The sequence below is a fragment of the Mustela nigripes genome, chromosome 11 (genome assembly GCF_022355385.1).
Source record: "Mustela nigripes isolate SB6536 chromosome 11, MUSNIG.SB6536, whole genome shotgun sequence".
In the NCBI taxonomy this organism is placed as follows: Eukaryota; Metazoa; Chordata; class Mammalia; order Carnivora; family Mustelidae; genus Mustela; species Mustela nigripes.
Window position 1 is genome coordinate 26,047,840 of NC_081567.1, and position 72,089 is coordinate 26,119,928.

Sequence of the window (72,089 nt, forward strand, 5' to 3'; positions counted from 1 at the left end):
AAAATGCCGGGAAAAATCTATAGATCACTTTAGATATATTGACAAGCTAACAATATTAAATTTTCTGATCCACGGCACAGATCTTTTTCAATTTATTAGGATCCTGAAACAAGACAGTAAGTGACTTATTCAAGATCATACAACTCACATGTGGAAAAATGACAAGTGGAACCCGGTTGAGTTCTCTCTCCCAGGACTCAAAGCTGAGCTCTCTCTTCCAGGGAGGGCCAGGACTATTACTCATTTGTAATTTGTGATAATTCAGGCAAGGGCTGTTCTCTGTTCTCTCCTGCTCTTGGGAAAGATTCCGCATAGGCCGTGTAAATGGTGTAGGGAAAAGGTCTAAAAAAATATATACTTTGACTACTGATAATCACATTGCTTTGGAGTACACTTCAGCGCTTTAGAAGCGTCCATTTATATATTAAGAATGAGTATGCTAATTGCAAGCCATTCTTTACATATCCTTGAGGGTTCTCTACCAGGAAAGCCTCCTTTGAATTTACTCGCTTCCTTCAACAAACACCCCGTACTTGAGACTTACTGATTATACACACCGAGTCTGAATTGCAAGATTTTTTTTTTTTTTTTGTGAAGATGAAATGATTAAGGTAGAAGAAGAATGGAACGAACTACCATTTACTGCACCTGGGATGTGCCAGGCAAGGGAATCATTGTTCTCAGCTCAGACCTAAGAGAAGGAGGGTTCAGCTTTTCTGCAGAGTAGCCCCTCCTGAAAATGAACCGGTCCATCCCCCTAACCCCCACCCCCAGTGCAGTAATAAGAAAAGGATGTTGAGGCAGAGTCCCATGAGTGGTGAAGGGAAAGTGATTTTAATAATCAGCCACCACACACAGGATGAAAATCTCCTTCAAACACCTTTTTCCCCCCCCCACCCAAATCTCTCCTTGCCAGTTACCTCATCTTTCGGTCTCCCTTTCCCCTAAAGCATCACAAAAGAAATGTCTTCCATTGTCCTGGGCAATTCAGCTGTGCCTCTAGATTGTAAACATCACTCAGGAGGACAAAAGCCAGGTTGTTAACTGAACATTGACAATCAAAACTATTTTTGCAATGCATGTGCATGCATGTGTTTGCGTGTGTGAGTGTGTGCGTGTTGTGTGTTTGTGTGTGTCTGATGTTTCTTGCTTCATCTGAAATCACTTATTATCTCCTTTGCTCTTTAAAAGAACTTTAAGGGGCGCCTGGGTGGCTCAGTGGGTTAAAGCCTCTGCCTTGGGCTCAGATCATGATCCCAGGACCCTGGGATGGAGCCCTGCATGGGGCTCTCTGCTCAGCGGGGAGCCTGCTTCCTCCTCTCTCTCTGCCTGCCTCTCTGCCTAATTGTGATCTCTGTCTGTCAAATAAATAAATAAAATCTTTAAAAAAATAAAAAATAAAAGAACTTTAAAAGATTAGTTCATCCCATTCTGCAGGAGAAAGACTGAAAACGATTTGGTAACTTGTCCAAAGCTGCACAACTTGTCCGTCGGGGGAGCCGCTTGGGAAGGCAGGCTTGACTCCAATATTCATGATGTGAAAGGCTGGTCCTAGCAATGGAAGGCTACGAAGAGTGCTTTTTGATTTCCACATCTGTGGGTGAATTTTTGCCTCCATCATATTGGACCTTCTCCAACAGACTCCTGGTGAGCGGTATGGCCAGTCATGGGTTAGGTCCCCTCAGGAACAAATAGTCTAAGCAGGCTGCACCAAACCACGCCAGTGGACCAGATCCAGTGTGCCGCAGGAAGGTGGGCTGCACTGGCACATAGCAGGCCGTTCATCTACATATTGTCTGTGCCTGTTTCTGCACTAGGATGGCGGAACTAAGTCACTGAGACAGACTGAATGGTCTGCAAATATTCACTCTCTGACCCTCTGTGGGAAATATGTATGCCCATTTCTGGCCCAGAGATGCAACTGACATCCAGAGTGGAACTCAAAGCCCAGAGCGTGAAGCGAGGTGGTAGGAGCTGAGACTTCCTATGAGTGGAACTCGGTTGTTATACTCAGGGGTCATTGGCAGCCCTCCGTCTCCCCATTCGCTAACATGATCTTAGGACCCTGAAAATAACCGATTCGTGAATTAAGTCAACAGAGTCGGTACTTGCTGTGTGTCGAGCTCTGTCATGGGTGCTGGGAACACATGTGTGAGCAAAACAGACCGAAATATGAGTGTAGGGTCGGGGGGACAAAGGCCGAATGACTGGGGCCAAGGGAGAGCTCAGAGTGAGGTACTTGGTCTGCTGGGAGGGAGGCAGGGCCAGGTCATGGAGGCTCCCGTGGGGTCTTACTCCAAACACAGTGGGAGGCCCCTGAGAACCTGAAGCAAGGTGGATTTGATTAGTTGATACAAAATGATGACTCCAGCCCCTCTTTGGAGAGCAGGTTATGGGAAGACAAAGGTTGGAATGGGCAATGTGCTTCATAGGCACTCAGGCATCAAGCAGCGACAGTTTGACTAGGCTGGTAACCAGGGAAGTGGAGAGAACCTCATGGGTTAGGGATATACTTGGAACTAGGGATAAACTTGGAACTAGGGATAGACTTGAAACTAGGGGAAATACTTGGAACTAGGGCTAAGAGGCCTCATGTAGAGTGGATTCTCACACAGGAGCCCAAACCTTGCCAAAGGCTTCTCAAAGAACGGATTCCCACTCCCAGCCTGCCCAGGCGGGGTGGAAGCAGCAGGCCGTCCCCAGGCTCCTGACAGGATCCTCTGGTGCCTGCTCGCCACCTCCTCAGAGGCCAGCCTGCAGCAGCCACCCCCGCAGAAACAGGCAGACGCAGCCTCAAACAAACGGATCGCCTGGCGCCGGTGGCTGGCCCCCTCGCGGAAGGATGGATTGGACTGGTTAGAAGGAGCTCGACACTCGTGTTGCAGATCCATTAATGTCAGCCACAGGTTAATTCTGAGCAATTTCCAGGTGATCCAATAATTCATTAAACTGACGAAAACAAATCTTTGGGAAATCGAGCCAGTGACAGATAAAAAGCCAATGATTTATGGTCTGGAGAGGAGTAAGTGTCTCCCGTTCTAGGCTTCAGTCTGTGGAGTGAAGCGAAGTGTGCAGAAGAACAAGGTGGGTGTGAGTTTCACTTAATGCGCGGTGTTCAGGCCCAGGGTGGTCTGCCCTTCATCATGCTTAGTCCATGAAGTATTAAGGTAGAAGGGAGCAGAACATAGCAGGAAGATGGGGATTTGAGGTCAGGCGAGACGGAGCTTGAGTTCCTGCTCTGCCGGTTATTTGTGCCTGTGAACTTGGGCAAGTTGCTTCACATTTCTGAGCCTCCACTCGCTCATCTCTTCAACTGGGGTAACCGTGTTTGTTCCCCTGTACTCAGGAGTAGACATACAAATTATGCACGGAGCCTAGCACGTCACAGGGGACTCAATCAACAGCCAGCATGATAGCTATTGGTGACAACAAAGAAGACGGGGGAGCTTTTCTCCTTTGATGGACATACACGCTCAGTGTAAGCATTTGTACTGCTGATGCAAGAATATTACGAAATACTTACGTAGACACCCAAGGACAGTAGAGTTTTCTAAGGTACACTCATTGGGAAAAAGTGGGAGACCAGAAGACAAGGAAGACGGGTGATGGCATTTGGAGTGGGTTCTGGTGAATGCAAAGACAAGGGTTATGGGGCGCCTGGGTGGCTCAGTAGGTTAAGTGTCCAACCCTTGGTTTCAGCTCAGGTCACAGCCTCCTTCCAAGAGGTGGTGGAGAGGGTAAATGGTGTGAGGGAAGGATTGTACTGAGAACATGATGCTGTGATTAGTTTGAAGTCTGGATGGAGGAGTGGTTTCTGAAGGTAGACCTCTAACATCTTAGATATGGAAGAAACCTCAGAAATCACTCAAAGGAATGACGATCCTTACACACTTGTAGTTTTGGCTATCCACCCACTTTTCATGTGGTGACAGCATTTCTGTGTTCCCTAGAAGTCCATCCCTCCCAACGTGCACGCATATCCTGTATTCTGTATATGTCCTTCCATCCTTTGTCAATGGGCGATCTATCATAGCCATAGCAGTTTTAGAAAGGAATTGTGACAATTCTCAGCTGAAAGGACCTAAAAGCTAAGAAGATGCCTAATGGGGATGTTTTACCATGGATCGTTATTCTTACAAATGGATTTGTGCTCTAATGCAATGTATTTAGGGATTTACGAGTATCTGTTGGAAATCTGTTAGACAAACCTAGCTGGAGTCCACAGACCCTAAGGACATTTAAGAGGAACTTAAAATGTGAAAATGTCCATACTATCCAGGGAAATCTACAGATTCAATGCAATCTCTATCAATATACCACAATACTGTTTTGTTTTTTGTTTTTTTAATTTTAGAGAAAGAGAGAAAGAGAATGCTGGGGGAGGGGGAGGAAGAGAGGGAGGTACTAGCACACTCTGTCCAACCCTGAGATCGTGAACTGAGCTGAAACCAAGAGCCTGATGCTTAACCAATTAAGCCATCCAGGCACCTCACCACAGCACTTTTTATGGAACTAGAACAAATACTCCTAAAATGTATGTGGAACTACACACAAAGACCCCAAAACAGCCAAAGCAATCTTGAAAAAAAATCTGGAGGCATGAAAATTCCAGACTTCAAGTCTATTACAAAGCTGTATGTGTCAAAACAGTATGGTACTAGCACAAAAATAAACACACAGGTCAGAGGAACAGAATAGAAAACCCAGAAATGAATCCACAATTATATGATCAATTAATCTATGAGGAAAGAGGCAAGAATATGCAATGGGAAAAAGTCTCTTCAACAAATGGCATTGGGAAAATTGCACAGCTACATGTAAAGGGATGAAATGACCACTTTCTTATACCAGATGCAAAAATAAGCTCAAAATGGATTGAAGACTTAAACATGAGACCTGAAACCAAAAAGTCTTAGAAGAAAACATAGGCAGTAATCTCTCTGACATTAAGTGCAGGTAAAAAGATTTTTTTAGATATGTCTCCTTTGGCAAGAGAAACAAAAGCAAAATTAAACTACTGGGACCATGCAAAATAAAAAGCTTCTGTACAGCAAAGGAAACAATCAACAGACAAACTACTGAATAGGAAAATATATTTGCAAATGATATATATGATAAAGGGCTAATATCCAAAATATATAAAGAATTTATGCAACTCAATACAAAAAGAATGCAATTAAGAAATGGGCAGAAGACATGAAAGGTCATTTCTCCAAAGAACACACACAGATGGCCAACAGACAGATAAAAAGATGCTCAACATCACTCATCATCAGGGAAATGCAAATCAAAACCACAATGAGATACCAGCTCACACCTCTCAAAATGACTAAAATAACAAATGCAAGAATCAACAAGCATTAGCGAGGATGTGGAGAAAAAGGGACCCTCATGCACTGTTGGTGGGAATGTAAACTCATGCAGCCACCATGGAAAATAGTATGGAGGTTCCTCAAAAACTTAAAAATAGGATTACTACCTGATCCAGTATTTCCATGACTGGGTATTTACCCAAAGAATATGAAAACATTGATTCGAAAAAGATGTATGCATTCCTATATTTATTGTGGCATGATTTACAATAGCCGAGTTACAGAAGCAGCCCGTGGCCATCCACAGACAAATGGATGAAGATGTGGTATATATATACAATGGATCACTACTCAGCCATGAAGAAGAATGAGATCTAGTCATTTGCAACAACATGGATGGAACTAGAAGGGATAACGCTGAGTAAAATAAGTCAGTCACAGAAAGACAAGTACCATATGATTTCACTCATACGTGGAATTTAAGAAAAAAGAAATGAACAAAGAAAAAAAGAGACAAACCAAGAAACAAACTCCAGAGAATAAACTGGGGGTTACCAGAAGGTAGGGGTTGGGGGGAGGGGTAAAACAGGTGAGGGGAATTAAGGGTGCACTTATCATGATGAGCACTGAGTAATGTATGGAGTTGTGGAATACATACATAGTGCATGTGAAACTAACGTAACACAGTATGTTAATTATACTGGAATTTATAAAACACATTAAATTTTTTTTTAAAAAGCCTTTGACTCTGTCTTCTAAAAATTGAAAATTAGTTTAAAATCAGAGAAGACCTGGAAATGCTCAGAGCATAATTTGCCACTCCCTCCAATTTGGAGGTGTATTTCCAAATATTCAGCAGTTCTTCCTGTCAGAGGGTTAGACTTTTCTGACCCACTGACATTAGGTTAAGTCATGTAACTTGCTTTGGCCAGTGGCACATGTGTTAGCAGATGTTTAAGATGAGGCATTTCTGGGGCGCCTGGGTGGCTCAGTGGGTTAAAGCCTCTGCCTTCAGCTCAGGTCATGATCCCAGGATCCTGGGATTAAGCCCCACGTCAGTCTCTCTGCTCAGTGGGGAGCTTGCTTCCCTCTCTCTCTGCCTGCCTCTCTGTCTGCTTGTGATCTCTGTCTGTCAAATAAATAAATAAAATCTTAAAAAAAAAAAAAAAGATGATACATTTCTATTGGCTAGCTCTCTTCCTCTTTCCCTTTGACCCATGACTGTCATAGAGCTTGGACAGTCCTGCTCCTTCAACCTGGATCTGGGAATGAGAAGACAGGTAGAACAGAGCTGCAGCTGACCTATGCTTACAATCATATAAGGAGATGGTGAAACAAACCTATGTGTTGTAAGCCACTGAGATTTTGAGGGTTGCTTGTTACACAGCAGAACAGAGTGAAAGCTAACTGACACAGGGGTTGAGAATGTGGGGATGAGGATGGGGTCATCTGTCAAAGAGCTGATTTTTAAGCAAACAGAGGCCAGAGACTTGTTCCTTAAGCTTAAGTTCCTCAAATTTAATCCTCTGGAATACTGCTTCTGTTCTTTCCACTGATTCAGGAGTGTCGTGGCCCAGTGGATCTGGTTTTTCAGTCTGACTACACATGCGTGTGGAGTGTATGTGTGGTAAAGCTTCCCACTCTGCGCTCAAGCCGGAAGGACACATCTTTCTGCTCAAAGCCAGCAAGGACTCAGCTTTTTGGAGCTGTGCTTCCTTCCCAAAGCAACTGTAGGTGATCAGATGCTCATTATTCAGGAGGATATTATTGTAGTCTTCCTTCTCTTTGTGTGGCTTCAGACCGTCTTGTGTACATTAACACTGCTCTTCAATAGTGACAACAAGGCTGAAGGAAAAGTCCAGAGCCATTCACTTGCTTGGAGGCTAACCACCTGGGCAGAAGGGAGTGACCCAGACTGCCTGGCACAGTCCAGGTGCTGAACAGATACGGCCCAATTTAATTTGTATGGCCATCCATGAGATAAGTGTTCCTATCCTCATTTCCCAGACGATGGAGTGGAGGCTGAGGCATTAAGCAGCTTGCCCAGAAGCACACAAGTGGTAGGAAGAGTTGGAATACAGGGTCAGATAGTTGTCTGTGCTTTTTGTGACTTCTGTCAGCACCAACGAAACAAAACAAAAACCAAAAAAACACTCCCTCCACCCAAAATGAAACAAACAAAAGCAACACCAATTTAAGTGGAGGATAATGTCAAATAATAGGACAACAACGGGACTGGAGAGCTTCTATGGGATAATGTGACAGGGAAACCTGAACTCGGGGCAAACCAACTCTCCCAAGGAGAGGGTGTGAGAGACTCCAACATGGGGGACCGCCCCTCCGTCCACTACCTGGAAACAGGCTCCCTGGGAAGATCATGCGGAGGAGAGGGTGAGAAGCCTCTATGGCTATTTTGGGGGAACTTCTTCCTTTCCTTTAAAGTGACAAAAGCAACAGCTTTTGTTTAAACCCCTAAACAAACTGTTTACTCTTCTACCTAACGCGACGTGAAACTGAGAAACGGATGGCAGTGCTCTCTGAATGGTAATACTGTCCTCCGCCGGTGCCATTAGTGATGCGACAGAGGTATTTAATTAATTACCGCTGACATATGTTTGTGCTAATTTATAAGACTGGTTAGCTTGCACATTGCATCTGAACTCTTGCCTGCCTAGAGAGTGTCCTGAATGTAAAGCAATTTTCTAACTTGAAGCTAGTGGGAAAGATACTGGAACCTTCTCAGGTTGTCAAGTCCTGATGGGTTAGGTTACGTCCCTGTGGTTCACAACCAGGGGAGACTCTGCCCCTGACAAGGGATGTCTGGCAACGTCTGGACACATCTGTCACTATCACAATCTAGGCAGGGGTTGGGGAAGCATCTGGGGGGCAGAGGTCCTACACTTCACAGGACAAGCCTCCACCACCAAGAATGATCTGGTTCCCAAGTCAGAAGTCTCAGGGTTGAGAAATTCAGATCTGGATCTTTTTTCCACTTTAATAACCCATGTCCAGAGTGGGAAAATGGCTTCCTCAAGGTCACCCAGCAAGTTGGAGGCACAATCTGCCAAAAGAATGATCTGTAGTCGTTAGAAGCATGACGGGCTTGGGAGTCTGAACATTTGGCTCCCAATCTTGGATTTGAGTCTTACCACCTGGGGACACTGGAGCCAGTTCCTTAGCTGTGCCTCATCCAGAAAACAGGAATAATCATGGTGTCGGCTAACAGGCTTCTAAGAATAATCCAAAGACATAAAGCCTATATAGACTTGTGCATATGCTGCATTTACTGTTATGTTCCATTCATTGTCAGAATTCTGAACCCTCTTATCAGCAGGACTCACGGTAAGGTAAGACACATTATCATAATAATTACTAGTCCAGGGTGAGGAACAGCCACTTAAACACTGTCAGCCTCATCTATGTCCAATGGTGGAGAGATCTCTGAATCACCAAGAACCACTTCCTTGTGCTTGGTCTGATCCAAGGACACAGCACTTGCTCTGAAGGCACGGTGTATAAAACAGCATGTAAACATGTTTCTTCTTTAGTCTGATGGCCTCAAGCTACCATTCTCCTTTATAAAGAGATAGAGGGTGTGGTGGGCCTATTTATGCCCCTCCACACCCCCTGTGAGATATCCAAGTCCTAATCCCTGGATCTAGGAGGCTCCCAAATAGAGCGGCAGGGTCTTTGCAGCTGTGATTAGGTTGAGGCTTTTGAGATGAGGAGATTATCCTGGATTATCTGGGTGGCCCCTGAATGTCATCACAAGGGAGGCAAGGAGGTCAAAGGAGGCACAAGGCAAGTTGATGATGAAAGCAGAGAAAGGAAGAGACCACGTGATGCAGGGCTATGAGCCAAGGGATAAGGACAGCCTCTAGGAGGTACAGAAGGCAAGGAAACAATTCTCTCTTCAAGGCTCCAGGAGGAACAAACTCTGCGGACACCTGGACTTGGAACTCTGTTAGACTCATTTCGGACTTCTGACCTCCAGACGGGTAAGGGAATACGTACGTTTGAAGCCACTAAGTGTGAGGTCATTTGTTATGGCATTGACAGGAAATTCATTTAGAGGGTTATTGATGGTTGGAGGGGAAGGCACAGTTGCCTAGGAGGCTGAGACCCCTTGAGGGAAGAAAGGGATTGAGGTGCTGATGATCCCTTCATCTTTCAGGTCCAAGGTTATGTCTCTGCTGACCCATATGGCTCTGACTGTGGTCAGTTGGCAGCACAAACCATGGGGGACACCAGCAGAGGACTCAACCCAGTGGGAGGGAGAAGTAGGACTAGAGATGGGGGACGATCAGGGGGGGGGGTAGGTTGGTTCTGAGAGAGTATGATCCTTCTAGAACCTGATGACCTGACCCTGAAGATCTGACTTAGGAGCCATGGCCCCTGTCGTGAGAAGCCTGGGACAAGTATTGTCCTCACACGGGCTGCAATGGCCATAAATGGCAGACCCAAGAGGCTTAGGGTCAATGTGCAGTAGAAACGCAGGATGGGATTACAATGGGGTTTGAACAGTATGGCCATGGGGGCAAAAGTTACAGGAAGAGAGGGAGAAAATGAGCCATACACGATTTCCAGCAATTTAAGTGGAGGCAGATGGCATCCTCTCCTGCTACAAACATATAGTCAGGCTAAGGTAACACACAGTAAAAACCTAAAAATACACACCCAAACTTAAAAGTCAAGAGAGGAAACTCACTAGGGGCGAGAAATGAAGACAGGGACAAAAGAGACAAGTAAAGGCTGAGTGTGGGGCTTTGAGCTCTGTTTATGCGCTACAAGGACTGGGGCATGGGAGGTATGTTCATAGCTTTTCAATCGATTCTCGTGATTTGCAGATTCTGTATTTGTGAATCCACCTTCTCCCTAAAATGTACTTGTAATCCCCAGTTCCATCCCTGTAGCACTCTGGCAGTCAGCCACAGCCTCCAAGCAATCCAGGTCACCCAATGTGCGTGCTCCCAGCAGAGGTCTAGTGACTCCCGCTGTTGAAATCCTCACCCTAACAAGGGTCCTTTTCCCAATCTGCTGAGTGCTACAGGTTTCTGCATTTTTGTACTTTGCATTGGTCATATCGTCATTTAAAATGGTCCCTGAGCATAGCATTGAAGGGCTGGTTGGAGTTTCAAAGAGCAAGAAGGCGGTGGTGTGTCTCCTGGAGATCGCAGATGTGTTGGATACTGGCTATCAGGCAGGAGTTACAGTACTGCTCGCCGAGCAAGTTCAACATCAACAATTCGACAATACTATTAAAGAAAGTGTCTTTAAATAGAAATGCGTATAAGACAAGTTTTGACTGTTGGATGGAAATGGTGTGACCAGGGGCCCATAGGAACTTAACCTGTGCTTCCTCTAGGAGCCACAGTTCACTAGTCGCTAAATTGGTATTCTTGCAACTTTATGGTATTTTACTTTGGCTTGTGATGAGAATCAACTGTAGACACACACGTGTCCCTTTTCTGGTCTCATTTTATGGTTCCCTAACCCTATAAGGTAAGTTGTATTATGCCCACTTGACAGATGGAAATATTGAGGCTCCAAGAGGCTAAGGTGGCTTGCTCATCATCACACAGAACTAGAAATCAAAAGCCGGTTCTGCCAGAAATGACCATCCGTGCTACTCCTATAAAATTTTGCTGATTCTAGAATTTGCTGATTTTACTGAATCATGTTGAATGCTGTAAAGCACAAAGTTGATCACAGGGTGATCAGTCAAGAGACATATCCAAGGGATGTCCTTTAAAACTCACTTTAGTGCACCCAAAACCAAAGTTCAGCCTGGCGGGGTAAGCAAGTCAAGGTTTAAAGACACCTTTTTAATCTAGAAGGGAAGGTGAATCTTAAATGAGTACAGCCATTACTTTTGTGCCGTTCTATTGATTTCTTTGTTTCTACAGCAAGAAGTCTTTTTTTTTTTTTTTGAAGGTTTAGCTAGGCTGTTTTATAATTTTTTAGGTTGAGGTTTTAATGCTTTTGTTTGTTTTGTTTTGAGAGCCTAATGACTACTTTCACTGTCTTTTATGTCTAATCTTCCCCAAACAATCATAAGAATGGTCTATAAACCTACTTCCTCCAGTGATCCACGGATCATTGCACGAAATCTTAGAAAGGAAAGGGTCACGTGACTCACATGTCAGCTGAGAACACCCTGCCTTGCTCTCTTACACTTGACTCAAGCCCTCCATTCCACACTCGGCTGGAAAATTTATCTCTGCTCCAAGATTTCTGTGGATTCCAGGGTCTTACAGTCTTACCACGACCTCTGGTTCTAATTTCCTGTTAATCTCACTCTGGGGATGCCAACGCAATGTGGACGCCAGAAATCTTGCCTTGATTTTCTGAACCCAGAATTCACAAAAGACATTTATTTGGGTGTGTAGCAGTTTCAAAGGGAAGTTTGAGGTGATGGATGACTTCTATCCAGCAAGTAACTTGGAAATTGATCTTGAGGCACATGTGATCTAAAAAATCCTTTAGCTATCCTTGTTGCTGGGTTGTTTTATTTTGTTTTAATGCCATTCCTGGCCCTTTGGCTGAATATTTTTCTGTAACTTTTCCCTACTCCTCTCTCTTAGTTCTCCCAACCAAAATTTCTGGGGTTCGGACCTGGTCACCCATCTCTTTGTTTTACTGTCCTTCCATACTTAAAGCTTATTACCAAGAAGTTTTTCTAAAAAAGACAGAATCCTCTAAGGAGTATTTTCATGCCAACTATAAAAATAACATTTTCACTCCTTTTTTAATGGAGTGGGAGCTCCACAGAAGGGAGGATTTGGATGAGTTTACAGAGGATTTAAAGAATCCAGACTATGAAGGTAAGTCTGAAAATACCACCACATGAGAACAATTGGCTTTTGTATCTTTGTCTCTGCTTGACGTTATGCCTGCGGCAGTCCTCACACCGACTGTTCACTTGTCTAAGAAGAATGGGTCTGACTCCCACTCTCAAATGCTGTCATTTTCTTTCTTTCTTTCTTTCTTTAAAGATTTATTTATTTATGAGAGAGAGAGAGAGAGCGAGTGAGCAGGGGGAGGTGCAGAAGGAGAGGGAAACAAGCAGACTCTCCGTTGAGCAGGGAGCCTGATGCGGGGCTCAGTCCCAGGACCCTGCGATCATGACCTGAGTAAATCAACAGTCACCGCTTAACTGACTAAGCCACGCAGGGGTCCCTCAAATGCTGTCATTTTCAAGAAAGATGGCCCAGTTCAGTCCAAAAATGACGGGACTGCATAGGAAATGTGAGAAGACAGGATTGCACAGATGAGTCCATTTTGCCAAGTGTTATCTCACTATTTCCTAGATGAGAGGGGCCATTTCTAGTGGAGAAGACCTGCTCCTTCATTCCAGATAGCAATATTAACTTGCATATTCACTAATACTTAGGTAAATCTACAGTATGGATGTTCCTCATTATTTGATTACATTATTTGATTCATTTAATCTTCACTGAGAACCTATGAGGCAGGCACTATTCTCATTCGTATTTTACAGATGAAGAAACTGAGACAGAGAAGTCACTCAAGGTGGTGACAACCCAGGGAGTTTCGCTCCAGAATCCATGTTCACTGCCATGTTGTTCCGATCTCACTATACGTTCATGAACGGTGGTGCCAGGGAAGAGTTGGGCCCAGTGGCACAAAGCACAATGACTGGAGCACCGAGGTCATGGGTTAAATCCCACCAGATCCTTCATGCGTCAACCCAAATGCCATTTCCACGGAGCGTGTCCCCAAGCTCCCATAACCAGGACAGCTTCTGCCCCTGTGCTCTCACCTCACCATGTAGCCTTTGGTGACTGAACTGTCATTGCTAAGTGATTACTTGTGCAATTACCTTCTCTCGTCTCCTAAAATGCAATCTCTATGCGAACGGGGATTATGACGCTTTTGGTAACCAAGCAGACCTGGCTGAGTGTGTGACACATAGTGTGGCCTCAATAAATGCTTCCGTAAAGCATGCACAAATGAAGGGGAGTATACAGAAGGAGCATAATGCCCCGGTTCTCCAGCAGGGTTCGCCAGAATTCAACACGATGGACATTTCTGGTCACGTGGTTCTTTGTGGCGGGGGGAGGCGGGGGGGGGGGGGGGGGGGGGGGGGGGGGGGGGGGGGGGGGGGGGGGGGGGGGGGGGGGGCTGTTGCAGGCACAGTAGGATGTTTAGCAGGATCTCTGGCTTCTACCCGGATGCTAGTGGCACCCCACACCCAGCTGTTGACACACCACACTGCACGCCAAGATGCACAACGGACCAAGCAAGAGGATACAGAGATGATACAACACTGTCTCTTACTGGATGAAACAGACAAAAAGGGATTTTCTAGTGTCGATCTCCCCTGCCTCTTACAACAACCCTATGGGTGACTGAAGCCCAGAGAATTTAGTGACTTGACCAAAGTGACGTGACCGATAGCTGGCATTTTGAACCCTGGCAAGTCCAGCCTGATGGCCAAGCCCCCACTCTCCATCACCAACCTATCAGCAGCCTTTAGAATTCTTGATGCCCTAGGCTTGCAAACATTTCTCCAAATGCTCCGACACCCATTTATTTAACTGTGTGGGAAGTCATTGAGAAGACAAACACCTGTATCTCTGTGCCTAGAACGGCGCTTGGCCCTTAAAAATGCTTGTTGAGTGGACAAATGGTTAGAAAGCCCTCTTCCGTGCCAAGGTGACTGAAATCAAGTTTCCATAACTTATTAGAGGGTATGTCTATGCGTTCTTTCATTGAGGAGATCACTTCCCCCATTTTACTATGGGAGAAAAAAACAGAGCTGGTCCAGAATGTCTCTCAAATTTCAATAACACATGTTTAGCAGTAAACTGTTCTCTGTATTTCTTTTGCAAACTATGGAAATAAGGTATGAAGATTTGCCCTAGCAACACAAGCAGGATGATGCTTTCTGACTTCTCGTTTCCTCTTGGGTTACGGCTGATGTTCTGAAATGCTCTACCCCACTGAATGCTGCCTCAAGACCGTGGGAGTGAGCCAAGAAAATCTATTCAGCGATTTGCTCCATCCAAAAACAGCATCCGTGAGATAGAAGGCCTCAAGCTGTAGGGCCCCAAAAGCAGATCGGAACATTCTGGTGCTTCTATTTTCAGAAGTGCGTTGGGAAAAATGGCACCCACGAGTTTTTGGATAGAAAATCTGCAAAAGAACAATCAAAATAGCTCTCACTGGAAGTCCCCTCCCCCTACGCCTGACTCCAGCCTGGGCTGGGAAAGGACTTGAGTGAGCGAGGGGGCAAACAGAGGACACTACTAGAAGAGAGGAACCTGTCCTCTGTGAGTGGCCTTTCCAGGCATGATGCGTTCTTTGAGGGATGCATTCCCCTGTGATGGAATCAGTGCACGCAGAACATGCTCTCTAAGGAGAGCTCTCTGAGCGGAATACTTCTCCAAGAAAGCAAGTGCAAAACAATACAATGACAATTGTCAATTCTCTGCTGCCCAGCACTAAAGCCCTGCACTTGAACGCTATGCAGGGATAGTCTTGGGAACCTGCAGAGAGACATTGAGTGTCCTTTGTAGGATGCAATAGTGTCTTGTAGTATAACAGCTCTTTAAATACTTGTTCCCTGCCTGGAAGGGTCACTGGGGAAGAGGTCCCGGCTTGCTCATATAGAATCCAAGTTGCACTGAGCAGAGGGCCAGGCAAAGTGACATGGCCGTCAAGAAGAGAGGCTGGAGACAGGGAGAAAGAGGCAGGTTTGTAAAGCAGCCTGACAGCCTGGCTCATCTCTACTTCCTTTGTTGATCCTTCAACCTTTAAAACCAAAGGTCTGAAACTTTTTTTTTTTTTTTTTTTTTGAGGGGGCTTGGAACTCCAGGCAGGCAGATGAAGCTTGTAGAAACCTTCTCAAAATAATGATTAAAAAAAAAAATCCATAGAATATATTGCATTTCAAAGAAACTAATTACCTTGAAAAAATAGTTATCAAAATATTTAACAAAATGAATGTGTGACATGGTAATATACGGTCTTAATTATTAACACATTCACTAAAAAAAAAAAAAAAATCCAGTGGTGGGTCTGAAGCCGTCCTAATTTTGCAGTAGTGATAAGTGTAAATGATATGTTGAAATATCTACAACCCTTGTAAGGATAACTAGCTGTGATTTCTCATGGTGACGCGGTCACGGCTATGCTGATAGTGGCTGTGGTTTATTCCCTCATTCATGATTGAGGGACATATCAAATTTCAGTTAGGAGTTAGTGGACCTGAAGTCACATTTTATTGTTTCTCTTCTGAGTTCCTGGCCTCCGGGAACTGAATCAGCAGGCCAAGCTAGACACCTCTGCTTTCAACGCTGCAGCGATTCAGGAGACAATTTCTTAGAACTTTTCGCCTAGACTCATTCCCTCTGCCATCCCTTCTAGTCCTGTGGGTTTAAACAGATTTCCTCATGTGTTGATGATTCTCAGTGTTCTACCTGCACATCTGGGTCTCTCTACAGAGATGCCTTTCTCGACAGCTCTGCGTGGGGTGTCTCATTGGCATCTCAAACCAAATGTGTCCAAACGGGCTCTTCGTCTTCCCATTCACACCCATCTGATCTTGGTAATGGGGCTCTGTATTTCCGGTGATCTGGGCCCAAGAGCTGGGGGTCTCCCTGTCTCCTCTCTCTCTTTCCACAACCAACCAATCAGCAAGTCCTGTTGGCTCTGCTTTTCAAACCTATCCCTACTCCACCTTGCTTCTTGCCATCTCCAGGGCTAACACCTGAGCTCAGGCCACCCTCATCTCTCACCAGATTACTGCAGGAGCTTCTCAGCCTGTCTGCTTTCTCCTCCCCTCCCTCCCCTGAAGGTTGCTCCAGGGCAATCTTTTAAACCCAAGAATGATGCAATCTGTATTACTCCTCTGTTTAAAACCCTCCAAAAGTCTTTCCCTTTCACCAAGAATAAAATTCCCATTTCGACCAAGGACTACAAAAGTCCTACACCTCCATTCCCTCTCTGACGTCATCACTCAATCAGCTTGAGTAGCTTCTGGCCCCCCCCCCCCCCCCCCCCCCCATTCTTCAAATTTACCAGGTCAATAGCCTACCCCAGGGCCTTTGCCCCTGCTGTTATTTGGCCAGAACGCTTTTCCTGATGTCCACGTGATTCCTCACTTTCTTCATATTCTGTGAAGTCTCTGCTAACCACCTGTTATGCACTGAATTGTGTGCCCTGTGAAAATCCATACGTCGGAGTATCCCCAGTACCTGAGAAGGTGGCTGTGTTAGGAGATGGAGTCTTTAAAGAGGGAATAAAGTTAAAATGAGGCTGTTAGGTGGGCCCTAAGCCAATGTGCCTAGTGTCCTTATAAGAAGAGGAGAGGAGGACACAAAAAGAGACACCAGAAGACATAAGCACAGAAGGTGTTTCTGTGAAGAGGCAGCCAGAGGCCCACCATCTGCAAGCCAAGGAGAGGGAACTCTGGAGAGACCAAGCCTGCCAGCATACTGACCTTGGACCTGGAGCCTCCTGAGCTGTGAGAAAACACAATTCTACTGGTTGAGCCACTCAGCCTGTAGGATTTTGTTATCACAGCCCTAGTAAATGGATACACAATATAAAGTAATAATTCCACTGTCCATCCCAAGACAGCTTTTCCCCTCCTTATCCTGCTTTATTTTCTTCCATAAGCACTCAGCGCCAAAAACACACTAACTAATTATAAAACATCAGCAAATTGTTTTATTTGATCACGGTCCATCTCCCTTACTGGAATATACGTGTGAGGAGAGCACAGGTGCTGCCTAGATTGGAGACAGATCAGCACTTGAACTAGAGCTCTGAGTATTTGAGTATTTGTTGAGTATATTGTTTGAGTATTTGTTGAGTATTTGTTGAATGAATGAATTAATGAATGAATGAAATAGCTTCTAATAAAATCATCTGCCTCCATTATGAAGGTCGTGGAAGCCACTGTTATTCTTCGCATCAGGCCACCACTTCGCGTCATCCTCAGAGCACGAATTGCTCTGAGCCATCTCAAAACCCTCCAGTGAACCAGCCAAGGAAGCTGGCAATAAAGTGGACCTAAGCTGGCCCTCTTCCCTTCACACCTGAGGCATGCCCTTTCCCGTCTGCGCAGGTTGGTAAGGAGCGCTTTCTAATTGCTAAGAATACTATTTCTCATTTTGTTTGTGTGTGCTTCTGGGTTTACATAGCTCTTTCCTAGGCATTAGATTTAATCCTCTCTCCTACTGCCTAGGGGAAAAAAATTATTAACTCAATATTTGCATACAATTTTATTCATACTGGGAACACAGCAGTTCCAGATAGTTATGTGTTTATCGACCTGTTCTGCTGGTCTGTGAATTTCCACAAGGACAGAACGTTTGCATTCTGAGGGCTGAGCACGGTACCCGGCAGATAGTGGATGCTGAATTGGTGGCATTATGATCCAATATTATTCCCTTCCATCTCAGTGGGGACGGTATCAGCAGCAGTCCTCAAGGTTGCTGTGTTGATATGAGTAAACCACGGAAGACATGTATGGCATACAGTAAGCACTGAAAATGGGAAGCTCTGGTGGAGTCAGGGATGGACGAAACCACCACAGCACAGGGGCCAGGCTCTGGCCAGAGGCTGAAGGTCTCCTGCGGGGGCAGGAGAAGAAGCTGATCAGCAGGGCACCTGGGTGGCTCAGTGGGCTAAGACCTCTGTCTTCAGCTCAGGTCATGATCCCAGGGTCCTGGGATCGAGTCCCGCATCGGGCTCTCTACTCAGCGGAGAGCCTACTTCCCCCCGACCCCCGCTCTGTTTGCCTCTCCACCTACTTGTGATCTCTGTCAAATAAATAAAATCTTTTTTTTTTTTTTTTTTTAAAGAAGCTGATCAGCAGCATCCAGGAGAATTAAATAACCTCTTGCATTTCCTCTCAACTGTCTGACTTAATTATTGGGAAATGCCACAAACACTTTTCTGTTGGGACAGATGTGTGGAAAGAAAGGGAGACAGGCTTAATTTTTTTCCTTCTGGTTTATGAGTTTCATAACTCATAACTCAAAGAGCCAGGTGGCTGCCACAGCTCCAGGCATCATGGAGGCATTCAAGAACAGGTAGGGGAGAGTGAAGATGGGAGAGTCTCTCCCCCTTGAGTCTGGAGACCATGAGGGTAGAGACCATGCTGTCTTTTTCACCACCTTATCTCCTATGGCTAAGGCGTTGAACTTATTCCATGAATATTTGTGGAGTTCTTGGGAGGCGCCAGATCCTCTGCTACATGCTGAGGACACAAAAGGTCTGATGTCAGGTCTGACCACAAGATAGCTTGACAAACAAGACCTGTATTGAAATACACACAGCTATAACTGGAAGGGATAAGACCCGATGCTTTCTGGTACACAGGATGAGGAAGGAAGGAGGGAAGAAGGAATTCTGAAAGACACAGGGAAATAGTTCTATATATGGAAAGGAGAAGGCAACAATGAGATTTGCTGGAAAACTGGGACGGATTCTCAAAAGAGGTGGTGACTGATCTTCACCCTAACAGATCCTAAAGAATGCTCCCAGGGGAGCATCATACCACCCGGGAAGCTATGTGGGAGATGGCCTGGGTGAACCTGGAGGAAGGGGGGCTGATGAAAAGCTGTCACAGAAGTTCAGATGAAAGATGAGCAGGCCTGAACCGGGCAGCGGCAGAGAGGTTGATAAGGAGGAGATGGTTTCCAGAGACATGAAAGGGGGTTGAATTTGGGGGAGGCTATTAGGTAGGATGATGTCTGGCCAGATGTAAGTAATAGAATTCTAATCAGTGGTAGCCCAAATAATACAGACAACTCTTATCTCACTAACAAGAAGATGGGGGGCAGACACCAAGGTTGGCTCAGCAATTCACTTATGTCACTGAAGAGTCACATCCATTCCAGGATGGACTCTAGCCTAACATATTGCCTTTTGATACTCGTGTGCTGTCTCATGGTTGCCAGGTGGCTGCCACAGCTCCAAGCATCATGGCGGCATTCAAGGACAGGTAGGGGAGAGTGAATATGGGAGAGCCAGGCCACTGAGTGAAGATCACTTTGCTTTTTTCTTCTTTGATTACAGAGGAGATGTATTCTGGAGCTTCCAAGCAGATAGCCACTGGTGTCTCATTGGCCAGGACAGGCCATGTGGCCACTCTTAGTGGCGAGGTGAGCCGGGAAGCTAGATATTCTGCAAAGAACAAGCCTGAATGGCTTCAACCAGTCATGATTCCTGCTCCGGAGCTTCCACGTTGCCTCCCTCCCACATCATCAAGACCTGCTGCTAACAGCGTCTGCCATAGGGTGGGAGGTGGGCTTAGGTCTGACTCACACGGTCTCCTCCTGGATGTGAAAAATGGCAGGTGGCTCCCTCGTGGCTTCAGCGCTGTGGAAACCACTGCTGGTTCCAGCTGAGCCTGCTGTTCTTTGCTCATACATTCCCAAGAAGATGATTATGCAGAACAGCGAGAGCTTTCTAGTTTCCCCGAATATTCTTGAGAAAGAAGGCTGCGTTAATAATTTGTTTTCTTGGTATGGGCCATTCGGTTGCAAAACGATATTCCAGTCATAGCACGATACTTCCCGTCCTCATTTATATTCACGGTTGGTTTAATTATGTTTTTCAGTCAGAATACTTATTAATTTTATAGACCTACCTGAAAATTAAATTGGATAAATTCCTTTTGCTTGGTACCTTGAAAAATGTGGTTTTTTTTCCAAGCTGCTGCTGGAGCCCACTCTGGCCCTGTGCAATTTTGTTCCTCTTTAAGTTCATTTGCAAATAACAGTGTGTCGGTTTAAAGGGTATTCATCATTTCTGAGTAGGAGAAACACCGCAAAATGCAGTCCAATTCAACACAAAGTAGGAGGACAATGGGGAAAATTGTCAAATATTTTATTTTCTCATTAGGGGGGGTGGGAAGGCCACTGGGTGAGACATAAAATTTCCCTTTGGATTCAATGAATCTGACTTGCTTATGAGGAGAACTCTGTGTTGTACCGAAAAGAGCCAGGAAGCCACAAAGGGTAAAAAGCACAGGGAGGAGGGCCTTCCCCACTGATCAGGGCTAAGGAGGCAAGTCAGGAAGACAGCAGGTGATGGACCTACTCGTGAAACATTGACCACACTCCCTGTGTCTCAGCCGCGATGCTGGAAATACGATTAAGACATGTTACCTACTTTTCACAGGGTAGACAGATATTAATTACACAATGATAACAAACCCCGGTAAGTGTTACGACACACAAAAAAGCAAGGGGCACTGTGAGAGGCCAGAGCAGGGTCTCACACCCTACATCGAGGGCAGGAAATACAATGCTTTGTGTGTCGTAACTCCGCTGTCCCAGTCCAGTGCCTGGCACAGAGAGGCTCACAAGTTAGTTGTTGAGGGTGAACTGGATCAAAATGATTGAGGCCTCGTGCCATGTAATAGTCAAGGTAATACAAGCTGTTTTGACAGATCAACACCCAAATCTCAGTGGTTATCACACAACAGAAGTGTGTGTGTGTGTGTGTATCACGAGTCTACTAACTGCAGGTATTAGGACTTCTCAGCCTCCATAACTGCATGAGCTAATTCCTTAAAATAAATTCATATATATATATATATATGTATATATATATATATACACGCATATATATATATATATACATATATATACATATATATATATATACACACACATATGTGTATATATACACACATATGTGTGTATATATGTGTATATATAATGTGTATATATGTGTATATATAAAATATGTATACATATAATATATATTTTCTGTTAGTTTTGTTTCTCTGAAGAAGCCTAATAAAATAAGCAACAGGAATGAACTGAACAAGTGAACTGACTTCGATTAGGGACTAATCGTGAAATGACAGGGTTATCCTGATCTCACACTCACACACACAGACACACACACACACTACACTGGAGAAAGGAAAATAAGAGTAACGGAAACTTTCATACAAAGACCAAAGTAGAAGAAGGTAACTGGCCTCATAACTTGCTTTTTACCCAAGCCCCCAGAACCTCGAAGGCAGTGTTCAAATCTACAAAGTTGGGAGTTACAAAGGATGAGTAAGTCCTTGAGATCTAATGCACAGCACGGGGACGACAGTGAACAATTCCGTATTGTACACCTGACGTTGCTAACAGAGTATATCTTAACCGTTCTCACATATACACACAGAGAACCCCAAACCCAAATAAAACCATAGGAGGCGATGCAAGATATGGTAATTAGCATGACTGCAGCGATTGTTTCACAATGTGTATCAAATCATCGCATGGGACAACTTCGATATATACAATTTGTATTTGTCGATCAGATGTCGGTAAAGCTGGGAAAAGGAATACCTCTTAAAAAAAAAAAAATCAAAGGCACCAGTACCCTAGGTTCTAATCCTGGCTGGGCCTCTAGTTCACTGAGTGACCCCATCCAAGTCCAAAATGCTGCTGGACCTCAATATTCTCAGTGTAAAATTAGGAAATTGAATCACACGGTCTCGCCGTGCTTCCAGAGCTCTGCAAATCTGTGACTCTCAAGGTGTTTGTGAATTTTCCCAGTTTCCTGAAGCTGTGTGGGTGAGTCCCGGCTACACGAGAAAGGAAATCAGGTGAATTCTTTGTGATGGCACTTGAGAGACTGCACAAGTTCTGAGTTGCCAGCCGGGGTCCACTGACGTTGGGCAATTTACATAATCTCCCTGTGTCTCTTGGTGTCCCTTAGCCATGAAATAACAGCTCCAGTCAGATAGGAATAGTGCATCCCTCTTAGAGTGGGTTGTAATAATTAAATGAGAGAACATTTATTACATGCTTACAACAGTGCCTAGCACATAGGAAAGGGCCCAATACACGAAGGCTACTACTAATGCTGCTATTATTACTATCATCATTATTTTGTTGTTATTGTTGTTTAGAAATCTTAATGGCGGGCGCCTGGGTGGCTCAGTGGGTTAAGCCGCTGCCTTCGGCTCAGGTCATGATCTCAGGGTCCTGGGATCGAGGCCCGCATCGGGCTCTCTGCTCAGCAGGGAGCCTGCTTCCTCCCCTCTCTCTCCCTGCTTGTAATCTCTCTCTGTCAAATAAATAAATAAAATCTTTAAAAAAAAAAAAAAAAGAAATCTTAATGGCTGTCTCTTTGCCTTTTTTTTTTTTTTAGGTTTTATTTATTTATTTGATAGAGATTACAAGTAGTCAGAGAGGCAGGCAGGGAGAGAGGCAGGGAGATAGGAGGAAGCAGGCTCCCTGCTGAGTGGAGAGCCTGATGTGGGGCTCAACCCCAGGACCCCAAGACCATGACCTAAGCTGAAGGCAGAAGATTTAACTCACTGAGCCACCCAGGTGCCCCTGTCTCTTCACTTTGTAGTCCATTTTTGGGGTCTTGTTTCCCCTATTTTATACATTTCTTAAATGGGAGAAGGGCATCATGCATGGCAGGTGATAGGGAGTAAAATAAAATATAAGAGTAGGTTTCTAGATACTTTGGAAATATTAGCCATAACGGGGAAAGGAGGCATAATCAAAATCTGGAATTAAAAATACAAGGGTGCCATTTCTATAACATTCGTAAAATGTCAAAGTTATAGTGATGGGGAAAATCAGTGGCTGCAGGGGAACATGGTTGGGAGTGTGGACGATGAAGGGGTAGCATGAAGGGGCTTCTTTGTGGGCATGGAGCAGTTCTCTACCCTGATTGGGATAGTTTCATGAATCTGTTCATTTGATGGAATTGCACAGACCTACACACATACATGTACAATTGAATGCATGTAAAAACAGACATAATCCAAATAAGGTCTGCAGTTTCATTAATAGTATCATACCAGACTTAGTTTCCTCATTGTGGTGGTGCACTATGGTTTCATAAACGTTACCACTGAAGAAAGCTGGCGGGGACAGTCTGCAGGAACCCTCTTTATCCTTGTGCAACTTTTTGTGAGTTCAGAAATTATTTCAAATTAAAAAGTTGGAAAAATTACCATAGTAGGTAGGGAAATAATAACTATCCATTTAATAAGTGTTTACAAAATATAGTAGAAAGCATAAAAAAGACTTGTCCGGTAGCTGGGATCACAGAATCACAATAGGATGGGCCACAACCGAAAGAGCCAACTACCTTAGGTTATCACGAAGGAGCGCTGGACTTCACCGGCATGGGAGTGGCCGGGACGCCAAAGTCCCCCGGTATGGCCAGGAAAGAAGGGGGGCTGAGCAGGAGCAGCTCCGTGGGGCACTCCCTGGAGGCAAGCATGGGCGGGATGCGAAGAGGAAGCCGGGAGGACGAGTGTCAGATGTTGTGGAAGCAGGTAAGCCAGGATGGCTGCTGGATAAGACCAGACTGGGGCACTCTCCCCCACAACCCCCACCAGGCTGTGTGCCCCTTCTGTGCTTGATCACCCCCTCCCCACAGGCTGGCACCTTGGAAGGGCTAGTTTCAGATGGGGATACCGAGGGGCAAACCTCTGTGGAGGAGGAGACAGGGGTGAGCAGGAGGATGGTAAGGGCAGCCGGGCATGCTTCTGGGCCCCTGGCATAGGCTGACTCTGTCAATCCTTGTGACCCAGCCTAGGAGGGAGGCATGGTACTAATTACCCACTTTCCAGACAAGGCAACTGAGGCTTGGAGAGGTGAAACAAATGGCCCGAGGTCACAGTTTAGAGTTGAGACTGCTGAGTTGTACTTTCTTTAGGTTCGGATCTCTTTTCTTCCTTGTTGCATATGACTGCCAGGGAGGAAGAGAGACTGCCATGATGCCAAGCCTACGTGAAACCTCGACGGCTGTCTCTCTGCCTCTTAATCTTTTTTTTTTTTTTCCATCCTGCTCCCCCTAACTATTTTGTACATCCCTTAAAAGAAACAAGGGTATCATGGTATGCAGCATAGCGCAAAATAAAGGAAAATATAATATGATGTAATAATATTAATATATTACTTTATATGCTAATATTATGTCATAATATAGAAATGGACTGAAGGATACTTTGAAAATAGGTAGATATATATGGGAAAAGAGGTATAACCAAACACTGAAGTCAAAAATACAAAGGTACCATTTATGTAATAATCTAAAAACATCAGACCAGACTTAGAGAATGGATGGATCGGTGGCTCCGGGGACATGGGCTGAGGGAAGCGGATATGAGTTCACAGTATGACCCAAGGGTCAGTTTTTCTGGAAGAAGAAAGGGATCTCACCACTAACTCTTTGTCACCCAACGGCGCCTAAACTGTGTTGGGCACCCAGGCCATATCCATAAGCACTGGTTAAAAAACAAAAACAAAAACAAAGGAAAACAAGAGCAACTTTAAGTCCCCTCACAAAGAAGTTACTAAAAAACAATACAGACTTAAAAAAAAAAAAGAAACAATACAGACAACAAAAATGAAAAAAATAATAGCAATTCAAGCCTCTCGCAGAAGTTCATAAAAATTCTGAAGTGCATCAAGGCTGAGAGGACTTTCCATTTATAAATGAGACATTCAAAGGCAGACAGGGCCCTGAAGTGCGCGCACACCACAACGCGGCATTGTGGCGGAGGGGAGGAAAGCTGTCTGCCGGATCACGGTGCATTTCTAATTGAAGAGTTTGAGAATGCAAATGAAAATGAATCAGCGCCAACAGGGATGCCTAAAAGACATAAGTGAGAATTACGGCAATTAAGAATGTTGTCTCAAAGGAAATTAGACTGGTCCATTAATTACAATGCCTGAAAGGGAAAGAGGTCCCAATGAAATGCAATAAATTAAAATATCAAAAAAGAAATTAGTAAGAAGAGAAGGTGGAAGTGCCAACAGAAGCTAATCTCAGAGGTAGTGATGGGGACAGAGAAGGGAGTGAAAATACTCAGAGTGAATATGGACCATGCAGAGCAGGTCCACTGAGGATTAAGTCTCCTCCTACTCCTTGCTCTCCCCTCCCTTCCTTTCCTTTCCATTCCTTCCTTCCTTCCCTCCGTCCTTCCTAGTCTCACCTCCCTGACCATTGCCCTTTGGATCAGCTGCCCCGCTCAACAAGGTGAGAACTCACCAGGCTGTCCCAGGTGGTGTGGTTCCTGATCCAATGATACTCTAATGCCCCCTGCTTTAAGTTCTCAAAAATTATTTGTATTTCCTTGTCTCCTCAGCTTGGTAATGAAAATCCCGAGCTTCTGTCCTTGGTACTGATGCTAATTGATATTGGTGTTTTTCATATTGATCCAGACCCTCTGGGCGTGCCATCCTCTCTTATGCTGGTGTTCCCACTCTAACTCCACACCGTGCCCATCACATTGACTTTCCTCTCCACTCGCCAGAACCCCCCCCCCTTTGCCTCACATGGCAATTATGAGTCCTAGTAATCTCCAAATTCCTCAATCCCTGACTAGGTCCCTATAAAACACTCTCAGGTCTCCCCATGACAAGGACCGTTGCTTTCTTGAATGAAAGTCATTCATGCTTTTGTTCTAAACACTTATCATGCTTCTGCTCATGCTATTTTCCTAAATACTCATCACCCACCTGACGTGTCTCTAAAAAATTGCATTATTTTTAATTTAAACATTTTAACCTCATCAGGAGCAATAATGCCTGAAATCAGGGCTTTTTTATAGTAGTTTTTTTACATTTTTCTTATAAATATCAACATAAATGCACAACTACACACATTAAAATGTCCACCCAGGTGCTTCTTAAATGAGCTTGTCCCTCTTCGGCAGTGGCACTCCGAATGTGCAGGTAACATTCCACAGTAAGAAAGCACAGACTCTGGATTAATTACAATCTGATTTGGCTTCACCACTTGCTGTAGGAACTGGGGAAAATGTATTATCCCCAGGGCCTCACTTTTTCCATCTGTGCATTGGCTGCAACTGTATCTGTCTTTCTAAGGATTGCTTTGAGGACCTGATGCATGCCTTAGGACACATGCTTATTTCCTTTTTCCATGATTGCAGTTCTCATCTCCCCCCAACCCAGTGGCTTCAATTCTTTGAGAGCCATGGATAAATTTGAACACATTTTTAAAAATATTTTATTTATTTATTTGACAGATGGAGAACACGAGTAGGCAGAGAGGTAGGCAGAGAGAGGCTGAGCAGAGCCTCATGCAGGGCTCGATCCCAGGATCCTGAGATCATGATCTGAGCCAAAGGCAGAGACTTTAACCCACTGAGCCACCCAGGCGCCCCAAATTTGAACATATTTTTAATTACGATTACTGATCAGATGTCTCTCCCCATACATGTTTATTTAAATGTTAGTATAAAAAAGGTGAAGGCATCTTTCTTTCAAAGTGGAACATAAACTCCTTGATAAATGGACAATATTTCATAATTTCTTAGCATCACCATGATGCTTGCCTGGTGCCAAGCATATGGTGGTATTCCATTGGTACCTGCTGACCTGCGTGATTGATCCCTCATCCTGGCCAGAGATCTGAGCACTGCCAAGGTGGGGCTCTGCTGGAGGTGTGGCAGTGAGGCCAGTCCGCTCCCATGGTATAAGAAAGAGTCCTGGCTCTAAAACAGGGCCACAAGCAGGTCCCTGGCTCTCTCTAAGGCTTGCCAACGCTTCTACCATTTCCCATCTGTGTTTCTATTTTTCCTGTGAGAGTAGCTTTATTGATCTCATTAATTCTCTTTTCCATCTTTGGCATGGCTAGGTGATATTATCTACACTTTAATGCCTCCTGTGTTTCGCAAATTATAGGATTATTATGGATAGAATGACAAGAAACACTGTTTTCACCAAATCAGGGCCAAAGCCACGAACTGTCGTTCATTTAAATGGCAGGGTATAATCGGTCCTGGGTGGGGGGGTCTGCTCACCCAGACCTGAGGGCTGCAAACACAGATGTAGAATTTTCTCTCAGCTGAGATATTTCCATGTGAAGCAAAGCAAAGATTCCTTCACTTGAACATTTTTATTTTTGAGTTCCTGAAGGTAGTTACAGACTTCCTAATAAGGGTTTTTTTTCTTTTGCAGCAATTACTTTTTTTTCTTCTTTTGATTGAAAATTAGTTTGAGGAAGTCTTAAACGGAATTATCTGAGGGATGCTGGGACTCAAGATTTAGAGTTCAGTAAGTACTTTATACAAACAAAACCAAAAACAAACCAAAAAGCAAAAAACAAAAAACCACAACTCTCTATTGCTCTGCTGTTAAAGACAAGAAAAAGTCTCTCTTATGCAAGTTCTTTTACTTCGATAACTAATTAAAATCACAACCACCACCAACAGAAAAGTTTCTCCTGGTCTTATCTGGTACTTAAAACTCTTTACAAGAGGAAAATAAAGAAATGGAAAATATGTGGCTTCTTCATAGGCTCTGAGTTTCCCAGAACAGTGGCTTCTGTATCTATCAGGATGTCCTAAGAACTTAGGGTTATCTAGAACAGAGGGGGCACCTAATAAATGTTGACTATGGAACAAAATGAACAAATGTTTTTGTCCTTTAACATTTTTTCCTTCAAGCGTAATAATGCATACACTTAAATGAACACACATCCTAAGGGTACCATCAGATGAATTTTTACAAACTCAAATTCACCAGCATTGCTAGAACCCAGAGTGAGAAACAGCAATACTGTAACTGCAGTATTCTCTCTCATGTCCCTCTCCAACTGTTACCCCCCAAATATAGCCAGCATATTGACTAATTTTTTTGCCTTCTTTGAACTTCATATAAATGGGATCACACAGCATGTCTTTTTTGTGACTGCCTTCTTTTGTTCAACGTTAGGGTTCTGAAACTCATTTAGGTTGAGACATGTAGTTGCAAGCTGTTCATTCGAATTGCTGTGTGGTATTCTGTCACCGGTGCTGTGGATTTAGTGTTTGTGGGCTCCCGCTCACCCTCCTGAATTGAAGCTCTAATCCTCAGGGTGATGGTACCTGGAGGTGGGGTTTGGGGGAAGTAATTAGGGTTAGATTAGGTAATGAGGGTGGGACCTTCATGATGGGATTAATGTCTTAGAGGAAGAGGAAGGGACAAGATCTCTCTCTTTCTCTCTCTCCTCATGCATGAGCAAGGGAAGGCCATGCGAAGACGTAAGAAGACAGCCATCTTCAAACCAGACAGAGGGCCTTCACCAGACACCAAATCTACTGACATCTTGATCTTGGACTTCCCAGCCTCCAGAATTGTGAGAAACAAATGGCTTTTGTGTAAGTCACCCAGTTGATGGTATTTTCTTATAGCTGCCCAAACTGACTAAGACAATGGTTATCGATCACAACCGACTCACCTATCATACTGTTGTGCAATTGACAGCTTCCAGTTTAGAGTTATCATGAGCTGTACTCTTTCAAATCATCTCATATGTATGTTTTTCTGCTGCCAGATCAGAAATGCTGGGTCATAAGGTATGTATGTTTCCAACCTTGGTAGAAATGGCCAAACTGTTTTTTCAAAGTGCTTGCACCAACCAACACTCCCAGCAACAGCGTATGTGCATTCCAGTTGCTCCAAACCCTTCCCAGCGCTTGATGTTGTCAGTCTTTGTCATTTTAGTCATTCTGGTGGTTATATAGTGGGATCTCACTGTGTTTGTAAGTGTGTGGGTAGGTGTGTGCATGTTCCTTTTTATTTTGAATTAATGAAAGGTTTGCATGTGGGTGTAAGAAAGACACAAAGGAGGGTGCCTGGGTGGCTCAGTGGGTTAAGCCGCTGCCTTCGGCTCAGGTCATGATCTCAGGGTCCTGGGATCAAGTCCCGCATCGGGGTCTCTGCTCAGCAGGGAGCCTGCTTCCTCCTCTCTATCTCTGCCTGCCTCTCTGCCTACTTGTAATCTCTCTCTGTCAAATAAATAAATAAAATCTTAAAAAAAAAATAAAGAAAGACACAAAGGAGATCTCTCATGCCCTTCACTCAGTTTTCTCCAATTGTAACATCTTGCATAACTATAGGACAATAACATGACCAAGAAATGGACACTGATACAACCCACCACCCTTTGTCAGATTTCACTAGCTTTATATGCACTCATTTGTGTGTGTGTGTGTGTGTGTGTGTATTACCTAGTTTCATGTAATTTTCCCACATGAGTAGATCTAATGACCACCACCCATCAGGATCCAGACAGTCTTCTCATAAGAACCCCTCTGCTACCCTTTATATCCACTGCTCCCTTCCTCCCTTCCCCACACTCTCATCTCTGCACCCACTAATCTGGACTCCACCTCTACAGTTTTGCCATTTCAAAAAAGTTCTATACATGGAAACATACTGTATATAACACTTTTTTTTTTGACTCAGCATAAGTTTCTTACAATCCATTCAAGTTGTTGCATGTATCAGAGCCATCCATTTTAACTGTCGAGTAGCATTCCACAAACGAAAGCACCCACCCCCCAGGCCATCATTTCTAGTGGTTTAATTGATTCCTACTCAAGGGATAAAATAGATTTTCACATGTCCTTTCATTTGTCCATGAATTCAACCAACATTTATTAAGTACCAACTGCATACCAAACATTGTGCTGGATCCTGGGCATATAAGGTACATAACAGGGCTCTCTGTTTTGTAAGGATGTTCCTAGAGTCTAAGTTGGGAGACAGACTTATAAATTTAATAAGACAATGCAGCATTACAGATACCAAGACAGTTATATATACATCTCAGTAAGGAATAAAGAAGAAAATGTTTGACTTTATGAGGATGGGGTATGGAAGACGAGCCCAAGAGATACTCTGTGGGGGCAGATACATAATCCAAGTCTTGGAAGATGAATGGTTTGCCTGATGGCTGTGAATGAAAAAGGAAGCATGAGAAATGGGCTTTCAGAGCAGAAAGAACAGTTTGGGTACAAAATGGAGGTGGGAAATAGTCTATACTCAAAGCAGAACTCAGCATACCATGGCTAGCTAAGTGGATAGGGCTGCTGAAGACATGGAGTTGGGGAACATCACCATCTTTCAGGAGCACATGTTCTTACTTCTGACAGTCATAAGCTGTTAACTCAGATGCCATCAGCAGAGTCGTACTAAAATGCCCTAAGTCTCATGGACTCCAACCACCCTGACTTTGCAGTTCCCCAAGGATCCCTGCATTAGACACAGCCAAGAACAATCACTCAAGTCACACACCTTTTACACCCTACTCAGGACTGTTTACCCCTCAGTTGTGCCTAATGACATGGAACACACACGTTCATTCACCTACTTTGATGTTAAACATAAACCTCTTTCTTACCCTTTGGTCTGAAATGGAAATGAGGGGAGTTACCTAAGTAATAGTAATGTCAGTATTTATGTCTGCTCTGTGCCTTCCATATATTCCCTCCTCACAATAGCCTCAACTCTAAGGTAGACACTACTATCACACACAATTTTTAGATAAGGAAACTGAGGCAAAATGAGATGAGGTGACTTGCCCAAGGTTACAGAGCTTACAAGCAGCAGGTGCAGTAATCACATGACGATTCTCCAGAGTCCACGCACTGGTTGGTGGTTGTGGACTCGTTGGGGAGGAGGTGGTTGGTGGACTCATAGGAAGGAGGAGCATGGGAGCTTTTCCTGAGACTTGAGAGATCTCTAGAACACTGGGTTCAGCCAAGGTGGAGGCAACCCACATGACAGGAGGTCCAGAGGTCATGTTCCCTATATCAAGGCAAGCTCAGCCCTCCTATTAAGAAGTTAGTAGGGTGAGATCAGGGTTTCCATTAGTCTCCTTGACATCTAAACCAACACACTCAAACTAAGCCTTATGTTATCATAGCCCACAAACATTTTTAAATTTAATTATCTAAAGAGAGTCCTATTACTTGGTACACAAAGGTGAGACAAAACCATACCTAAGGGACATTTTCTCTGGTAGTGGTGCTACCTTCTATTTCTGGATAGTGGCTCATGGGCACATACTGTTTTCCCAACCTGGATTGTTCTACCTTCTTCTCCTTGTCCTCAACCAGCTACACCATGACCTCTTTGGGATTCCAGCCCAAGTGTCAATGCCCCAGGGATATCGACCCTTGATTCCCCCACACAAGTTAGAACATCTGGGTACATGTTTGCAAAGTACGTTACAGTTTTCCCTCTGAGTTCTTTTGCAATTTACCATTACATATTTATGTGATTATTCATTTAATAAACATTGCTATTAAAATTCAAGAGTGACAATGAAAAATTGCTTATTTTTGCTTAGCATTTTATACCCATGGTGCAACACCTAATATACAGTAGGTACTCAATAAATGCTGAGTAGATGAATGAATGAGCAGATGGATAAATAAAAAATTGAAGGAATGAATGAATAAATGAACGAGTCACCAAAGCTTCATCACAAAAGATTTGGTGTCCTATAACAATATTAACTCCCTGCCTTATCTTGGCTGCTGTTGATATCACAGCCTTCTGGTGCCACCCAAGACACAATGTTTCCAATGAACTCATGAGGTTCCCAGGCTTCTACAAGCCCAGCCAAGCCCGGCCCAGCTTGCAAGCTGGCAAGTCTATATTTCAGTTCCTTGGTTTGATTTCCATCATCATCCCCTGCAAACAGGAGCTGTTGATTTTCTTTAATTAAGGCTGGAAGGATGGCTTCCTGAGTGGGTAATATATTTCCAGAGCTCAGCATTTCATCTGCGTGGCCTACATTTCACTCAGAAATGGGGCAGATTCATTAAAAGAATGGCCAGACGGCTTCCTCTTTGGTTGCTTGTTTGCCTACATTTAATGAATGAATAAATAACATGCCTATTCATTACCAACCTTTGAGTGGAAATAATTGCTGGGCTCCCTCGTTTGCCTGAAATAATGTTCTTTGCATTCGGAGTGCCTTCTGCCTCAGTCACTGCAGTGTTCCCCAGTCAATGGGCCAGAGGCATCCTCCAGGGGATGCTATTCACCTCTGGCTCACCTTGGAGAGAAGCAATCACTTTTCTGGTCCTCCAGGGTCTCATTCAGTGCACTGAGAATGCTCATTTGTGGAAGGAGACCCTGGGACCCTAAGAGGTAAATGAGACTGATAGGCCCATTAATTCTCTGAGTACACTCTGGGGGCACCTGGGGTATTATAGTGTAATTACTTCTAAGAAAGTCTAAATTCCTATGTACTTTGCCAAAAAAGCATTTTACAGACAGGGAAGTATTCAGTTGCGCCCTGTTTGTGAACATGTGCCTAACTCTGGCTGCAGGAAGCCTAGAGAGCCATCATGGTGACTCTTGGTTGATAGAAGGAACAAGAGACCCTTGAAATTTTCTCATTCATCACTCAATCATTAACAATCATTTGCCAAGTGTCTATGCTGGCCATAAATTGAAGATTACTGAAACCCTCATCTCTATCCTGGATCAGTACAATTGCTGCCCAAATGTTGCCCCAGCCTCTTTCATTACCTTTTCCAGTTACATTCACTCCATGGTTGCACAGTAGTCTTCTGAAAGCACAAATATCATCACAACACTCCCCTACCTAGAATCCAAGGGTTTCCCATTGACTATAGGATTCAGTAAAGTCTTTTGCATGACCCACAGGGCCTTTCATGGGCAATTTGTCCCTTGGCTACTTCCTCAGTTTCATTTCTGCCTACCCTCTGTCCCATTTAATTATCTGCCTTCCACATAAAGCTACGTGGCATTCCCAGAATATATTACATGTTTTCTACCTCTGTGCCTCTGCCTACACATTTTTCTCCCCTCCTTCCCTGTGACCACTGTACATTCTTTGAGATGCTAGATCAGAGAATGCCAATTCAAATCCCTAGAGAGGTCAGCTAGGTTATGTAACTTTATGCTGGGGGCCATGAATAATGTAATAGGGAGTGGTGGGGCTTGGGACAAACTGGAATGCATGCCCTCTCCAAAAAGAGCAGCCAGCACGCAGCAATACCTAACTGCTGCCATGAGGGGACATGAACCCAGTATTTTCAGATCCACTACTTTTCTTTTTTTTTTTCTAAGATTTTATTTATTTACTTGACAGAGAGAGATCACAAGTAGGCAGAGAGGCAGAGAGAGAGGGAAGCAGGCTCCCTGCTGAGCAGAAAGCCTGCATCGGACCCTGAGATCATGACTTGAGCCGAAGGCAGAGGCTTTAACCCACTGAGCCACCCAGGTGCCCCCAGATCCACTACTTTTAAAAAGAAGTTGTAGATCTGAATTTTTTTTATCTGAAAATCTTCCAGTTTTTAAAAGTGGTAAACATATTCTTTTTCAATTTAATTTTTAAAGTGTTGGGACCTGGGCTCTTAAGGGCAGTTCACCGCTACTAATTCTTAACTCCTACCCAAAATGGACTCTTCTTTGTCTTGGAAAGGTTAGCAACATGGCACCTCCTCAGTGAACTCAATCCTCCTTTGCGTGCACATCATAGCCTGTACCTCAGCTGACAGCTTCAGGGACCAATCTCTGTGTCTCTGTAGGTTAGCACACAGCATGGCACTTAGTGAATGCTCAGTAAATGTGGGATAGATAAACACACACACAAGTGGTTGAATGGACAAATAGACAGAACTTTTTTTCTAGCTGTAAGCTTATAAATCACACCCCCTTCAGAAAGAACAAGTGATGCTATCATAGCTTTCTTAATGGTCAGGAAAAGAAGCTGTATTTATACAGCCTTCAAACTTGGTCATAAGAGGAGTTGGCACTCATGTGAAAAGCATTTTGAGAAAGGACACTCAGTCCCATTGCCTAAAAATATCCACCACCCCACTGGATCTGAAATTCCCACCATTAGCACCTTTAGTGGACTGCATCACTAAAGGATGCCTTGGAGGTATCCCTGGGGATCTCTCTCTTCCCTGGCAGGAAATGTAAGGAGTATTGTCTGTTCTGCAAAGTTAATCTAAGAATATCCTGGGTTCTTTTCCCATTTATGATATCAACTTGCTGTGTGCTCTCAGGCAACTTACTTCCTTTCTTAGGACCCCAGAGGTCCCCATCATTCTTGACATTTGATGTGACATGAAATTAGGTATAACTGCTGTCTTTGACCATGTCAGAAACTCAAGTGGAGATGGCCTGGGCATGGAATTTGGCAAACGGGAAGCCCCTGCTCTTCTGAAGAGGAGAGCCACTGTGCAACCCCAAGAGACTACTGCCAGGTGGGGCTATCAGCCCGGAGCTAACTGATTTGTTAAAGAGAAATCCATGATTTTACATAAAGCAAACCAACTGTTTAGATGGTGGCAACTACACTACTTAAGTAAACCAACAAACCCAAACAGTGCTGTCAAAACAAAACAGTGATGCTGATGATATCAGATCCACCTCTGAACCAGCTCCTTTGAGGAGGGGAATGAAAGCTGATTGGCTAACCCTGCACTGCATGTCCACCTCTCTTGAGAGGATTCCTTAAGTCAAAATCAGAAAAAAAAAAAATTGGACAAAAGCTACAGATATCTGCTCTAAGGCACAAACTGAAAAGATAAACATCACCTGGGCTCCCCACTGTTCTTTTTTCCCTAGTGCCAAGCATTGTTTAGCTTGAAATTGTTTGATGTGAAAAAACCCATATGCCTATTACAAGCAGATCTCTCCTTACCTATAAAGGATTTCTACAGCCTGTTCTCAAGAAGGAGACAGTCTTCAATGATCTGTGTATTCCCACCTCCAGGTCCTGCCATCCACAGAACCATTCTGCATAAGAAGACCCTGGTTCATTTCTCAGTAATTCTGACTTCTCAGGGACTGGCTTTTGTTTATTTGCTCCTGTCCAAAGCATACATATTTCATTCCAGCAGCTTTTCCACATCAGCAAAATCTGTGGCACCAGCACCAGATTCCTCTCATGCCCTGGCTCCTTCCTGATTAACTCTATTTAGATAATTTATTTTGGTTGCCTGTTTGCCATTTGGGAGATCGATACAAATTTAAATGAGAAGCAAAGAGTATTTGCAGGCACTTTAAGTGTTGATCAAACACAGAGCGGGCTGTTGAGGTTCTGCCTTGGAGATGAGCTCTCTAGGGATTGCCTGGATCGCATCTTCTGAAAAAAGATGAGAGACAGGAAGGGAGGAAGAGAAGGAAGAAGGCAAGGGAAGAGAAACTGGGCAGTGAAGAAAAAGGAAAAAGAAAAGAAAAAGCAGCCAAACCTGTTTCCCAGCTTTCTAGTTGGGTTGACAAATGCCAAATGCCTTTAGCCTTTGGCTAGACTTTTGTACAGATAATCTGCATGCTGAAACCTGCCCCACATTTTTGCTTATATTGGTTCCCAGGTAAAGCAGAAAGACACTGCCAGCTCATCTGGGCACAAGTTTTGAGCTGTCATTGCACATTTCAAGCAGCAGTGACTGCAGAATATGAACTCTTTCGGGGTGCTAGTGCCCTTCCTACCAGGGCACTGTGTACTCCAGAATCTGATTTGATTTCATAGGTGTTCTCCCCAGTAGTGACTGGGCTGGAGCCTTCTAGAACCAGACCAAATCCTGTGCATTTGGCGGGACAGGAGACTGAGTATCCTTCTGTCTAGACACAGTAGCCTCCTTTCTATTAGTTCCCTAGACACTGCCTACTTTCTTAAGAGAAGCAGACAGTTAGAAAAGGCATTTTTCCAAGGAGACCCCGGCCCAAGTCTTGGCCATGTGGCCACGCATGTGGCCAATCGGAGGAGTGAGAGATCAGGTGTCATGGTTGGACTCTGCCTTTCTGAGGTTCCACTCAGCCCTGTGATTCTGTACTCAGTCCCGACTGTGCCATCTTGGTCCACAGGGAAGGTTGTGGTTAATTTAATCAACAGAACTGTATATTTGGCTCTCCATCTGGAGGAAAATACAGATTCACACATTAGATCAGATATAGAAATCAATTCTGAATAGACTTAATATGTAAATGTATAAAAGAAATAAGAAGGAAAGAGACTATATGTATAAACTCAGAGTGGGAAAGACCTGAAGCTAGACAGGAAGTCCAGAAGCTGTACAATAAATGACAAGCTGGTTTTAAAAAATATATATTTTTTAAACCTCTTCAACCAAAGACAACACGAAAACAGAGACAATGATAGCTGGGATGAAACTTCTGCAATACACATGACTGACAAAGGGGTTAATATTCTGAATAGCTGAAGGGCTCTTAGATAAGAAGGAAGATAACCAAGTTTGGAATTGGGCAAAACACATGCATAGGAATAGGTAATTTGTGAGCAGGAGGCCATTCAACATATGAACACTGCCTGACCCCACTAAAGATAAGGAAAGTGTCAATTAAGGCAACCATGTGGTACCCTTCTTCTTCATCTATGGCACCAGATTAAAAAGACAGATAGACTCTGGTGCTGGTAAGGGTGTGGGAGATGGCAATTACATATACAGCCCGCTGGAATAGCATATATGGTTTTTAACAATGTAATCCTAGCAGTATTTATTAAAATAAAAAATATCCTCACCATTAGGGCCAGCAATAGGGTTGCATATTCCATAAATAAAAGCTGTACAGAGGCTTATTTGTACAAGGGCACAAGTGCGCATTATAGCATTGTTTGCAATGTCCTCCTACATGGAAAAGAAAAGAAAAATGAGAGACAGAAAGAGGGAGGGAGACAGGGAATGAAGAATATTCTGGATGTCTACAGAAGGGAAAAGGGTTAATAAAACCTGGTAAATTGTACAAGATAATATGATGTAGTCATTTAACGTAATGAGTCAGATCTCTGACAGAAAGTGCAGGTAACAGATTTATTTAGCTTAGTTGGTGATACTGAAGGTGGGGGTTTGGAGCCAGGCCACCTGGATTTGATTCAGCAGTTATGAGCTTGCAAGTCAAGTAACTTTGCTTTGCCTGTTTCCTCATCTGCTGGCGGAGAGAACTAGTGGGGACATTAGAAGAGTTGATCATGTAAACTGCTTAGAACCATGCCTGGTAACTAGTGAACTTTAAAAACTAACTGTTAGCTATTATTATTTTTAATGTATGATTCCACTTTAGGTGAAGCAATTAAAAAAAAAAAAATCACCCATAGATGTTCTTGTCCGTAGTGTGTGAATGAGAAAATAAAGTGCAGGGGAGGTGGGATTTGAAGGGGGTAGACTGATCATTTCTTTCTTTTTTTAGAAGATTTTATTTATTTATTTAGACAGAAAGAGAGTGTGAGCAGGGGGAGGGGCATGGGGGAGAGAGAGAGAGAGAAAGAATCTCAAGCAGAGTCCACACTGAGCTTGGAGCCCAACACTGGGCTCGATCTCACCACCCTGAGATCAAGACCTGAGCCAAAATCAAAAGTCAGACCTTTAACCAACTGAGCCACCCAGGCGTCCCGAGATTGATCATTTCATCATTACGTTCTTACCACGGAAATGTTACAACCAATACGGCTGATAGTCAGCACTTAGGCCACCTTTGGGCTACAGCAGTTGTTAAAATACGGATGTATTTCTGTACCAGTTGGGAAAGGATGCCCCCTACTATTCTGACTCTCCCGTGTCCTTTCCTAGGGTCTCCCCTCCTGCCAGCTCTCCCCCCTCATCCAGCAGGTACGGGGTTAGTGCTCTGGTTCCAGGGGGTCTTCAGATTTGCTTCAGCCTCAGGCTTAGATCCCTTGTCTATCACAGCTGTGTATTCCCAGGATCATCCCTACAGATAGCAATGTATTATCTGTGTAATTTCATGTTAAAAAAACCATTAAACTATAACATGGAATAGAGGGAAAACCTACATTTCTGCATCTTGGTGGTATTCACCAAAGCCAAGACCGACTTGTGTGATTTGCAAACTGCCACCTTCTCCACCCGCCTCTCAACAACAGTGATATTCAAATTACTCTCTACCTGAAGCTAGCATCGTAAATAACTGAACCTCAGAAAGATTATTAAAGACCTACAAAAAAAAACCCCACCTTAAATAGTATCTACGCAGGCTTTTACTGCAACCTACAGGGTGTCTTCCTCAAATTCACTGCTCAAACTCTCTTGAGCCCCAGAAGTCTTTTAGAATAATACCAGGAAATGAATACCTACCTGGTAATGCATTATAATTTCTAGGTCTGGCTGTGGATGGAAGCCAAGCCCAGGTTTGTACAAGTTGGAAAAGAATAAAATGTCCCTGCCTGCAAATAAATAGCAGTGCCAATAAAAGATTATAATGTACTACATCCCCAGAGGCCTGGGAGAAGAGAACGGAGCCAAAAGATTAGATAATTAGACTAAAAGGACAAAGCAAGCCCCTCTAAGCTGGTTCCATTATGGGAGTGGGGGACAGTGGGACACAGTGAGGAAGCTTCTGTTTAAAAGCAAGAGCAATATAATGGCAGATATTGTTTCAGCATTGAAAATAGGCCCCAAGACTTCAGAGGATATTTTGATGGGACCCATTTCACAGATGTGGAAGCTGAGCTGCAGGGAAGTTAACTCTTGACCCACCGGTTTCAGACTTTGGTGAGCTGGATGTGACAGCAGGTGCCTCTGTCCCTGAAGTGCACGCTGGTCCACCAAGCGAAGCATTTCTATCTCCAGGAGACAAAGAGGCATGGAAATGATCAGAGAGGTAGATCTCTGAGATGTTTTAAAATCAGGTTCAGTGGCCAGAGCCCAGATGAAAAACAAGGCCATTTCCAGGTTAGATGATTTCTAACATGTCAGGTCTCACTTAAGTCAGGGATAATTCACTTGTTGATCTGGTAAGACTTGGGTCCTTTCTCCAGGAGCACACACACCTCTGCCTTGCTCAGGTCACCTCTCCCCAACTTTTCACCACTGCCTGTGCAGGGAGTTTGGAGGTGAAGAGGCTGTGTTGATGGTAGGAGTCCCCACAGTGGAGTCCCCACAGTGCTCCTCCAATGTTAGACTGAATGAAGTAAAATGGAGGGAAGAACTAGGGGCCACCTGGTGCTCATCAGAAGATATGTGTGATGATTACATTTACACAGGGAAGCAATTCTTCACCTGCTGAAATGGAATGCAATGCTGAGGCAATATGCTCCAATTTTCTGGGAGAGATTTTTTTCTGGGGATAGATTTCCTCACATTCTTGAGGGGATCTGTCACCTGAAAGAGGTTAAAAACCAATCTCATGGGGTCTCCGAATCAAATGTTAAAACATCCATCTCCATTCAGCCCTTTCAATCCACACACTTATTGAGATCCTATCACAGGCAAGTCATACTCAGATACAAGGACTATGATGGGGAGCCCAAGGGATGCTCCCTCTTTCCTAGACTTTGTCTTTGAGCTAGGGACACAGCCATCACATGACTCTGCTTGTGGCTCATTAATACAATGGGGGTCGGAGCTTCAATAAACAACGGCAGAGTGCAGTGAGGATATATTTCTTAGTCTAGTCTGATTAGGGATGGATTCCCCAAGGCAGTGAAATTTAAGCTGAGCTCCGAAGCATGAACAGTTGGGAGGAAGGATTAGGTTGAATAAGGAGTATTCTAAATTCTAGCTGCTCAAAGTGTGGTCTTTAGACCAACAGCATCAACGTCGCCTGGGAGCTTGCTGGAAATGCAAAGTCTCGAGCTCCGCCTGCGATGTAGCAAACACGAATCTGAACTTTTTAACAAGATCCCCAGTTGATTTATATTTGCATGGAGGGCTGAGAAGTGCTGCTCTGAAGAGAAGGAACAGCATCTGAGGAACTATAAGGGGATCAGGTGTTCCTGGGACTTCCAGAGAGAGAGGTGGTGGTGAGAGTGGAAGAAATGATGCTGGAGAGAGGGCAGACCACATCAGAGTCCTGTAGCCAGGTGCAACAACAACAAAAAAGAAATATCTGAGGGCAGATAAATGATCATGCTTCTGGCAAGATTTTCTTTTTTCTTCATTTTCTTTTTTTTTTTTTTAAGATTTTATTTATTTATTTGACAGAGAGAGATCACAAGTAGATGGAGAGGCAGGCAGAGAGAGAGAGAGAGAGAGAGAAAGGGAAGCAGGCTCCCTGCTGAGCAGAGAGCCCGAAGTGGGACTCTATTCCAGGAACCTGAGACCATGACCTGAGCCGAAGGTAGTGGCTTTAACCCACTGAGCCACCCAGGCGCCCTGGCAAGATTTTCTAAAACCCTAATTTGGCAGCTTGAGCTATAGGGTTGTATATATACAGCAAGTGCTGAGGACAGCAAATGCTTGTAGTTACCCATTTCCCCTATAACATATAGTGCACATCACCTCTGTGTCCTCATCTGTAAAATGGGGATAACAAATCCTCCACTGCAGGGTCACTGGGATGGTCTAATGCCTTGATTGCTCATATATCGAATCATATGTGTAGGAACTATTTAATAGATGAGTTCACTTCTCATTGAGTCAACAATGTTTGTCCTGGCCCTTCATTCTAAGCCCTGAAATGGGAGCTGAAGATGTCACAATGAACGAGAAGTGATCCATAGCCCCAGGGAGCTCAAACTCACCTTGGGGAAGCTGGGACTCCAACAGGTGATCATGATAGATTGATGAGCAATATGACAGGGGAAGCAGAGCGGGCTGCAGGAGTGAACACAAGACAGATAACAGAGGAAGCTCCAGGATATTCAGGAAGCTCATGCAATGCCTCATGGAGGAAGGGATGTCTAGAGTGATCCTGAAGAACTCAGCTAGCCCAGGAAGAGGGAAGTGGACATGACACAGACCCTGAGGGGCATTTACAACATCCAGAACCAAGAACAGGTTAAATATCTAGAGTACATAAAGAGCTCCTGTACGTTATGAAGAAAAGACAGAAAACCCAAAGGAAAGGTAAAAACAAACAAACAAACAAAAAAACAAAACAAAAAAAACCCAAAACCCCCATGAACAGATGATTCAGCTATGGAGAAACCTGGCAGCTCTAGGACACAAGAAGAGACCCTCACACTCTTCAGCAACTAGAGGCAGGCAAATTAAAACAATGAGATGTTACCTACCCATCAGAACAGCAAAACGTTAGACAGCTGGCAAATGCCAGGAAGCGCAGAGCCAGGAACTCTCCTTCCTTCAGGGTGTTAGTGTGAAGTGACAAAACCATTTGGAAAAGCTAGCCTGTTACCACCTATGTATATATCCCGGGGTGTGCTCCCGTAGATTCATAAAGGGATGAGCCCGTATCACTCGGTTTGTTTGTAATATCAAGATGGCAACCCAGGTGTATATCACTAGGGGACTGAATGAAATGTGATATCTATACTGCAGAACATCGTACAGCATGAGAAAGCCACAAGCTAAACATACAGAGAGAAATATAGATAGATCTTAAAACAGGGTTGAGTGAAGAAAGCCTCAGGATGAGATTTATAACACAATGCTATTTATGTTAATTAAAACCCCCCCATCAAAATAATTCTGTATATTTTACAGTATTTGCAAACATACACCAAACACGTGAGAGGACACGATATTGGGAAGTAGGTCTATAAGGAAAGAAATAAATGAATAATACGATAAGACAAGGGCCATCCATTGACCAAGTATGATGATATGACATGAGCTAGGGAATGTGATTAACTCCGTTCTAAGCTCCTAATAGTGTTTCAGGCAGAGGGAATATAAAAGTATAATTCCCAGAGGCAAAAGGCGATATGATGCATCCTGGACAGAGAGTGCAGCAGGCCTAGAACAAAGATAGGGGGTTTCAGGTAGGGACAGACCATGGAGGGTCTCCAAAGCCATACTAAATTAAATAATCACTAATTACCCCAGGATCACAGGGAGCCACTGAAGGGTTACAAGTGACACAATTTCATTTCTAATCTTATCTCAAACTCAAGTAATGAGGGAACAAGGCCTTTATTTGTATTCATGTGGTTTATCTATCAGGTGTTAATGAAACAGGCTTCAGGCATCTAAGCACCCACCTCATGGGCTTCTATTTTTCCTACTTTTTCTTCCATTAGTTCATTTTTTAAATAATTTAAAAAATTTTTTAAATAAACATATAATGTATTATTAGCCCCAGGGGTACAGGTCTGTGAATTGCCAGGTTTACACACTTCACAGCACTCACCATAGCACATATCCTCCCCAATGTCCATAACCCCACCACCCTCTCCCTCCCCCTGCTTCCCCCCAAGCCACCCTCAGTTTGTCTTGTGAGATTAAGAGTCTCTTAAGGTTTGTCTCCCTCCCAATCCCATCTTGTTTCATTTATTCTTTTCCTACCCCCCAAGCCCCCCCCCATGTTGCATCTCCACTTCCTCATATCAGGGAGATCATATGACAGTTGTCTTTCTCCGATTGACTTATTTCGCTAAGCATAATACCCTCTAGTTCCATCTACATTGTCGGAAATGGTAGGATTTCATTTCTTTTGATGGCTGCATAGTATTCCAGTGTGTGTGTGTGTGTGTGTGTGTGTGTGTGTGTGTATCTCACATCTTCTTTATCCATTCATCTGTTGATGGACATCTAGGTTCTTTCCATAGTTTGGCTATTGTGGACTTTGCTGCTTATAAACATTGAGGTGCATGTGCCCCTTTGGATCACTACGTTTGTAACTTTAGGGTAAATACCCAGTAGTGCAATTGCTGGGTGGTAGGGTAGCTCTATTTTCAACTTTTTGAGGAACCTCCATGCTGTTTTCCAGAGTGGCTGCACCAGCTTCATTCCCACCAACAGTGTAGGAGGATGCCCCTTTCTCCAGATCCTCACCAGCATCTCATAAGTTCATTTTTAAAAACATTTTATTTATTTAAGTAATCTCTATACCCAACTTGGGGCTCAAACTCACACTCCCATGATCAAGAGTCTCATGGTCTTCTGACTGAGCCAGCTAGGCACCCCTATTTTTCCCACTTTTAAACCAGTTATGAGACAGTCACTGACACCTTCACCAGAAGCAACACTTAAGAGGCAATGTAGAGTCACACTGACTATGCGACCTTGAGGAAGGTCCAAACATGAGTTGTTCTAGTTTTCTTATTAGTAACAACAACAGTGAAACAATACAAGCTCTTCCTACATTCAGTACCTACTGGAATTAAATAGGAATTAATTCTAAATCTTCATAATAGCCCGTCCTTCCTAGAGAGCACATAGAAGTGGGAGGGAGAGAGGGAGAGAGAGACAGAGAGAATCTCACTCAGGTTCCACACCAATGTAGGGCTCAATCTCACACCCTGAGACCATAACCTGAGCTGAAATCAAGAGTCGGATGCATGACACAGGCTTCCCTTCACAATAACCTTATGTGACAGATATTACTTACATTTTATTTGAAGAAGAAACAAAAATGGAGACAGATGTTAAGCAACTAGCCCACAGTCATTAACAGTTAACAGAAGGCAAACTAAGGTTCAAAGAAACAATTCTGTTCGAAGGCTGTTTAAGAGTCTCTTCTGTGAACTATACCTCATTGCATTATAGCACTTACTTTGAAGTTTGCAGCACTGACCACGCTATGCATATAGTTTATCTGGTATGTTGGAACCTAGAAATTTAAATCAAATGTCCTCTGAGCTATATTTGATCTATACATGTGTATTGTTTGACTTGAAGAGTTAAAAACTCATTTTGTATTAAAATTCTATATTTTGAAATCTAAAGACTTTACATAAAAATCAAGAGTTCTGGTTTCTTCAAAAGCAAAAATTAACTGCTGGGACTTCATTGAAATAAAAACCTTAAAAAAAAGATTTTATTTATTTATTTCATAGAAAGAGCACACGTACAAGCTGGGGAGACAGGCAGAGGGAGTGGGAGAAGCAGACTCCCTGCTGAACAGGAAGCCCAAAGTAAGACTCCATCCCAGGACCCTGATATCACAACCTGAGCCGAAAACAAGAGGCTTAACTGACTGAGCCACCCAGGTGCCCCCAAATAAAAAGCTTCTCCACAGCAAAGAAAATAATCAACAAAATTAAAAGGCAACTTTCAGAATGGGAGAAGATACTTGTAAATGACACACCTGACAAAAAGGTTAGTATGTAAAATATATAAAGAATTTATAAAATTCAACACCCCAAAAGCAAATAATTTAGTTAAAAATGGTCAGAAGAGGGGCGCCTGGGTGGCTCAGTGGGTTAAGCTTCTGCCTTCCACTCGGGTCTTGGTCTCAGGGTCCTGGGATGGAGTCCCACATAGGGCTCTCTGCTCCATGGGGAGCCTGCTTCCCTCTCTCTCTGCCTGCTTCTCTGCCTACTTGTGATCTCTGCCTGTCAAATAAATAAATAAAATCTTTAAAAAAAAATGCGCAGAAGACACGAATAGACATTTTTCCAAAGAAGATGTACAGATGGCCAACAGACACACGAAAAGGCATTCAGTATCACTCATCATCAGGGACACGCAATCACCAGCACAAGACCCAACAGGTGTTGGCGAGGATGCAGAGAAAGGGGAGCCCTCGTGCACTACAGGTGGGAATGCAAGCTGGTGCAGCCACCCTGGAGAACAATATGGAGTTTCCTCAGAAAGTTAAAAAGACAACTGCCCTATGATGTAACAATCACACCATTAAGTATTTACCCAAAGCTTACAAAAATACTAATTTGAAGGGTACATGCCCTGGAAGGTTTACAGCACCGTTATCAACAATAGCCAAATTATGGGAAGAGCCCAGGTGTCCCCTGACTGATGAATGGGTAACGAGGACATAGTGTACAGCATTCACAGTCATGTGGATGGAGTTAGAGAGTATTATACTCAGTGAAAGGAGTCAGTCAGAGAAAGACAAATATCGTATGATTTCATCCGCATGTGGAATTTAAGAAACAAAGCAAATGAATATAGGGGGCAAAAAAGAGACACACCAAGAAACAGACTCACCCTCTTTCTTTCTTTCTTTTTCTTTCTTTAACAGAGAGAGAAAGAGAAAGCACAAGCAGGAGGAGCAGCAGAGGGAGAAGCAGACTCCCCGCTGAGCAGGGAGCCTGATGCAGGGCTCAATCCCAGGATCCTGGGATCATGACCAGCGCCAAAGGCAGACGTTTAACCAACTGAGCCACCCAGGCATCCCAAGAAACAGACTCTTAACTATAGAGAACAAATGGATGGTTACCAGAGAATAAGTGGGCAGGGGAGGGGTTAAACAGGTGATGGCGATTAAGGAGTTCACTTGCTATGATGAACACTGGGTGATGTATGGAAGGGCTGAATCACTATATTGTGCACTTGAAACTAATATTGTCCTGCATGTTAACTAGCTGGAATTTAAATAAAAACTTGGGGGGAAAAAAAGATGCTGTTTCTTGTGAGAAGTTGTACAATTCGGGAAGACTGGTCTCCATACTCTCCTAAAACAATCAGTGGGAGCCGAGTAGCAGCTACGCATTTACAGAGGGCACGTGCTTTCCAATTTTCCACAGTCTCCACCACTCCCGAATGCACATAATGCACCGCCATCATTTATCTCCTTTGCTATAATCGCCCAGCACTAATAGATTTTGATGTTATGACCCCAATGGTAGGCAGAACAAATGGTCTCATCGCTGGGAGGACAGGGCAGTTCAGGCTTTAAAAATCCAAAGTCTGACCTATTTCAAGAAGTGACTCCAAATTAAAATCCTCCTGGAGATTTACCTCCCTACTCTCGACTCTCATTGGTTGTTTTCCCTTTGGCCTCGATTTCCTCTTTTACAAAATGGCCAAGTGACACAACGGTAAATACCACAGACACGTGAGCACTGGAACTGTTCCTTCAGAAGCTGAACACTGGGCTTAGCTTTTCCAATAACTCCCTATTCATTCAAATCTAATTACAAAATGATTTTTAATCATTGTAAAATAAATTCACTCTTCACGTCTAGAAATGTTAGAGCCCTAATTTAACAGCAGCAGAAACAACAACAAAATGCCTTCTAATGGATTTGCACTAAGAAACAGAACATGGCCTGTGTTGTCAGATGTTCAATAATTTAACTGCAAATGAAGTGTGCAAAATACAATATTTGTGTCATAAACCACCCGGCTTGTCACATAATAGATTTTTGAAGAGTCACGTTTCACGACACTGAGCAATGTTATGCTGGAACAGTGGAGTAGCCAAATTGAGGTTTATAGGTTCCGTTTGCTTATGTAGAAAGGGATTGAATCTCACTCACCCAGTGGCAAGGAGCACAGAAATGCAATATTTCTCTGGATCCTGCCACTGGGAAGCAGTGGTTGGAATTCATCCAGCCAACTTGATAGTGTGAATCATATTCAACCTTCCCTGTGTTATGAAATGTGATCTGGATTACCTCTACATGTCTAAAGGGATTTTTGTCGTTCCTTTGGTGTCACAGACTGTGGTAGGCAAAATAACCATCCCCCCAAAGATGTCCATGTTTTAATCCCTGGGACTTGTGAATATATTAGGTGACATGATAAAGGGGAACCAGGGTTACAGATGGAATTAAGTTGCTAGTCAGTGGACATTAAGGCAAAGGGATTAGCTCAGATACTCCAGAGGGGCCCAGTGTAATCACATGGGTCCTTAAAAGTTAAAGAGGGAGGGGCGCCTGGGTGGCTCAGTGGGTTAAAGCCTCTGCCTTCAGCTCAGGTCGTGATCCCAGGTTCCTGGGATTGGAGCCCCACATCAGGCTCTCTGCTCAGTGGGGAGCCTGCTTCCCTTCCTCTCTCTCTGCCTGCCTCTCTGCCTACTTGTGATGTCAAATAAAAAAAAAAAAGTTAAAGAGGGAGGCAGAGGGATGTAATTATAGAAGACAGACGGAGGAATGTAATATTCCATTGCTGGCTTTGAACGGAGAATGGGGACCATGAGCCATGGTCATGGAATGAGAGAAGAAGCCTCTAGAAGCTGGAGAAGGCCAGGAAATAGACTCCTTTCCAAAGCCTTCAGAAGGAAAGCAGCCCTATGGACACCTTGATTTTTTAGCCTGGTGATATTTCCCTCAGACTTCTGACCTCCAGAACTGTACAATAATAAATATGGGTTAAGTCACATGACTGGAGATAATCTGTTACAGCAGCAAGAGAAAACTAATACGCCGGCATGAAAACCATGTCCACAGGAAAAATAACAGCAGACCGGACACACGGGCTTCTTTCACTCAAAATTAGGATACTGGGATACAAACAAATGTTGTTACCATATTTCCTCAATTTTGCGATGCACATTTGTTTTGTTTCTCAAATTTTAACATTTCTCAAATTGGGATGGATCTCACAATTGAAGAATACAGTTAATAGAGTGTTTTTTCCCCAAGCCCTTATAACAAAATGGAAAACTGTTATTAAAAAGACTATACATTTTACAATCCCCGGCACCTTAAAATCATATAAAAAGTAGTCGTTTCCAGAAGTGAGCGGGTGGAATTCAATTCCACGAGCACTGATGGAGTATCTTGTCAGTGCAAAACATGTTGCTAGGCATTGAGGTGGGCTGGACAAGGAAAGAGAGCTGCTCCTCTCTGCAAGATTTTCACAGATAAATAGAACAGTGACTTGCACATGATAAACTATACGAAAACTGAGAATGATGTTATGATTAAAGCTCCAAATACCTAAGGCTACAAATTCAGCCCCATGCCTGGCTGGTTCACCTACAAGTTCCATGTATCTTGACCCAGGGCCTGGCACAGAGAAGGCATACCTGGCCTCACTATATAAGTATTTTATATGCTTAATCTTGTTTTGTTTTTTTTTTTAGATGGATTATATATTGTGTTGCTATCTTAGAGCTGAAGAAACTGAAGCTTACACAGAATACTTAATTTGCCCAAAGTCACACACAGCTAACGAATAGCTTAGGCCAGAATTCCTCAGCCTCAGCACTACTGAGACTCCGGGCTGAATAATTCTTTGTTGTAAGGGCACTGCCCTGAGCATTGCAGGATGTTTACCACCATCCATGACTTCTCACCATCAGATGGAGCACATTCCTTTCCACTTGTAACCACCAAAAATGTCTCCAGGCATTGACAAATGTCCCCTGGGGGGAAAGGGGCAGAATTATCCCCAAGTTGAGATCAACTGGCTTAAAGAAAAGGGCATTGGCATTAAATTATGTGTGGACTTGAATCTTCGATTCTCTTCCTTTAAGAATCTGGAGCTTAATTCCTATTTTCTTGAGTGTGAGGAGAGCTCAGTGACTTGCTTCTAGTAAACGGAATATGGTAGATGTAATTGGGATGTACGAGATTGGTCTAAGAAGGCATTTTGGCTCCTCTTTGTTTTCTCTCTTGAATTGCTTGCCTTCGGAGAAATCACAAGAACACAAAAGCACCCTATGGAGAGGTATACACAGTGAGGACTGGGGCTTCCTGTGAGGAAGCTGCTGAGGCATCTTAGTCAACTGCTATGAAGTGCGCCATCTTGGAATCGGCTCCTCCAGCCCCAGTCAAGCCTTCAGATGACTGAAGCCCCAGAAGACATCTTTTTCTTTTTTCTTTTAAAGATTTTATTTATTTATTTATTTATTTGACAGAGAGAGAGAGAGAGAACAGGAAAGAGTGTGTGCACAAGCAGGGGGAGTGGCAGAGGGAGAGGGAAAAGCAGGCTCCCCACTGAGCTGGGAGCCCAACTTGGGGCTCAATCTTAGGACCCTGGGATCATGACCAGAGCCAAAGGCAGATGTTTAACCAGCTGAGCCACCTAGGTGCAACCCCCAACCTCCACCCCTAGCTGAAATCTTAACTACAATTTCATGAAAGACCCTGAGCCAGCTAAGGCACTCTTGGATTCCTGACACTTGGAAATCAATCAATAAATGTTTGTTTTTGAAGCTGTTAAGTTTGCAAGTATTTATCACACAGCAATAAATAACTACTACAAAGTAAATGACATGTTGAGGGAAGGAGTGAAGGGTCTAGAACGCCTGGCACTGGAGATGCTTGGCAGAGGGGAGGCAAAGAATACAAAGAAGGGAGACTGGAAAGGCAGCCAAAGGTCAAGGTGCCAAAGACCTTGAAATGCACACTCAGAAATTTAACCTTCATTCTGATGAGTCTTGGGTCACCACGGGGCAGCCACACTTGCGCATCTTTTACTTTTAATAGCACAAATATGACACTCATCTGTTCAAGTCTCCCAGTAGTTTCTCATTGCTTTAAGCATCAGGGACAAACGCTAAGTAAGGCAGAGAGGGCCCTTTAGGTCTTCTCTCTTCCTTTTTTGTTTTTTCTCCAGCCTAATCTTTTGCCACTCTGTTCCAGTACTGCCCCCATCCCAAGGCACACATACATACTCCAAACACTCCTTTTCCCTCAAACATTTTGACTTCTTATATATACTGTGTTCCCTTGTGCTTTTATAGGTTTGCCCTTGTCCTGGATACCTTTCCTCATCTCTGCCTTCTGGACTACCTGAACTAGCCATCCCTTTTTGGGAACCTTTCCTTTCCTTTCCAGTCTGGGGAGGTTTTCTCCCCTATACTCTCACCCCTCACATGTGAGTCTGGGCGGATCTTTCTGCGTCCATGAGATTATTCTGATCTAAATGGGTGCTTATTTGTCCATTTCAGCAACTCTTTCCCCACCTGGACTTGAGTTCCATAAGAATTCACTGGCTGCTCCTTTTTATTTTTCAAATCCCTGAAGATAGTAGGTGGCTAATAAATGTTTGCTAAACAAATTAATGAATCCATGATTGAGCTGTTGCTGACCTGTATGTCTGCAGAAGTCCAGACTGCTCTTCAGTTTGGCAGCTGGGTGACTTGTCTTGGAAGGCTTCTGAAGAAAAACAAGTCCAGCATTAAGGAGCCTTATCTTACTGCATGGATATATGTACTTTGTATTTGAGCTGGACATAAGCATGGATATAGCAATAGCGGGTCTCATTCTCCTCCACAAATCACTGGACCAGTTCCTCTTACTGCAGACCAAGAGGCATTACCTTCACTTTGAAACATGACCTAATTCCACTGACTCATGGGCAGAAACTCTGAGATGTTCGTCCCTTTCCACCAATATCCCCAATCTTTTTTGATATGATGGAGGGAGAATCCACCACCCTGATCGTTTTCAAGCAAGTTTGCTCTTGTTAACTGTTCGGAGTCCCTTACCTGCATGGTGACTGTTTTGGGGTAGTGGGTTTGGCTTAAGGATACAAGCTGGGGCAGAGCTGAGAATCTGAAGTACCTCAGATAGGTCACTGCAAAATGGTGAGCCAGAAATCTGAGAATTATGTGGGACAGAGGTCAGCAAACTATACTCCACAGGCCAAATCCAGCTCTATTTTTTTATGGCCCTTGAGCTATGAATGATTTTTATAGTTTTTAATGGTTACATAAGTGCCTCTGTAATACCTTTGATTTTGTCTCTTGGCTTGCAAAGCCTAAAATATTTACTATATATGGCCATTTAAGAAAAAGTTTGCCACTCCATGATGTATAACAAGAGAGAAAGAATCCCTCAGAGATGGGACCCGGTGAGCAGATGTGTCTGCCACGGATTTTGAAGTTGCCAACAATCGGATGTCCCATGTCACACCCCTCTCTTCTGTATCCCCTCAGGAATCTGTGTCACCTCTAGATTGGCCATTAGGACATGTGAGTCACAGGCTCTTTAGTTGGGACGTGGGGGGACTCAATGTATGCACCTGAAAACAGGGAGAGGGCATGCAGAGGCAGAGGCCTGGGTGCCAGAGGGAAGCCATCTTCTGGTCACTGCTGGCCTCCCTGTTATTGCCTTTAGGCTCTCAGGTGAGGTAGGAGAGGAATGACACAAACCCATCCCCCTTCTGCTCTTCCTACTGTCTAAACAAGCTCCTGCCTGCTGGGTCTGACTGGCACTGTCCTCTGAGGGGGCAGGTCCCGCCGTCACTTAATCACGGGGTCCCCTCCTCTCCCAGCAGCCCATCATCCAGAGTGCACATCCACTTCTCGAAGAGAGCCCTCTTACCCATCAGGGGACGATAATGCCCGGCAATCATTTTGGCTTTTCCAGACTTAATGTTCTCTCTCCTCGGGTCCTTCCTGCCCCAATGGGAAGCGTAAGGATGCTATTTTAAGACATCCGTTCATACCAAAATACCACTTTGAGACACTCGTGTCCTTCCTTTCCAATAATCTCTTTTGTTTAAAGCATAAAGAACTTCTCAGGCGGGGCAAGTCGTGGCTTCCTACGGGAAGGGAGCCAAAGGGCAGTGTGGAGGTTCTTACAGCATTTCTGCTGCCCCAGGGCATCAGTGCTTTCCAACTCATAATGCTAAGGGCAGTGGAGTTCTTTGTCTTATTCAGTTTCTCATGCTCGACTTCGTAGACCCAGGAAGCATGGGGAGAGGTCACCAGGGACCCAGGTTTCATGTGATGAGCGCCAGGGTGAGAAAGGACAGGCTGGTAATGGCCAAGTGGGAACTCAGCCTGGCCACAGGGAAAGAGCTGGAGAACACAGAGAGAAAGAGAGAAGAAAGGGCCGTGGAAATAGTTTTTCCTACCACGGCAAAAATAATTGGGACTATATGTGAAGGTAGCGTGAGGGATGGGTATCTACTGACATCATATAAATGAACAGACATTTGACAGAATGAACGATTTCCTACATAGCCCCCATAAAGTTTTAGGTCTTATTTCCATCTCTAATGATAGCTAATATTTATTGAATGCTAACTACGTATCAGGCACAATACTAATCTATTTATTGATTTATTTTTGAAAGAATTATTTATTTGACAGAGACAGCACGTGTGTGTGCAAATGGGGAGGGAGCAGAGGGAGAGGGAGAGAAGCAGACTCCCTGCTGAGCATGGAGCCCAACATGGGGCCGATCCTAGGACCCTGAGATCATGATCCGAGGTGAAATCAAGAGATGCTTAATCACCTAAGCCACCCAGGTGCCCCAATATTAATCAATTTATAAGATTCAGCTTGTTAACTGCAGACCACAATCCTACAGTGTGGGGACTACTGTTACCCTGTATTTACAGTAGAGGAAACTAACGTTCGAGAGGTTAAGACACTTGCCCACTGGCACACAGCACGTGAGCAGCAGAGCTGGGACACATAGCCAGGCCTGACTCCAGAACCTGATCAGGCTCATAACCGCTCCTTTAGATCAGCTCTCCCAGGGACCCTGCCTCCAGGATCTTGTCTCCCGTGCCAGCCGGGCACCAGCATATGGTTTGGAGAAACCAGCTCCTGTAGACAGCTGTCTAAATGGTGTTGATGTTATAAATGGTATTATAAAAAATAAGGATAAGGCTTATAAATCAGGCGAAGGGAAGTTATGATTCTTGTGGACACTCTAATCTATCTTCCTATAATTGCCTGTATATGAAATGCCTGCATGAGGTTATCGGAGTATTCCCCGAATCGCCTGCGAAGGGAAGATTGCAATTTTAGCAACCCTTGTTACACAAACCAAAGCAATCTGTTCTACTTTGACACTCTGACACCCCTGGCTGGCAAAAGGGATGGGGGGGGCAGACAGGAATTTGTGCACATTCCTGTTCCAAACGGGAAGTGTGAAGGGTTAACCAGGAAGCAATGTCCGTGTAGACTGACGTTCTGGCCTCTGACCACGCTAAGGAAGCAATCTCTGGGATACTGGCGGAGAAAACCACAGCTTCACTTCTTTAAACCATCCTTAACCTTTAGTTCTAGAAACCCTAATTAAAAATCAATTCTGTTTTTTGTAGTAGATCTGACAGTAATTCTATCTCTAATGGCAGTGGCAAGATAAATAGTATGTCAGGTAAACTCTGCAGGAGAATGACATTTTCATTAGCAATTTACCGGGTGTGAAATTTCTACCAGGATAAGGCACTCCTGAACAATACAGGTAAACTCTCCCCTTAGGATGACCCATTCTACTAATTAGTGGGGGACACTCGTGGGATGAAAGCCCGCTACCCAAATAATTTCAGCGCTCACCGCAGTTACTTTGTATGCACCCCACACTGAGAAAATAAGTCAGGACCCAAAACAATAAACAAGCTGACATAACAAGATGATTGCAGCCTATTGCAGTCCCGAAAAATCTAATCTGGTCTCCTAACAGCATCACAATCTTTATTGTGACTGTATGGGTCCCAATTCATCAGCCCATTTCGGCAAGCCATCGCCGCCAGTAATCATTCACTTTCAGGGTAGCGTCTGAACAGGTATCGACTTTAGAGACCGGCAATTCATCGCCGGTTTGGCAGCCCTCCGTCCAGATGCTTTGGCAGTCTCTGAAGCAGGTTGGGAGAGAAAGAATTCGGCCCCTACGTGCTGGACCTCCAGAGAGACTATGGAGGAAGGTGGGAAAGAGGGCGGGCAAAATTCTCCAGCTCGACGCAGGGAGAGGGCACAGCACTAGCATCAGCTCTTCCCTGCTCCCAACCCAACAACGTGCACAGCGATCTGCCACATCAGGGTGGGACTGGGGAGTATCAGGACTACAAGCTACAGAAAGAAGATGCTTACATTTACGGAGACCTGACTCTACACCCACTCTGGAGTCTTTGGGCTCTCGAGGACTATAATGAGGGATTCTTGGACAATCTGCTATTATAAGGGGCTCTGTCACAGCCCCACAATATCTTTTTCCCTTTTCAAGGAAACAGGTGAGACTATTCGACGGGGAAATGTTCACAAGTGGACACAGGACAAGGTCTCAGCACCCCTGCTGAACAGGGGCTGCATGTCTCCACCGGAAACCAGCAATGCAGGTGGAGGGCTGGTCACGGCACCGAGTTTGGGAATCCAGCTTGGTTGTTCCTGTTTGTGGTACGCGTGTCCATACACAGACGGGGAAGGAACGCTGGGTCTTCGGTAACGCCAAAGGAAGCTATAACTGGAAATTATCCCGGACTCATCATGGAAACACCACAACACAGCCCTTCCCTTCGCTGGAAGGGTCACTTCTTATCCCAAGCAGTGGGCTCTGGTGCTGTAGCTGGTGCACTTCTGTACGACCTCCATCTGCACTTCTCATGGACGCGTTCACGGGCCGGCATGTTCATCACTTTATGGGCTGTACCCCGCACCCCCACTCCTCTGGTGGAAGGAGAGTGAGAGCCCGCTGAGTAGATAATGAGCACGAGCCTGTGGTTGTGACCCTGACCACAGGTTGGGCCCAAGACGGGTGTGAAATCTAAGTCTAGACTGACCTTAGCGACTGAGAATGTGGCTCAGGCCCTCTACGCAGTTGCTGATGGGCCCGGGGCTGATGAGCCACACAATTCTGAGGCCTGCCTGGCCTGGAAAGGCATAGCTGATGTGCAGAGAGAGAAAGAAGGCAGGGGGGATGCACCCTCAGCAAGACACCAAGAGGAGACACCCGTGACCCGCATCTAGCCACAGCCCTAAGGTAGAGATATGCACTGGGTTTCTTAGATTCCCAGTTCCAGGTCCCCCGGGAGACATGGCTGGGATCCTTGTCCTTGGATTCTACACGATGTCCCACTGTCTTAGTCAGGGCCCTTTAGAGGCCAATGCCAGAGACACAGCTCAAGCTTACTCACAGCACCAAGGGGGCGTACAGACTGACAGAGCTGTCAAGTCCGGGGACAGATGACTACAGACGCCCCATGTCAGCAGGACTCCCCTTCTTCATCTCCTGTGTCTGCTTTCCTCTGGGTCAGCTCCCTTCCCAGATGGCCGCACCAAACGCTCTCAGAAGTTTGGACCTCACAACCACAGTGGAAACAGTGACCCAGAGTCCCAAGTAGGCTTAGAAAATTTGGGGTGCTGATGCTCAGGGGATGGTTTAGGTCACACGCTGACTAGTCAGTCCTCCCTTAGAAGTCACAGTGAAGAGGAATCAGCCCCACCCAAACCATGAGGACGAAGGGACAGAAAGCACAGGGACACTACCCAAAGGAACACTGGTGTTTTGTTCCCAGAATGTGGGTGCTGGGCAGGCAATAAGAGGGAACATCTGCTTTATCCCAGCATCCCTTCCAAGAAACTCTTGTTTTAAGTTAGTCTGAGAGGATTCTGTTTCTTTTCACCAAAAAGTCCTTGACTAAATATCTAGAAAAATGTGTGGGAAATAAAGACAAGTAAAACAGATCTCAGCTATCAAAGACCTTGCCTTTTTGCAAGAAAGATAAACCCAAAGTATGTAAAGTGTACATTACATCACAAATAAAAGCTTGGTCCAAAGGTACAGGGACCTCGGGGTTTCAAAGGCAGGAATAGCGGCTAACGTAAGCAGGAAGTTCCCCCTGGTTTTCATTTGGCTTGGGACATAGGGAAAGAATGGTTAGGGATTGGAATAGATAGGGAGAGTATTTCCAGTTAAAGAAAATGGTGTCATCAAAGACCTAGAGGCTAGAAAGCATAAAATAAATAGAGATGAACAACCATATCTCAAAATATCTCCTGCATCTCTCTTTCCCACCACCGCCGCAGTGCCATGCTTTGCCCAGACTCCCGGGACAACCACTTTTGCTCCATTCCAAACATTTTTCACTTGCCACCTAGAATGACTTTTTCCAAATGCAGATCTGGTGATAATGACGCCCTGCCTTGCCTTTCCAAGTCTCCCATTGCTCTGATGATCTAGATTAAAATTCTTATCCACTTTCCTCTCTTGGCCCAAGCAGCCCATTGGATGTTCTCTAAGTTATATGAATTTTCCAAAGCCTCAGATATGCTGGGGAGGCCACCTGAAATGTCCTCTGCCAACCCAACCCCTTCACGTGCTGATTAATTTATACCTTTCCTTCAGATCTTTCCTGAAGGAAGAACCCTTTCACCAAGCTAGCTCAGATCTCCCTGTGATGCTTACCCGCTGCCCCCACATGTTTGGCTTTATTTGTTTTATTCCAGTTAGTAAATAAAACTTTACTTGTATGATTATTTCATCAGTGAGTCTTCCTTCAAGGAAGTTTTCTCAGCCTTGGTGCTACTGACACTTTGGCCAAGATAATGCTTTGTGTGGGGGACAGGGCTGTCCTAAGCACTAAAGGACATTTAGCAGCATCCTTGACCACCACCCACTGGAGGCCAAGAACACTGCCTCCCTGAGCTGTGACAACCACAAACATCTTAAGGCTGCCCAAAGGTCTCCTGTGTGGGTGGACGGAGACCAAAATTTCCCCCATTAAAAACCTCTGCTCCACAGTGTACTGTACTGTGGACTCCATGAGGAAAAAAAACAACCCAGTGTCTAGGAAGGGTAGATTATGTGGTTCTCAATTTCAAATAAACTTCTGAATCACTTAGGGAGCTTTAAAAAATTATGATGCATGATCTGACCCCATACTAAGTAAACAGGAGTCTGAAGGGATGGGTGGAGGTCCAGGCATCCACAAAAGGTTAAATCTCTTGGGCAGCGAGGGTTAATCATCACGGAAGTAGGAGTCCATTGCTGAAACCTTTGCTGGATGAGTGTAAAGGAGGAAGGGAGGTAGTGAGAGGGTAACAGAAGGCAGGGAGGCTTAAGGCTGGAAACTGGGGTTGGGACCATATTTAAAGAGCTGTGATTATTAAGCCAATGAACACTGCAGAACAAGGATGTTCAAGTTCACTGTTTTAAGAAGTTACATGGGTCATCCAGCACAGAAGGAACTGGAATGAAGAGACCCAGGAGCTAAATGAATTCCATGAACACATGTGGGATGATGAGAAACAGGAGACAGCAAATACCAAAGACTCTCTATGGGAGGAGCGCGCAGGTGATTATAGGTGATAAGTACAGGGCTGCCTTTGGGAATCCAAGAGCCGTGTACCTATCACTTTGCAGTTTAGTCAGGAAGACAGATGGGAAGACCAGTGACTAACACGATGTCACAAAACACGAAGCCCAGGGTACCACTGGAGCATAGAGCAGGTGCCTAACCTGGTCTCGAGGATGCGATAACCCTTCTCGGAGGGAAAGACCTTTCTGTTAGGACTTCCAGGGTGAAAGGGGTGGGGCGGAAGAGGGCGAGGGGAGGGAACTAGGAAAAAATAACTGGGTTGCAATGCGGCAAGAGCAAAGCAGAAAGGTGGATAGCTGAGGCAGGAAAAGTCCTGGACAATCATGGAGGTTTTGTAAACCCCACTCAGGACCTTAGACTTTATTCTAAGAGTCAGGATAAGCCATGGTGAGAGGGTTCTAAGCAAAGTAGCAACACCATGCAGATTTGTGGGTTTTTTAGATCTTGTTTTTCTATGGGGTGTAAAGTAGAAATGTGGATAAAGAAAAAAAAAATCAGCAAAAATGCTTCCAAGGCTTTGAACCCACTTGAGTGGGAAGAAGAATGGCCAAATTAGCAGGAATGGGGAGAAGAAGCCAGTGACCAGAATTATGAGACACGAGGTATCCGAACATTTTCTTCTATTATTTTATAAAAGCTTTGGGTTCCTGGCACAGAGTCCCCATGTTGGGAAGGGGAGTAAGAGCCTTCCATTCTTATAGATCCTGCAGACTGTGCCTGGACCCCTCTTTGTCTGTAAGTGTTCAAATTTCAGTAAGAAGAGTGGGGTTTGAATGAATCCAAGACTCCTTTTTAACTCTGGGCAGTGAAGAACACAGTTTCTCTGTATCCCTAAAGAATTTCAATAAAGAAAGAACATGGCCTATGGAGCAGACCAGCCCAATTTCAAAATCCTGTCCTATAGCGGACCAGCTGTGCAATCTCCTTAACCAATCTGAGCTTCATTTTCCTGATCTACAAATTAGTAAGGCCGATACTTCCCTGTGTGGTTCTGAGAATCAGATGACAGATATCATTTGGAAAAGTGGTTGGCAGTAGATAAAGGCTGATTTTCTTTCCTCTCTGAATGGAGTCACCCAGACTATGTGGATTAATCACCAACTTAAGCTATTTATTGCCATGAAATATTATACTGTGAACAGCCATTTCCACCGTGTAGCATTAATTCAAAATAGTCCAGGCATCAATGTGATACATCACATTGATACACACAATACACATCAGTAAGAGAAAGGGTAAAAATCATATGATCACTTCAATAAATACAGAAAAGGTATTTGACAAAGTACAACATCCATTCATGATAAAAAATCCTCAACAAAATAGGTTTAGAGGGAACAAACCTCAGCATAATAAAGGCCTTATATGAAAACCCCACAGCTAACTTCACACATTATAGGGAAAAACCGAGAGCTTTTTCCCCCGTGGGTCAGGAACAAAGCAAGGATGTCCACTCTCACCACTTTTATTCAGCATAGCACTGGAAGTCCTAGCCACAGCAACCAGACAGCAAAGAGAAAAAGAAGGCATCCAAATCACTAAGGAAAAAGCAAAACTTTCACTATTTGCAGATGACATGACATTATACATAGAAAACCCTAAAGACCCTACCAAAAACTACTAGAACTGATCAATGAATTCAGTAAAGTCACAGGACACAAAATCGATATATAGAAATCCACTGCATTTCTACATACTAATAATGAAGTAGCAGACAGAGAAATTAAGAAAACAATCCCATTTACAATTGCATCAAAAATAATAACACACGTAGGAGTAAAATTAACCAAAGAGGGGAACTCCTATACTCTGAAAACTCTAAACACTAATGAATATAATTGAAGACAACACAAAGAAATGGAGAGACATTCCATGCTCACGGATCAGAACAGCTATACTCGCCAAAGCAATCTGCAGACTTAATGTAATCCCTATAAAAATACCAATAGCATTTTTCACAGAACAAGAACAAATAATCCTAAAATTTGTATGGAACCACAAAAGACCCTGAATAGCCAAAGCAATCTTGAAAAAGAAACAAAACTGGAGGTATCACAATTCCAGACTTCAAATTATATTACAAAGCTATAGCAATCAAAACACTAGGGTACCAGTACAAAAAATAGACACATAGACCAAACAGAATAGAACAGAAAGCTTAGAAATAAATCTACAGGAGCACCTGTGTGGCTCAGTTGCTTGGGCATCTGCCTTTGGCGCAGATCATAATCCCAACATCCTGGGATCGAGCCCCACATCTGGCTCCCTGCTCAGCAGGGAGTCTGCTTTTCCTTCCTCCTCTGCCCACTGCTCTGCCCACTTGTGCTCTCTAGCTCTCTGTCATATAAATGAATAAAATCTTAAAAAAAAAGAGAGAAAGAAATCTACAGTTATACGGTCAGTTAATCTTGGACAAAGCAGGAAAAAATATCCAGTGGGGATAAGACAGCGTCTTCAACACCTGCTGTTGGGAAAACTGGAGAGCCACATGAAAAAGAATGAAACTGGACCACTTTATTACACCATACACAAAAATAAACTCAAAATGGATTAAGGACGTAAATGTGAAGCTGAAATCATAAAACTCCTAGAAGAAGGCACAGACAGTAATTTCTCCAAAACTGATCATAGCAACATCTTTCTAGATATGTCTCCTGAGGCAAGGGAAACAAAAGTGAAAATAAGCTACTGGGACTAAATCAAAATTAAGAAGCTTCTGGGGTGCCCGAGTGGCTCAGTTGGTTAAGCAACTGCCTTCGGCTCAGGTCACGATCCCAGAGTCCCGGGATTGAGTCCTGCACCGGGCTCCCAGCTCCACAGGGAGTCTGCTCCTCCCTCTGACCTTTCTCCTCTCTCATGCTCTCTCTCACTGTCTCTCTGTCAAATAAATAAATAAATCTTAAAACAAAACAAAACAAAACAAAAAGAACTTCTGCACAGTGAAGGAAATAATCAACAAAACTAAAAGACAACCTACTGAATGGAAGGAGATATTTACAAACGATATATATGGTAAAAGGGTTAGTAGCCAAAGGATATAGATAACTTCTAAAATCCCACACCCCAAAAATCAAATAACCCAATTAAAAAGTGGGCAGATGACATGAACAGACATTTCTCTGAAAAAGACATCCAGATGGCCAACAGACACATGAAAAGATGCTCATCACCCTTTGCCATCAGAGAAATGCAAATCAAAACCACAAGGAGATACCACCTCATATCTGTCAGAAGGACTCAAACCAAAAATTTTAAAAACACCAGGTGTTGGAGAAGATGTGGAGGAAAAGGAACTCTCAGGCGCTGCTGGTAGGAATGCAAACTGGTGCAGCCACTCTGGGTGACCGTGGGGGAAGTTCCTTAAAAAATTAAAAATAGAGCTACCTGGGGTGCCTGGGTGGCCCAGTGGGTTAAGCCTCTGCGTTGGGTTCAGGTCCTGATCCCAGGGTCCTGGTATCCAGTCCTACATCAGGCTCTCTGCTCCGTGGGGAGCCTGCTTCCTCCTCTCTCTCTCTGCCTGCCTCTCTGCCTACTTGTGATCTCTCTCTGTCAAGTAAATAAATAAAATCATTAAAAAAATAAAATAAAATAATAAAAACAGAGCTACCCTATGATCCAAGAATTGCTGTATTGGGTATTTACCCAAAGGATATGAAAACACTAACTCAAAGGCATACATGCGCCCTTATGTTTACAGCAGCATTATCTACAATAGCCAAGAGATGGAAGCAGCCCAAGTGCCCATGGATAGATGAATAGATATAGAAGATATGGCATATGTATATAATGGAATACTACTCAGCCATAAAAAAGAATGAACAGTTTCCATTTGCAAATGGAACTGAAGAGACAAAACCAACGAACAAAGAGAAAAAGAGAGAGAGAGAGAGAGAGAATCTAAAAACAGAGGAGAAACAGATGGTTATGGAGGGGAGGTGGCAGCAGGATGAGTAAAATAGGTGAAGGGATTAAGAGCCCACTTACCTCGATAAGCACTGAGTAAGGTATGGAGCTGCTGTATCACTATATTGCACCCTTGAGACTAACATAACTCTGTATGTTAACTATGCTGCAATTAAAAAAAATAGTACAGGCAGGGAAGGCATACTTGAAAGATTTTCCCACACGCTTAGGAACTGTGGATAAATGTTCATAGGGTGGAGGAAAAAAATCAGGACTCCAGGCAACAGAAACATTTGAATAATAGCAGAGCCAGAACATTTGTAACAAGTCAATAGTCCACTATTCTCTCCCCAGTAAATTCTCTATCTTGAGCTTCTATAATATCGGCATCTTTGTTATGAAACAACTTCTGATCTATTACTCTTATGAAGGCAGATTGGATGCACCTGAAGGAGAATGTTGCTTTATTACAAACCAAGGGCCCTGTGTTGATGATTTACGGTATTGTGGTGTGTGCCTGCCTGATATCATCCACAGAAGTGACAAATCATGCAAAGGAAATGAACTTATCTTGATGCCTGGCCCGTGTGTTTAGCCAGCACTCGTCGGATGGCAAGAGGCAGACACACAACTCAAAATGGCTTAACAATACATGGAATTAGAAGGACGTGGAGGAACCTCATGAAGGAAAGGAATACTCAAGCCGAGGAAAAGACAGGAATTCAGGGGGGTCTTGGATTCTGCATCTTGTGATTCTTCTGCCATCTCCTATAGCCTTTGTCTACTTATTCCCTTGTTCTTCTCCCTCACTACAAGTGGGTTTTGGCTGCCGAGCAAAAACATACGGCCTCTGGTAACTCCTGGGTTTTCTGCTTATGATGTCGGTCCTCCAGGGGAAACCGAGCTCATTCCTTCAGTGCTAGTCCAAACATCCCCCTGAATGAACTCAATGTTTCAGCCTGGGTCAGGTGCCCATTTTTGGGCCAATCAGCTGCTTCTGGTACAGAGTACTGTACCGTGACTGGCCCATCCTAGATCACATGCCTCCATGGGGACCGATTAACAGTGACTGAAGATGCCGGGTGGTTTGAGAACGGGGTCCCTCAGAAGGAAACCAAACAGAATTTGTAGGTGGAGGAGCAGATTCCAGAAAAAGAGCAAGGCTGGACAGACAAAACCATGAGTGAACTCTACACTTTTCTCCTGGGGCTAAGCACAGGGAGGGCACTCTTGCCTCAATGTTCAATCACTTATTTCTCATCACCATTTATGCATTCATTTGTATAAACATTAAACATATATTAGAGCACTATCTGTCCGATCATGGCCATCTTCTGGGTTTCGCGAGGAGCAAAGTAGCCCCCTTGTGCTGCTGAGACATTTGTAAATCACAGAGACTTTCATTCATACTCTTCAATGCCTCTACTAGAGAGGCGATTAGCCCTATTCAGCAGTGTGCGGGAGCTTGTAGCCCACATCACGCCAACAATTCCTCCTGTTGAGAAATCTATACTCTTGGAAACGTCCAGCAATGGACAGATACCACACAGATCTTCTCAGTATTTCAATAGCCACGCGTGTGTGTGTGTGAGCACACGCCACACACACACACACACACACACACACACACACACACACTAGGATGCCTTACTAGACACTGAGAAATCACTGGATTTTCCTCTAGGGAATAAAACATTTTGCCGGCCATGTTCACTCTATTGTATCGACTTGCCTCCTATAAGGAGACCTATAGTGTGAAGAAACCTGAACTCAGCTCGGGTACAAATTCACTGTGTTTGCTTGAATAAGAGTTATCCCCCTCCCCTTTGTTCTTGAGTTCTCTTATCTGAGAAGTAAACAGTTTAAATATGAGATAAATCCTGGGGCATCTGGGTGGCGCAGTAGGTTAAGCCTCTGCCTTTGGCTCCGGTCATGATCTCAGCATCCTGGGATCGAGCCCTGCATCGGGCTCTCTGCTCAACAGGGAGCCTGCTTCCCCCTCTCTCTCTGCCTACTAGTGATCTCACTCTCTCTGTCAAATAAATAAATAAAATATTCAAAAAATATATATGAAATAAATCTTTACAACCAGTTTGGAGAGAGAAAAACCAGGTCCTAAATGTTAAAAACTTTCCTATCATGAAGGAATCTTCCCCTAACATTCTGGGCTGTGCTAGGGAGCCAAATTCTTTTCACTTTTTTTTCCATCATAGTTCTGTGTTATAATCATCTTTTACTGCTCTGTGTTTCCTGCTACCCTGTAACTTCTAGAAGACAGAGACCTGCCCTTAGTCATTATATTCCAAAGCCTCAGCCCAGAACCTGGCATATACCAGACACCCCGTAACAGTCAGTTACATAAATGGATAAACGGATGGATGGATGACGAAAGGCACATTGTGTTAGTCAACCTCGCTTGTCCCCAGAAATCACAGCCTGCTCTGAGCAAAATGGTGACTACGTTGACTTCTGCATTGTGAGCCTGCAGATAGAGAGCTCAGGCTGTCAGGTCCCACAAAAGCCAGGGAATTCACATCTCCTTCGTCCTTCTCCTGAGCCAGGCAGACATCCTGGACTAGCGTGTATAGCAGAGACCCAAGGACGGGACACTCCGCCCAGGATTAATTAGCCTGATTCAGGCTGCTCAGATACTTTTTTTTTTTTTTTTTTAAAGATTTTATTTATTTATTTGACAGACAGATCATAAGTAGGCAGAGAGGCAGGCAGGCAGGGGGGTGGGGAAGCAGGCTGCCTGCTGAGCAGAGAGCCCGATGTGGGGCTCGATCCCAGGACCCTGAGATCATGACCTGAGCCGAAGGCAGAGGTTTAAGCCACTGAGCCACCCAGGCGCCCTGCTCAGATACTTTTTAAAAACAAATCTTAATAACAGTTACCAATGGCCGAGCCCTTACTGCGTGTCAGGCACCATGTATAAGCTCTGAAAACATTATCTAAACCAATGGTTCTCAATTAGGGTGACTTTGCTCTCTGGGACATCTGGCAATGTCCAGACATGATTTTGACTGTCACTGTAGAAGAAGCCTGCTTCTGGATCCGGTGGGCAGAGGCCAGGTGCTTAACTACACAGTCCCCAATACACAGGACAGGCCCCCACAACAAAGAATGATCTAGACCCAAAGGTCAACAGTGCCAAGGTTGAGAATTTCTGATCTCCAGTCATCCCTCCTACAACCCTAAAATCATTATTATTTTTTTCCTGACTTTACAGGAGAGGAAACTGAGGAATAGATAATCCTGTGTGTGCCTCAGGCCGGAAGCAGAGCCGGGAGCTGTACCTCTACCTTCTGGGTCTGAATCCAAGTGTTCTTACCCTCTATCCTGTAACTCATGGCAAGTCTTATCAGCAAGGCTGAACTAAGTAAGGAACTTCACAGTGACAATCCTGAACCTATTTAATATGCTGGGACTTGAAAATTTTCCTGCGGCTACACCATCAGACTTTTTTTTTTTTTACACAGTTTCAAATGCGAAACTAAAGATGTTCCTTTGGCCAGAGCTGGGAGTATCTTTAAATTGAATCCAGTTCCCCCTATTGAAACATAATAACTTTTAAAGTAATCTAGTCTCTTCATTACCAGGGCTACATCCAGTTGTTGAAATCTCTTTTGAGTTGGTAGTTCAAAGGCCCAGCCATATATTTGTAACGTTATTGTTGCTGGCTCAAATGCTTAGCAACAACACAAACATCACTCAGAATCAAATTATCAGATGTACCGGCAAGATGCTCCTCGATTTAATAGTGTGGTAAATGATGACTGGGAGATGTTCTTTGAAGCTGTAGAGGCAAATGTGAAAGCTAATTCAATTCTCAAATGAATAAAAGTGAGAAACTGTTCTTATAAACCTGATATTAACCAGAGATAGGGCCAGAGTGTGCTGCAGCCCTGCGTGGGGGAGGAGGGAAGAACAGAATTTATTTTATTTCTGATAATAAAGAGCTGGGCTCTGGGGCCACACAGGTTTGACCTTGGTTCCCGGGACGAGGTTGGGGGGAGAACTTTCGGAGTAAGGCTCATTTCCAAGTCAATCAAGAGGCTGCTTGCTCTATCATCAGTTCCCCTTGGGAGCTGCTTCAGAGAGGAAGGGGCCTCTGAAGAAGCATCCAGGGCCTCGGGGAAATCAGATCTCTGTTTATTAGACTTTGAGAGTGCAGAGCTGCTTGGCCTGGGAGAATAGGGCATCTCAGATCACTTAGGCCAGTGGCTTTCTGATTACTCAGTGGGACTCTAGGTTTTCACTGAGGTATTCAGGGGAAGGAGGAAGAGGAAGGAGGATCTGGAAGTGATTCATGGTCTGAAATTTACACACACACATACATATATATATATATATGTAATATTGGACATACTTTTGGGTTAGGGGAAAGAAATCATTAAGGAAGCAAAGACTTTCGCTGCCCAGTCATGAAGTCCACTTGTCTACTCCCTCATCAGAGGAACACTAGACCCTAAGGCCATATGGTCAGTCAAAAGCTACCCTCCAACACTGATCCTTTGACTTCAACTGGGGGTCCAACAGTCCAATTCGCGTACCTGGAATTCGCGTCAAACTCCACACGTTAGGGTGCTCAGTCCCACAAGCCCCCTTCACTTCAGATGCCAGCCATGAATAGCAGGGGCCACACCACATTGCTTCCGGGCCACCTCAGGTATACATTCAGGGGGTTCCCATGATCCTCCTTCAGGTCTGACGGTTAGCTAGAGGGACTCGCAGAAGTCAGGAAGTGCTGTACTTGTGATGATCATTCTATTCTAAAGGCTACAAATGAAGAGCCGGATACAGAGATTTGTAAGGTGTTATGAGATCTGGAAGGGTCCCACGTGTGGGAGCTTCTGTCCCTGTGAAGTCTGCGCCACCCTGCTGATCAGTATGTCCACCAGCCGGAGAGCTCCCAGTCTCCTTGTCCAGAGTTTCTGCTAAGGCTTCATTTATGCAGACATGAGGGATTCAGTCACAGGCCACTGGGATGAACTCAGTCTCCAGCCCTTCTCCCTCCTCCAGGGGGTCTGGGCTAGCCAAAGGCCAAAAGGTTTAGACCTTTTACCTTTTGACTTTTACCACGTGATTGGAAACTACCTAAGTGTCACCTCATTAGCACAAACTCTGGTGCTGCCAAAAGGGCCTCTTCCTATGAATAACAAAGACACCCCATCACTCAGGAAATTCCAAAGGTTTTGAAAGCTCTAGGCTAGAACCTAGGGACAAAGATCTGATTTCTCTTTTTTTAAAACATACCTCAAGGGCTGAGGTTGACACCACAGCCCCTGCTTTCTTGTGCATGCCAGGGTCAGTGAAATGCTTTCAGAGCAGTGAAATGGCAGAATGTAGAGTCCGAGCGGGGGAGACCCAGCGATTATTTTATAGAGAAGTCAAATGAGACTCAGATGATAGGGACCCCAGCTCCTTGGTGGGTAAGCTGGTCTGGAAGCTTGGTCTCTAACCCTGAGCTCTCTGTGATGCCCTGGAGGGTTCTATAGGATTGCTAAGACCAACTGTCCCAAATTCAGTGGCTTAAAGCAGTGACCCCATCTGAACTTGGAAGAGCAAACGGGTCTGCAAGGCTCTGTTCCTTCTGGAGGGAGACTCTCTTTCCTTGACCTTCCCAGCTTCCAAGAGAGCATCTACATCTTTTCATTCATGACCACCTTCCTCCACGTTGGAAGCCAACAGAGTAGCCTCTTCAAATCTCTCCCTGCCATCAAATCTCTCTGCTGCCACCATTATAGGGCCTCCTGCTTCACTCTTACAAAGACCCTGTGATTCCATCAGCCCCCCAGGGTCATCCTGGATGATCTCCCCTCTCAGGATCCTTGACCACATTGGCAAACTCCCATGTGCTTTGGAAGGGAACACATTCGCAGGTCCGAGGATGTGGACGTGGACATCTTTGGGAGGCCATTCCTTAGTCAACCATAGCTCTGCCCTTCCCTTTTGCCTGGCGTGGATCTGTCACCCTCACATGTACTGGCTGTACCATACATTCCTGGTGACTGCTATGCAGAGGAGGGGACCCTGTCTCCTTTCTCAGAGCTTGTTTCTCCAGAGGGCCCCACCCTAGTTTGTTAAGGGATGAGGAATTGTCCTTTGACCCTTTGGGGCCACGATTACTGGAGGGGAGAGAACGACTCAGAAGCTGATGTGCTCCTGTGGGCACCTCTGCTGGGTCTGCGAGGCATCCTACACTGGGGGCTGGATGTTCATAAATACGGTTCTGTCATTCTGTGTCCTCCACCGCAGCCCTTAGGAGAGAGCCCTGCAAAGCCAAGTCTCGGTATTTTTCTAGTGAAATAATTGCTGCTGCATTTACTACTGGGACAGAGTTCAGCCATCCTAAAAAGAGGATTGCACTGTCCTCTCTCACAGCTCTCTGATGGGCTGTGTGGAGTCACGAAATTTGTTTCCTTCTATTTTTCTTAAGAAAAAGCTAGAGTAGCTCTAATGAGAAGTATCTTCACTCCCATGTTTCTGTTTAAGCCAGTAGTTTTCAGCCCCCAGGCGAGTTTGCAGCCCTGGGGACATTTGTACCCTGACCCCCATTCAGGGGACATTTAGCAATGTTTGGAGGCATTTGGGGAAGGGGGCTGCTGTTGGAGTCTAGCGGGTAGAAGCCCAGGACAGAGCTAAACAGCCTCCAGTGCACAGGACACCCCCTCCAGGACACACCGCTTCCCCACAAAGACTTCTCTGGCTCCAATGTCAATAGGGATGCAGTTAAGAAACCCTGTCTCAGCCCCAAAGAAGATGGGAAAATGTGCCAGTGATTGTGCACATGTGCTCCCTCTCTCTGTCTGCCTCTCTTTCCAGATTTAGTGGGTCCTCTCTACAGGACAGGGAGTGAGTAATCCTTTTTTTTCAGAATATGGGGCAATTATTCAGGCACATAAATCAGCCAGTAGGGTCTTTGTGCTTCCAAAGCTTCAAAAACGAGAACCAGGCTACTTCCCTTGGTGTTGTCCGCCTCAGACACAGCAAGTCTCCCTCCTGCCTTAGTTGCCGACCCCTGCAGTAAAAATAATAAGCAGGACACCTCTGCTGGAGACAGGAGGAGGGCGGGGACATAGCCTTTCATTGACTTCTGAGTCCTGTCCTTAAAGCATCTGGGAGTGTGGACTCCCCACCTGGTCTGAATGCTTTGCCATGTGTTCATGTGTCCTTTTCAGGGTTGTGATTTGGGGTGGGAGGCTCTTACTTAAGCCGGTTTCTCCAACACAGTTCCACACGGTGATGAGGATTTGCTGGTGATGGGAGTGGGGCGGCGCAAACCATACAGAAAGTTCACGGAACCAGTTCTTTGTGTAAATCTCTGTTAGCCTACCAAGAAGGGGGAAAAGTCTGCATTTTAACTCTGAATCCTTTGCATTTGGGTGTCTGGGCAACTGGATAGGAGGCCTAGATAAACAAGGATAAGCACTTCGAGCTATCCATTGGTTTTTAGTCCCCAGGTCATAGGGAGGGCAAGGCTGTGAGCAGAGACCAATAAGGCTCCCTTCCAGACAGGTTCCCCCTGCCCCTTCAAGCAAGGCTGTAAACCACAGGGGTTTGGGGAAACCAGCCGATTCCGGTGAGAAGACTCCTTTGGATTCTAGCTCAGCTTGAACTGAGTGCCTGCTGTACAGGGAAGTCAGGTCCTCTGCCAGCAGGAAAAGAAGGCCAAAAGGGATTTTTGCATCACACCGAAGGAGAAAAATCTTCCTGCTTCCTAAGACAGGAAAAAAAAAGAGGCGACTGCTTCCCGTTTAACAGATAAGTTATGTTGTAATATAAGTTATGTAGTTATGGAGGATTTTAATTCTTCCTTTAAACACAAAGCAAAACAATAATTTTTGAGATGGCTTCATTGATCAAAAAACAACTACTGCCTGCAAACATTTATTCACACCACAAAAGGCCTAAGCCTTCTTTACCTTAACAGCAATATTATCTTGTTAGTTAATAGTTATTGAACTGCCTATTATGTCCCGGGCACTGTTTGAGGGCACTGCCAATGTATTACCTCATTTAATCTTTACTCTATCCTCAGCCACACGTACTGTGATTACCTTGATTCTATAGATAAAGAAACTGAGGGTCAGAGGGGGTAAAGTGACCTGTCCAAGATCACACAATTGATTGTGTCACAGACAGCACTGTGAACCTGAATTTGGCTGACTAAACTCTCTCTCTTAACCTCTGTCCTGTAGAATTTTTATCCAAATGGATCCTCTGTATTTTCACATCCAGACTGCCACGGGAGTGACCAGAACTCACTCTCGTTCTCTTTTTCTTGCAATCTCTTTGATGAGCATAGGTATCAGAACAGTCTTAGACCCATGCAATGAATGTGGCAGTGTTCTTACCTCTTCAATGTTTTGGAAGGGTCTGTGCCGAATTGGTGTTATTTCTTGCTAAAATGTGTGGGAGAGTTTACCAGGGAAGCCATCTGAATGGGGAGTTTTCTTTGAGGCAAATTCTTAAGGTACAATTTTATTTTAGTTGATATGGATCTGTTCTATCGTGAAGGTGCTGCGGTAGTGTGTGTCTTTCATGGAGGGAACCGGGCTGCTGAGTTTACAAAGAGCTGTTCACGCTGGTTTCCCTATTCTCCTTTAAGTATCTATAGAATCTGTAATGAGATCACCTTTTTCATTCCTGATATTGGCTATTTGTGTTTCTTTTCTTTATCTCAATCAGGCTGGTGAGATGTTTATCCATGGTATTGATGACGCTCTCAGCGGGCTTTTCGTTTTACTGGTTTTCTCTCTTTTCTCTGTTTTTGGTATCATTTGTCTCTGCTCTGATATTTCTTACAGCATTTCTTTTGCTGACTCGGAGTCTAACTTGCTCCTCTTGTTCTATTTCAGGGTGGAAACTAAGGTCCTTAATTCTCGACCTTGCTTGTTTCCAAGGTAGGCATCTGTTTTCGTAACATTCCACATCTTGTCATATGGAGTGTTTTCATTTTCCCTCCATTCAAAATACTTTGCAGTTCCTCTTCTGATTTCTTCTTGGACCCGTGGTTTACTTAGAAACATGCTATTAAGTTTCCACAATATTTGGAGTTTTCCAGAGATGTGTGATTCATTTCTAATTGAATTCCGTTACAGTCAGAAAACATACTTTGGATGACTTGAATCCTTTAACTCTGCTGGAACTTGTGTTTTGGTCCAGAATGGGGTCTATATGCTCAGTGCTCTGTGTGGACATTCAGAGCACGCGGGAAAGAGCTTGTAATTCTCCTGTTGTTGGGTGGAGAGTGTTCTGTGGGTGTGAATTCAATGCAGTTGGCTCCGTGCGTTCAAGCCTTTCTGTAGCCTCGCTGATTTTCCACTTCCTCAGTCTATCAGTTACTGAGGGAGGAGCTGGAAATTTCTCTTTTTTAAAAATTATTTTTATTATTTTTATTTTATTTTTTTAAAAGATTTTTAAGATTTACTTATTTGACAGAAAGAGATCACAAGTAGACAGAGAGGCAGGCAGAGAAAGAGGAGGAAGCAGGCTTCCTGCTGAGCAGAGAGCCGGATGCAGGGCTCGTTTCCAGGACCCTGAGATCATGACCTGAGCCGAAGGCGGAAGTTTTAACCCACTGAGCCACCGAGGCACCCCACCCCCCCTTTTTTTTTAAGATTTTATTTATTTATTTTAGAGAGAGAGCATGAGCAGGGGGAAGGGCAGAGGGAAAGAGAGAATCTAAAGCAGATTCCAGGCTGAGCACTGAGCCCTCTGAAGGGCTCTACCTCAGGACCCTGAGATCATGACCTGAGCTGAAATCAGGCACTGATTTCAGGCACTTCACAGGCACTTCACAGACTGTGCCACCCAGGAGCTGGAAATTTCTAATTATAATTGTAGAATTCTTTATTTCTCTTTTGCATTTCTCTGAGTTTTTGCTTCATGTCCTTCCAAGGTCTGTTAAAGAGTTACAGGGTGCCCAGACGTCCTCTGGAGTAATTGTCCCCTTTATTATTACAATGTAGCTTTTATTTTTGTTCTGAAATCTATTTTCTCTGATACTAATGTAACTGCTCCAACTTTTGATAAAACTAGTGTTAGTATAGGATATCTTTTCCTGGCTTTTCATGTTTTTTGGTTTTTTTTTTTAGAGAGGTCTCTCTTTTTATTTTTTTTTAAGATTTTATTTATTTATTTGACAGACAGAGATCACAAGTGGGCAGAGAGGCAGGCAGGAGGGTCGGGGTGGGGGGTGGTGGAAAGCAGGCTCCCCTCCGAGCAGGGAGCCCAATGCGGGGCTTGATCCCAGGAACCTGAGATCATGACCTGAGCCGAAGACAGAGGCTTTAACCCACCCAGGTACCCCCTATCTTTTAATGTTTAAGCTATTTATGTATTTGTACTTACAGAGCATTTCTTGTATTTCCAGCATCTAGTTAGGTCTTATTATTATTTTTTTAATCCAAACTGACCTTCTTGTCTTTTCATAAAAATGTTTAGACCCTTTAAATTGAATATGATTATTAACATAGATTCATGTCGATCATCTTGTTTGTTTTTTTAATTAGATCCATTTTTCCCCTTTCTATTTCTTCCTTTTATTGGTTTGAGTACATTTTATGGTTTATTTTTAAATAGCAGCCTTATTGAGATATAATTCACATACCATGAAATTCAGCCTTTGAAAGTGTATGAATTGCTGAATTTTTGTAAACTCAGGGTTGTTCAACCATCACTACTACCTAACTCCAGAACGTTTTCATCAACCCAGAAATAACGTCCCGACCCATTATGCAGTCACCACACACTCCTTACGCTTCCCGGTGCCTGGCGACCACAGTTCTACAAGATCCACCTGTGGTACAGTCGGTGCCCTGACTTTATTCCTTTCTCTAACTGTATGGCATTATAGGTATAGATACATGTTTTACTTTTTCCTTTCATGAGTTGAGGCACACTTGGATTGTTGCAATTTGGGGGTTAATGTGAATAGAGCTGCTATCAACATTTATGAATACATTTTTAAAAAGATTTCATTTACTTATTTGGGGGGGGGGGCGCATGCAAGAAAGCACGAACAGGGGAGGGGCAAAGGGAGAGGGAGAAGCAGACCCCTGCTGAGCAGGGAGGCCCAGGATGATGAGTGGCCCAATCCCAGGACCCCGGGATGGCCACCCAAGCACCCCTATGAACACGTTTTCTATGGATGTGTGTTTTCAAATCTCTTGGATATAGACCTAGGAGAATACTTACTGTCATATGGTAACTATGCTTAACATTTTGAGAAATTACCAATCTGGTTTCCAAAGCGCCTGCCTCATTTTACAGCCCTGCCAATAATACATTAAGGTTGTTCTAATTCCTCCAATTCCTTGCTAACACTTGTTATTGTATTTTTTAATTATATACATTTTAGTAGGTGTGCAGTGCATCTTCCTAGTGACTAATGATGAGCATCTACTCAGGGCCTATTGGCCATTTGTTTATCTTCTTTGGACAAATGTCTCTGACATCTTTTTCTGATTTTTAAACTGAGTTTCATTTTATTGTTGAGTTGTAATCATTCTTTATATATTACAGAATCCAGGTCCTCATCTGATACAGGATTTGCAAAT